General features: G+C 43.2%; 7 protein-coding genes across 7 annotated transcripts; all 7 read right to left on the reverse strand.

The window, feature by feature from the left end:
- Window positions 1-394: 394 nt before the first annotated feature.
- On the reverse strand, window positions 395-11,940 carry LOC310792310 (uncharacterized protein; the record flags this gene model as incomplete). Its single annotated transcript, XM_083654033.1, has 3 exons — window positions 395-2,080; window positions 9,379-9,536; window positions 10,314-11,940. The coding sequence occupies 3 exons, from the start codon at window positions 11,938-11,940 to the stop codon at window positions 395-397; spliced, it is 3,471 nt and encodes a 1,156-aa protein (XP_083510159.1).
- A 5,250-nt stretch (window positions 11,941-17,190) lies between these two features.
- LOC310792311 (E3 ubiquitin-protein ligase TRIM39-like) lies at window positions 17,191-18,834 on the reverse strand (the record flags this gene model as incomplete). Its single annotated transcript, XM_083654034.1, has 1 exon — window positions 17,191-18,834. One exon carries the CDS (start codon window positions 18,832-18,834, stop codon window positions 17,191-17,193), a length of 1,644 nt encoding a protein of 547 aa, XP_083510160.1.
- An 8,571-nt stretch (window positions 18,835-27,405) lies between these two features.
- LOC310791703 (E3 ubiquitin-protein ligase TRIM21-like) lies at window positions 27,406-29,043 on the reverse strand (the record flags this gene model as incomplete). The annotated part of the gene is made up of 1 exon (XM_083653358.1): window positions 27,406-29,043. One exon carries the CDS (start codon window positions 29,041-29,043, stop codon window positions 27,406-27,408), a length of 1,638 nt encoding a protein of 545 aa, XP_083509484.1.
- A 4,713-nt stretch (window positions 29,044-33,756) lies between these two features.
- LOC310791694 (E3 ubiquitin-protein ligase TRIM21-like) lies at window positions 33,757-35,409 on the reverse strand (the record flags this gene model as incomplete). The annotated part of the gene is made up of 1 exon (XM_083653349.1): window positions 33,757-35,409. The coding sequence occupies one exon, from the start codon at window positions 35,407-35,409 to the stop codon at window positions 33,757-33,759; it is 1,653 nt and encodes a 550-aa protein (XP_083509475.1).
- Window positions 35,410-43,271: 7,862 nt separating this feature from the next.
- LOC310792312 (uncharacterized protein) lies at window positions 43,272-52,253 on the reverse strand (the record flags this gene model as incomplete). The annotated part of the gene is made up of 3 exons (XM_083654035.1): window positions 43,272-44,912; window positions 48,686-48,807; window positions 50,621-52,253. 3 exons carry the CDS (start codon window positions 52,251-52,253, stop codon window positions 43,272-43,274), a joined length of 3,396 nt encoding a protein of 1,131 aa, XP_083510161.1.
- Window positions 52,254-58,852: 6,599 nt separating this feature from the next.
- On the reverse strand, window positions 58,853-60,493 carry LOC310791700 (E3 ubiquitin-protein ligase TRIM21-like; the record flags this gene model as incomplete). The annotated part of the gene is made up of 1 exon (XM_083653355.1): window positions 58,853-60,493. The coding sequence occupies one exon, from the start codon at window positions 60,491-60,493 to the stop codon at window positions 58,853-58,855; it is 1,641 nt and encodes a 546-aa protein (XP_083509481.1).
- A 4,664-nt stretch (window positions 60,494-65,157) lies between these two features.
- Window positions 65,158-66,801, reverse strand: LOC310792313 (E3 ubiquitin-protein ligase TRIM39-like; the record flags this gene model as incomplete). Its single annotated transcript, XM_083654036.1, has 1 exon — window positions 65,158-66,801. One exon carries the CDS (start codon window positions 66,799-66,801, stop codon window positions 65,158-65,160), a length of 1,644 nt encoding a protein of 547 aa, XP_083510162.1.
- Window positions 66,802-69,181: the final 2,380 nt, after the last annotated feature.

Here is a 69,181-nt window from a genome sequence, read left to right on the forward strand (position 1 = left end):
TCCCCTCATATGATGAGTGGACAATGACCTCTGTCCAGTCTGTCATCTCTCCTGGATCTTCTGCTGGATTTCAGCCTCTGTCTTCCCCAGCTCAGCCTTCTTTCCATCATATTCTTCTTCCAGAGGGACAAAGCGATGTGACTTGTGGTCTGACTCAGTACAGAACTGACAGACACACATCTGGTCAGTCTTGCAGAACAGCTCCAGTGGTCTGTCATGCTTCTTACACATCCTGTCTTCCAGGTTATCCACAGGATCCATCAGCTTGTGTCGTTTCAGTGCTGAGATTCTCTGATGAGGCTCCAGGTGAGTCTCACAGTAGGAGACCAGACACACCAGGCAGGACTTCAGGGCCTTCTCTTTGGTCCCAGTGCAGACGTCACAGGGAACTTCTCTAGGTTTGGCACTTTGTTGGTCTGGGCAGCTGCTGGCTTTCATCTGAGCTGACTTCCTGAGAGATGATCAGAGGGGCGGAGTTTTTACCACCATTATTATTGCAGGGACTGAAGTATGGGTAGAGTTTCTCAGTGAAGGTGCAGCCAGTAAAGGAGTAGATCAGAGCTGCAGCATCTACATCATAAAAGGAGACTAGACCCTCCTCATAATCCACAAACACCCCCACCTTCTGAGGCTTGGTCTTCAGAGAGAGGAGGACAGCAGGGCCAGCAAGAGCTTTGTACTCATTTCCATTCCTCAACCATACAGTCCAGTAGCCATTCCCTGGGCTCAGAGGGGTTTGTCCCTTCCTGTTGCTCGACCCTCTGGCCACTCCCACATCCCAGTCAGTGTTCCCTTTAACCTGGACCTCATAGTAAAACTTCCCTGAAGAGAAGCTCTCCTTTGCTAAGACACAGGCACAAGGAGAAAATCTCTCTGGGTTGTCTGGGAGATCCTTCATTACACCACCATGATGTACTTGTTTCCCATCATCAGACAGGATGAGCCTGGCTTGTGCTGTATCAGGATCGAGAGTCACATCCACTGCAAACTGCTGGACCCTCTTCAGCTCAGCATCAAGCAGCTTCTCCATCTCTTTACTGAGTGTCTCCTCCAGCTGAGCCACAGCTCTCCTCACAGTCCCCTCATATGATGAGTGGACACTGACCTCTGTCCAGTCCTTGGTGTGTGGAGGCGTGTTCAGGGATGGGAAGCTTTGGATGAGGTGGAAGTGGTCTTCAGTGTGTGAGAGCTGCTCCACCTCAGCGGTTCTCTTCATCAGCTCAGAGATTTCCTGTTCCAGCTCTTTGATGAAGCCTTCACCCTGTTTCTCTGTTGTTTTCTGCTTCTCTTCAATCGTCTCAATGAGCTCAGCCTGGCCTCTCTCCATGGACTGCCTCAGAGCAGTGAAGACCTCCACACTGTCTGCTATCTCTCTGTCTGCATCTTCCTTACTGAGCTCCACTGAGTGTTTGATCTCATGAATCTTCAGTCGTCTCTCCTGGATCATCTGCTGAATTTCAGCCTCTGTCTTCCCCAGTTCAGCCTTCTTTCCTTTATATTCTTCTTCCAGAGGGACAAAGCGATGTGACTTGTGGTCTGACTCAGTACAGAACTGACATACACACATCTGGTCAGTCTTGCAGAACAGCTCCAGCGGTCTGTCATGCTTCTTACACATCCTGCCTTCCAGGTTCTCCACAGGATCGATCAGCTTGTGTCTCTTCAGGGCTGAGATTCTCTGATGAGGCTCCAGGTGAGTCTCACAGTAGGAGACCAGACACACCAGGCAGGACTTCAGGGCCTTCTCTTTGGTCCCAGTGCAGACGTCACAGGGAATGTCTCCTGGTTTGGCACTTTGTTGGTCTGGGCAGCTCCTGGCTTTCATCTGAGCTGACTTCCTGAACTGAGCAACCATCTCAGATATGAATGTATTGACCCGCAGCAGAGGTCTTCTGTCAAAAACCTCTTGACACATGGGACACTTGCATAGGACATTAACATCCCAGTGCTGTGTGATGCAGTTCTTGCAGAAGTTGTGTCCACATGGTGTGGAGACTGGATCAGTGAACACATCCAGACAGATGGAGCACAGAAACTGCTCTTCAGAGAGGAGACTGCTGACAGCAGACATATCTGAGACCTGAAGGGAAAGTGTGAAATAACAACATTTATTACATCATTCTTGAATGACAATACCTTAAAAAGGGAAAAGGCTACGCTCCATCATGAACAATGACTCGCATCCACTCCATGACGTGCTAGTCAAACACAGGAGCACGTTCAGTGAAAGACTGATTCCACCTAGATGCAAGACGGAGAGGCACAGGAAATCATTCCTGCCTGTGGCCATTGGTCTATTTAATGCCTCTCTTAAAAGAGCACCTCGGAGACGCTCAGTCTCCCTGAGACTGAGCCAGCCGATAGGTTAACTGTGCCTGGCTGAGCCACGTGTAACGTATAGGGCAAGCCGACAATATAAATCACGTGCAATATGTGCAATATGTCACAGGCAATAATGTTAATTGACACGGAATGTATACTATACTTACTCTACGTATTGGTATTTTGCTACTTAGACATTCTACTTATTTTGTGCTTTTGCTTCTATCGCATTACTAGTTATTCTATGCTATGTTGTGTTTTTCTGCTTTTCTGCTTACTGCTTAACTCATTCAGGGCCAATGACGTCTTTGACGTGTTATCAGGAATAGCCCAGAGGGCCAATGACGTGTTTGACGTGTTTTTGTTTTTATTCGTGCAGCGCATAGTTAAAACACTTCCCCAGCCTGTCACATGGTATCAGGTCCCTAGCATCTAAGACAACACGTGAACAAACACATACCGCAGCTGTTGTTTTGAAATTGAGCAAGAGGAAAAGCAGAAAACGGGTAACGCTTCCTTGTGCAGACAGGAGAAACGCCATTGAAACGCGCCTCGGCGCGCTGCACGAGCTGGAGTCGCCTTCCTCTGTGCCAGCCGGGAGAAAACGGGAGAAAGTAATCAACAGATGTGTTTGATCATCGGAGGAATGAGGAAATGATCGATCAGAGGGGCGGTGAGGACGTGTTGAATAGCAGAGGGGAAAACGGGAACGATCAGATAGCAGGGAGGATATGACAGGGAGACATGGACGAGGACTGGTGGACCAGAACAAAACAAAATAAACACACAAGGCAGAAGCGGCAGTCACAGCAGCCCGCTGTCCTTTCTCAAGAGCTATTCAGTTGGTTCATGAAATCGCTGGGCTGCGTGCCCTCCAGTGTTGCTCCTGGCCAATCCCAGCGCCACAGGGCGTGGTTATTGCTTATCCTATGTGGGGTTAGAAATCTAAAAGGGGGATCGTGTGTGTGTGTGTGTGTCTGTCTGTCTGTCTGTCTGTCTGTCTGTCGGTGTGTCTGTCTGTCTGTCTGTCTGTCTGTCTGCACACTCACTCACACCGAGTAAACTGTATTGTTGAATGTAAAAAAAAAGCACTTCATGTGTATATATATATATATATTTTTTTTTTTTTGTCATTTGTGTCCTAACGAATAATATTTACATGTCTGATGTCAATACAGTTCAAAATAAAAGAATTGAGAGTGAGTTCTGCCTGAGATTGTGCCCTTTTACAAAAATTGCCTTTTCTCCTGTTTATTTTCTCAGGGAGACCTTTTGGGGGAAAACAGGGTGTATATAAATGGCTATAAGTAGAGTACAGAACATGCTAAAAGCTCACTTTTTTTTCCCTGGTGAACCCAGAGACGTACATCTTCATTTTGAGGTATGGCAAATCACTCTGGTGCTAATAGATAATTTACTGTGGGTCTTGAAAGATGACCAACAATTATGAAAATCTTTGGCCTGTGCTAAATATTGGCAGTCCTAAACTGGCCCTGAATGAGTTAATATTGCATTACTACGGTTTATTTTTATTTTTATTTTTATTTTATTTATGCCATGTGTGTTCTGTGAGCGAGCTACTGTAACTTGTCCCAATTTCCCCCCGGGGATCAATAAAGTCTTTCTGATTCTGATTCTGATTCTGATTTAAGTTAAAAAAAAAGGGGACTACACTCACATTTTATGTACTTTTAAAGTGTCATCGAGGAGGACTAAGTGTCCAATGATTTAAAAAGCCTTCATTGGCATGTCTAGAGACACTGTTGGATTAATGACAATGAACATAGCTTCTGTTGAACACCTAATTATTTCTACTGACTCTGTACAAACAGCCTAGAGACAACCCACCTCAGGTCGCCCTATTTTATATGACGATGGTTCATTCACCAAACCTGCATGTATTGACTTCATTATACCATAATGAAACTGTCCTCCTATATTGAGGACACAACTGATGTCTTGAACAAAATGTCTGGCCTCAGTAATCTCCATTCACACTTCTTGGTAGCCTATATGCTAACATCTCTATCATGAGTTCATGTCTGCTTTGTGACACGTCCTGATCGGCTGGATATCCAGTTGTTCCTTTACTGTCTTTAACTGCCTGGATCATTCACAATAATGTCTTATCTTTACTGTCTTTAACTGCCTGGATCATTCACAATAATGTCTTATCTTTAGGGACAACATTTACTGACAAAAGACTGCATGGTGTTCTAGTTGGCTCAAGTTTTTTCTCCCATGACTGTGTTTATCTGTTTAAAATCCTCTTAATAATCATTTGTATCACTGTATTACTACTCTGTGGTCAGTAGGCTACATTGATGATATTTTCTTGATGTCATATTCAGTGGAAACTTTCATATATTCAATTGTAAAAATTAGAACATTAGATTGTCAATGGATTATTCCCAGGCACAGATTTGACTGACCTCTGGGTCAAACATGAACGCTATGTAACATTCAGAATTAACAGAACACATTAAACCAATAAGGCCCGCCCACCTGTCAGCTGATGGCCTGATGAAGACCATGCTGATAAAGGCTTTGAAGTTAGTGGGCACTCCTAGCTCTCCTCTTTGTCACTTATACTCAACGTTAAAGACGGAGACGGACAGAGCCTTCTGTCCGTACTCTGCGTTAATTTCGTCCGTTTTCTGTCCGTCATCTGAAAGCTTACGGATACGCATGCAACGGAGGAAAACCACATACACACTCATGCATTTGACTCTCTACTGCCCACTGGTGGATGTATTGCTTAACATGATACCAACGTGAAAGACGCATGGAAGTATGTGGGCAGTGACGATTACACCGTTTGAAACGGACGCCCTTATTTACGGATGAAAATGGATTATAATTGGGCCTTAAGAGTGTCTGAAAGCAAGTGGAGTCTCTCAAGTTTTGGACGTACACTATACACTTCAGACAGTTGAGATCTCTAAGATACAGGACAAACCGAATTCCATTCCATTAGGCCTATCTGGATCTGCCTACAGCTCAAGTTTGTGTTCTTTCTTGCTCTGTTTCAACACAGTAAATATGATCTGCTGTTACTCACCGCTAGTTTTCTTTTCTTTTGAGAGTCTTTTCTCGAAGCTCACTTGAGAATTGGACAGACCCAGGTCTTTTCTCGACTGCAGCAAACAGCAATCTTGTCGCAAGTTACTTTCTCTTTCAATTCCGGAATGTGACGTTGAAATTCGCTCTCCTCCGTTTCCTGTTGCTCCGCCTTTTTCTGTGCGTGCGGGGGTGGGGGGGGGGGGGTCAAATCAATGTGTTGATTCATTTTTATTCTTACCATTAGAGAGCTGTTGTACCACAAATAGTACCACAAGTTTATTGTGCATTTATGTTTTTATGAACACACATATAAACATGACATCATACAGTGTAATTTGTGATTTGGGCAAACAATGAGCAGCATACAAATATTGTGTTGGATGGATTGGATTGATCCTGTAGGCCTACTTCATATTTTAGTCTTGCACAGAGCAGAGAGAGGGGAAAATAGAGGCGAGAGAGTATGAGATACGGCTCAGGAGAATTCATATGCGATATTGATGTGATCGCTGCGCTGCATACTTGCCCTAAGTCAAATCCTCCTTTGTAATATGATTACTCAGTATGGCTATTAAAATTAATCTTGAACAAAAAATCTTATGTGGTGGGTGGCGCCAACGAGAAAAGGGGAGGTGCCCGAATTACTTCATATAGGGTTACCTGTAGGAGGAGGAACACTAGAGCACAGCTGATTCAGGTCAGATGATTGAGGCAGGTGCACACCTCAGTCCATGCTGGCATGCAGGGAAGGCTACAGAGCAGGAACAAAGAGGTAGGCCGCTGCCTATGGCTATTTTCTGTGTGTAGCGTTTTACATTGTTTGCTGTGAATGTGTGTGACATTTATTGTTTAATCATGTATTGCAGATCATCTGCTTCCCTGCTGGGTTGAAGGCGGCTGGTAGTCGATAGGACAGTTACCATCGACGTACCAGGTATTTTACAGCAGTCGTGTAGTTTTAACATTTAATTATTATGTATTTTAATATTTTGGAAATAAAGTGTTTTAAGATTGTTAATTTTTGTTCCCTGCAGAGCATCAGCGGGTCCAGTCGCTGCTCTTGCCGTGATATATTTTGTTTGTTATTTTGGGGTTTATTCTCTGTCTAGTTCGCCCTGGCAAGTGTGCTGGTAGCGGGCAAAGAAGAATGGGCTTTGCCCTCAGGGCGGACTAGTTTTCTTTTTTTTCTGTTTGTTTGTTTATTTGTTTGTTTGCTTATTTAATCCGCTTCTTCCCCACCATTGCCACTTCACCTGGTAATCCCAGTTTGACTCTCAGGGCAGGCTTAAAGTGTGCCGTGCTTATAAATGGTTGCAGTGAATTGAATCACGTGTGTAAACTTTGTTTCACCCAGAGTGCCAGAGTTCTTTACCCTACGGGTGTGTGCAGTGAACAAACTGATTTATCCTACAGTGTGTAGCCTACGGGTGTGTGCAGTGAACAAACTGATTTATCCTACAGTGTGTAGCCTACTGGTGTGCAGTGAACATAACCCCTGCCCTGTTAACAATAACTGAGAGGTTCTATGGAAAGAGGTCAATGTGGGCCTACTGGGATTGTCAAGCTGAACTTTTGTAATAAAATAATTTGCTGTTTAAAAGTACATCCTTGATTGTCATTCTTATGCTAGGGACCTATATGGTGGGTGTAACATTTACTTGAGTAGATTAATGTAGCAAGTAAAGGCACCAAGGCAGAGCAAAATCTGCCAACACAACACCTGACAACCTTAAAATGATTAACAGGCATGTTTGTTTGTTTTGTTGTTAGTAAAAATGATTGTATGTCAAACGTCAAATGCATTTAGATAGATGGAGAAATTGCAAAAAGTCAGAATAGTTTTACAAAAGTTGCATCATTATTCCATGTTTGACATACACAGGCACGCGCACACACGCACACACACGCACGCACACGCGCACACATGCACACACGCACACACGCACACACGCACACACACTCACACACACACAGCTCATTCCCATTCAATCCTACACTAATGATTCTCAACCCTTTTCATATCAAGACCTCTAATAGTCCACATTAGCACCACAGACCCCCATTTGATGAGATTGTGTCTCTTGGACCCAAATCTGAGAATATGTTTATTGTTGGATATGAATTTGTCCAGAATTCAAGACTATCTGCTGTACTGTCAACTACTTTTTATAAGTAGCTTTAGTTAATGACATTTCTCCCTATGATTCTCCATGTTAGCTTTACTGTAGTTAATTTCTTCCCAGTGTGATGTATTTGGTAGCTTAAGGCAGGCCCCCTCCTACCCCACCGACCTGCTCCACCACCATACCCCCTCCTACCTCACGACCTGCTCCACCACCATACCCCCTCCTACCTCACGACCTGCTCCACCACCATACCCCCTCCTACCTCACCGACCTGCTCCACCACCATACCCCCTCCTACCTCACTGACCTGCTCCACCACCATACCCCCTCCTACCTCACGACCTGCTCCACCACCATACCCCCTCCTACCTCACCGACCTGCTCCACCACCATACCACCTCCTACCTCACTGACCTGCTCCACCATCATACCCCCTCCTACCTCACCGACCTGCTCCACCACCATACCCCCTCCTACCTCACCGACCTGCTCCACCACCATACCCCCTCCTACCTCACCGACCTGCTCCACCACCATACCACCTCCTACCTCACTGACCTGCTCCACCATCATACCCCCTCCTACCTCACCGACCTGCTCCACCACCATACCCCCTCCTACCTCACCGACCTGCTCCACCACCATACCCCCTCCTACCTCACCGACCTGCTCCACCACCATACCCCCTCCTACCTCACGACCTGCTCCACCACCATACCCCCTCCTACCTCACGACCTGCTCCACCACCATACCCCCTCCTACCTCACCGACCTGCTCCACCACCATACCCCCTCCTACCTCACTGACCTACTCCACCACCATACCCCCTCCTACCTCACGACCTGCTCCACCACCATACCCCCTCCTACCTCACCGACCTGCTCCACCACCATACCACCTCCTACCTCACTGACCTGCTCCACCATCATACCCCCTCCTACCTCACTGACCTGCTCCACCACCATACCCCCTCCTACCTCACCGACCTGCTCCACCACCATACCCCCTCCTACCTCACCGACCTGCTCCACCACCATACCACCTCCTACCTCACTGACCTGCTCCACCACCATACCCCCTCCTACCTCACTGACCTGGTCCACCACCATACCCCCTCCTACCTCACTGACCTGCTCCACCACCATACCCCCTCCTACCTCACTGACCTGCTCCACCACCATACCCCCTCCTACCTCACTGACCTGCTCCACCACCATACCCCCTCCTACCTCACTGACCTGCTCCACCACCATACCCCCTCCTACCTCACTGACCTGCTCCACCACCATACCCCCTCCTACCTTACTGACCTGCTCCACCACCATACCCCCTCCCATAGCCTCGCTCCTCCGATGCAAACCTCTTGTCTCCACCACTCAGGACCAAGCGCTGGACCCGGGGTGACAGAACCGTCTCCCTTGCTGCCCCCTCCCTCTGGAACTCTCTCCCTAAACACATCAGACTGCATTAAACTGCCCACATTCAAATCATTACTAGAAACTCACCTGTGCTTTTAACCTGCGATAACTGTATTGTCTTTTCCCTCATTCTTTGATCATTTGTATTGTGTATTATGTTTTTAATGTGTTGTTTACTTGATCTTTTTAAACCCCCTTGTAAAGCGTCTGAATACCATGAAAAGTGCTCCTAAATACAATTTACTGTTATTAAATGTATTATTATTTTATCCTTATAACCGTATGTATTCATAAGACTGAACAGACACATGGATATAGTTTAGAAGAATAGATAAACAGCCAACTTACTAAGAAAGATTGGGGTTCAGGCCGTCCGGGCTTGTTGTTTTGGACCTGCTAAGCTCTATATTGTATTAGCAAACACTGTAACAGGAAGTCAGCTCTGCACGGCCAACGCACACCAGCACGACAAAAGTGGCTTGGAGTCACTGCTCGCTTGGTGCTGCAGCTTGATTGGTTGTCTTGCTGTCTTCTGGCCCCTCCCCACGTCGCTGTCGTTGCTCTCGTCCATCGCCAGGTATCCCAGCATGCTTTGGAAGGAGATGACTGATGCATCCAATACACAATGAATGAACAACTGACTAGTGTCACTGTGGTGTGCATCATGCACCGTTAGAGGAGTGAATAGAGATGTTACAATGAAACTGGAAAATGTGTCGTTTTCACACGCTCACTTTAATGATGAAAGAAAAACAGGATATAAAGAAAAATACTTTTTTTTTTGCAATTTTCAGAACATAGGCTCCGACAAAAACATCATCATCAACATTTCAATGTTACCACTAACCAGCCACGTCAAGTGCTTGTGTGCTTGTAAGAGTTGTGTGCGGGATCCCACGTAAGGGGTCCATGAAAAGTCAGCCGGGCGAATGACCCGTCACTCCTAACCTCCTCTAAGTAGGCCAGAAGCTTTAATGATCAAAGAAAAACAGGATATGAAAGAATACTGAACTCTTCTTTAACTTTAACTTTAACCCCCCCCCCACATGATCTAACTAAATCATTATGTCTACATCACATGAACATGAGCCATAACACCACACATTCTGCCAAGAGGAAAAAAAGGTAAAGAGACAAGATACATCAGTAGTTACTGGTCTTCTCTCAGTGGAGACTGAGCCCTATTGAAAGAACAAATTAATAAACTTAATGGGCTAGACAAGTCTGCAAAGTGTTGTTGTTGTTGTTGTTTTTGTTGTTGTTGTTGTTCTATACAATACAATTCAACATTAATGGTTATTAGTTACCTGAAGACAAAACAACATATGTGTAAACTGTCTTAACTGACAAAGAATCCTGAGGCAAATTAATGATTAGTCTAATCTGTCTGATTGACAGGAGAGATGATCAGAGGGGCAGAGTTTTCACCACCATTATTAGGACAGGGACTGAAGTATGGGTAGAGTTTCTCAGTGAAGGTGCAGCCAGTAAAGGAGTAGATAAGAGCTGCAGCATCTACATCATAAAAGGAGACTAGACCCTCCTCATAATCCACAAACACCCCCACCTTCTGAGGCTTCATCTTCAGAGAGAGGAGGACAGCAGCAGCTTTGTACTCATTTCCATCCCTCAGACATACAGTCCAGTAGCCATTGTCAGGACTCAGTGTGCTTTTTCCCTTCCTGTTGCTCGACCCTCTGGCCACTCCTACATCCCAGGCAGTCTTCCCTTTAACCTGAACCTCATAGTAAAACTTCCCTGAAGAGAAGCTCTGCTTTGCTAAGACACAGGCACAAGGAGAAAATCTCTCTGGGTTGTCTGGGAGATTCTTCTTTACATCACCAACATGTACTTGTTTCCCGTCATCAGACAGGATGAGATGGGCGTTTGCTGTATCAGGATCGAGAGTCACATCCACTGCAAACTGCTGGACCCTCTTCAGCTCAACATCAGCAAGCAGCTTCTCCATCTCTTTACTGAGTGTCTCCTCCAGCTGAGCCACAGCTCTCCTCACAGTCCCCTCATATGATGAGTGGACACTGACCTCTGTCCAGTCTTTGGTGTGTGGAGGAGTGTTCAGGGATGGGAAGCTTTGGAGGAGGTGAAGGTGGTCTTCAGTGTGTGAGAGCTGCTCCACCTCAGCGGTTCTCTTCATCAGCTCAGAGATCTCCTGTTCCAGCTCTTTGATGAAGCCTTCACCCTGTTTCTCTGTTGTTTTCTGCTTCTCTTCAATCGTCTCAATGAGCTCAGCCTGGCCTCTCTCCACAGACTGCTTCAGAGCAGTGAAGACCTGCACACTGTCTGCTATCTCTCTGTCTGCATTTGCCTTACTGAGCTGTACTGAGTGTTTGATCTCATGAATCTTCAGTCGTCTCTCCTGGATCATCTGCTGAATTTCAGCCTCCGTCTTCCCCAGTTCAGCCTTCTTTCCTTTATATTCTTCTTCCAGAGGGACAAAGCGATGTGACTTGTGGTCTGACTCAGTGCAGAACTGACAGACACACATCTGGTCAGTCTTACAGAACAGCTCCAGCGGTCTGTCATGCTTCTTACACATCCTGTCTTCCAGGTTCTCCACAGGATCCATCAGCTTGTGTCTCGTCAGGCCTGAGATTCTCTGATGAGGCTCCAGGTGAGTCTCACAGTAGGAGGTCAGACACACCAGGCAGGACTTCAGGGCCTTCTCTTTGGTCCCAGTGCAGACGTCACAGGGAACTTCTCCTGGTTTGGCACTTTGTTGGTCTGGGCAGCTGCTGGCTTTCATCTGAGCTGACTTCCTGAACTGAGCAACCATCTCAGATATGAATGTATTGACCCGCAGCAGAGGTCTTCTGTCAAAAACCTCTTTACACATGGGACACTGGCACTGGACACTAACATCCCAGTGCTGTGTGATGCAGTTCTTGCAGAAGTTGTGTCCACATGGTGTGGAGACTGGATCAGTGAACACATCCAGACAGATGGAGCACAGAAACTGCTCTTCAGAGAGGAGACTGCTGGCAGCAGACATATCTGAGACCTGAAGGGAAAGTGTGAAATAACAACATTTATTACATCATTCTTGAATGACAATACCTTAAAAGGGGACATTTAAGTTTGAAAAAAAAGGGGACTACACTCACATTTTATGCACTTTTAAAGTGTCATCGAGGAGGAGTAAGTGTGCAATGATTTAAAAAGCCTTCATTGGCATGTCTAGAGACACTGTTGGATAAATGACAATGAACTTAGCTTCTGTTGAACACCTCATTATTTCTACTGACTCTGTACAAACAGCCTAGAGACAACCCACCTCAGGTCGCCCTATTTTATATGACAATGGTTCATTTACCAAACCTGCATGTATTGACTTCATTATACCATAATGAAACTGTCCTCCTACATTGAGGACACAACTGATGTCTTGAATGAAATGTCTGGCCTCAGTAATCTCCATTCACACTTCTTGGTAGCCTATATGCTAACATCTCTATCATGAGTTCATGTCTGCTTTGTGACACGTCCTGATCGGCTGGATATCCAGTTGTTCCTTTACTGTCTTTAACTGCCTGGATCATTCACAATAATGTCTTATCTTTAGGGACAACATTTACTGTCTTTAACTGCCTGGATCATTCACAATAATGTCTTATCTTTATGGGACAACATTTACTGACAAAAGACTGCATGGTGTTCTAGTTGGCTCAAGCTTTTCTCCATGAGTGTGTTTATCTGTTTAAAATCCTCTTAATAATCATTTGTATCACTGTATTACTACTCTGTGGTCAGTAGGCTACATTGATGATATTTTCTTGATGTCATATTCAGTGGAAACTTTCATATATTAAATTGTAAAAATGAGAATATTAGATTGTCAATGCATTATTCCCAGGCATAGATTTGTCTGACCTCTGGGTCAAACATGAACGCTATGTAACATTCAGAATGAACAGAACACATTAAACCAATAAGGCCCGCCCACCTGTCAGCTGATGGCCTGATGAAGACCATGCTGATAAAGGCTTTGAAGTTAGTGGGCACTCCTAGCTCTCCTCCTCTTTGTCACTTTATGAGTGTCTGAAAGCAAGTGGAGTCTCTTAATTTTTGGACGTACACTAAACACTTCAGTTGAAATCTCTAAAGATACAGGACAAACCGAATTCCATTCCATTAGGCCTATCTGGATCGGCCGACAGCTCAAGTTTGTGTTCTTTCTTGCTCTGTTTCAACACAGTAAATATGATCTGCTGTTACTCACCGCTAGTTTTCTTTACTTTTGAGAGTCTTTTCTCGAAGCTCACTTGAGAATTGGACAGACCCAGGTCTTTTCTCGACGGCAGCAAACAGCAATCTTGTCGCAAGTTACTTTCTCTTTCAATTCCGGAATGTGACGTTGAAATTCGCTCTCCTGCGTTTCCTGTTGCTCCGCCTTTTTCTGTGCGGGGGGGGGGGGGGGGGGGGGTCAAATCAATGTGTTCATTTTTATTCTTACCATTAGAGAGAGCTGTTGTACCACAAATAGTTGGCACACAAGTTTATTGTGCATTTATTCTTTTATGAACACACATATAAACATGACATCATACAGTGTAATTTGTGATTTGGGCAAACAATGAGCAGCATACAAATATTGTGTTGGATGGATTGGATTGATCCTGTAGGCCTACTTAATATTTTAGTCTTGCACAGAGCAGAGAGAGGGGAAAATAGAGGCGAGAGAGTATGAGATACGGCTCAGGAGAATTCATATGGGATATTGATGTGATCGCTGCGCTGCATACTTGCCCTAAGTCAAATCCTCCTTTGTAATATGATTACTCATTATGGCTATTAAAATTAATCTTGAACAAAAAATCTTACTTGAGTAGATCAATGTAGCAAGTAAAGGCACTAAGGCAGAGCAAAATCTGCCAACACAACACTTGACAACCTTAAAATGATGAACAGGCATGTTTGTTTGTTTTGTTGTTAGTAAAAATGATTGTATGTCAAACGTCAAATGCATTTAGATAGATGGAGAAATTGCAAAAAATCAGAATAGTATTACTGCGTCATTATTCCATGTTTGCCACACACACACACACGCACACACACACACACACACACACACACACACACACACACACACACACACACACACACACACACACACATTCCCTAGAAGAGCTGAGCTTCTGACCACGGCTGGGTCATATTGACTTCCCCTGTGTGATGGCAGGAACATACAGTGTATTAAGAATTCATGGTGCATGTCTTTGACTCCAACCATCCAAAGGCTGAGGGCGGCCACAGCTAGCCAACAGTGGAGAGACACACATGTGCACACACACACGCACACACACACACACACACACACACACACACACACACACACACACACACACACACACACACACACACACACACACACACACACACACACACACACACACACACACACAGCTCATTCCAATGTTTCTCAACCCTTTTCATATCAAGACCTCTAATTTAGTCCACATTAGCGCCACAGACCCCCATTTGATGAGATTGTGTCTCTTGGACCCTGTTATGTGACCAGCCAGTCTCCTCCTCTTCTCGCTCTCTCTCCCCTCCCTCTGGAGTTCCTGCTCTATCTTAATTGCCTGAGCGGCAACACCTGGAGCCAATCAACCCAAGGGTTATTTAAATGGAGGTTGGAGTGGAGAACAGGAGAGCTTGCACACACACACAGCAGCAGCAGCGCCTGGAGGTTCTCTCCAGTGGTAATTATTATTTTGTACTTTCTATTTTTGTTGTACTTTGTTTGGTTGTACTTTGTTCTGTTATTTTGTTTATTTGTTTAGGCTGAAGTCCCCGGTAGTTATGTTTTCGTAAATTATCCTGTTTAACCCTTTGTTCTTTTTGTCTCTTCAGGAAATCTAGCTGGCTTCGACGGCCCAAAGGGGTTGGCCCAGGCCTTTTCCTTAGTTTGGCCGGATCTTCAGCCTCCTTTCTTTATATCATTTGCTACTATTTGGTCATTTTCTTCATTTTTGGTTAAAATAAACATTTGAATAATTGTGCAACCTGCCTGGTGTCCTAAATATGTTCTGGTCTTCTGTTGAGCCATATTTTATGTGTTGAAGACCATAACAGACCCAAATCTGAGAATATGTTTATTGTTGGATATGATTTTGTCCAGAATTCAAGACTATCTGCTGTACTGTCAACTACTTTTTATAAGTAGCTTTAGTTAACCAAATGTCTCCCTATGATTCTCCCTGTTAGCTTTAGTGTAGTTAATTTCTTCCCAGTGTGAAGTATTTGGTAGCTTAAGCCAGGCCCCCTCTTACCTCACTGACCTGCCCCACCACCATACCCCCTCCTACCTCACCGACCTGCTCCACCACCATACCCCCTCCTACCTCACCGACCTGCTCCACCACCATACCCCCTCCTACCTCACCGACCTGCTCCACCACCATACCCCCTCCTACCTCACTGACCTGCTCCACCACCATACCCCCTCCTACCTCACTGACCTGCTCCACCACCATACCCCCTCCTACCTCACCGACCTGCTCCACCACCATACCCCCTCCTACCTCACTGACCTGCTCCACCACCATACCCCCTCCTACCTCACTGACCTGCTCCACCACCATACCCCCTCCTACCTCACTGACCTGCTCCACCACCATACCCCCTCCTACCTCACTGACCTGCTTTATGGGCATTTCATATTTGGGTTGAGCAACTATTTGTATTTACCTTACATTTGTAATTTGTGCATCCTATAATGTGTGTATATGTGCATTCTGTCTAAAGAGGATGTTGAAACCTGTAAATGAGCATAGTTTAAGCTCACATCTCGGGGCAGTATTGATTATATATGTTAAATGGTCAATTGTGTTATGGGAATTGCTGGTATTAGATAATAGTAATTATCTGTTTGTTTCTGTACTGCATATATTGTGTTAGAGAGCCCCCTTGTGGTTCATTTGAGTATGGAACTTTGTTCATAGTTATATAGCTCAATTGTTTGGTCACTCAATCCATTTGAGTTATTCATGTTTCCATTGTTTATTTGTTTCTTAGGAAACCACTCCTAAAGTAATACCTGTATGCAGGACTACGGAAACACCTGGGTTGAATAAAAGGACTAAACCTTCTTTCTTGGACTTTTGATTCTGACCGATCACCTGTGGTGGACTAGTGACTCTGATCCGGCACATAAGCAGAAGTTCAGTGGAATAGCCTCAGTCAGTTATTCCTTTTTTTCAGCCCACATTTAAATCATTACTAGAAACTCACCTGTGCTTTTAACCTGCGATAACTGTATTGTCTTTTCCCTCATTCTTTGATCATTAGTATTATGTTTTTAATGTGTTGTTTACTTGATCTTTTTAAACCCCCTTGTAAAGCATCTGAATACCATTAAAAGTGCTCCATAAATCAAATGTACTGTTATTAAATGTATTATTATTGTATCCTTATAACCGTATGTATTCATAAGACTGAACAGACACATGGATATAGTTTAGAAGAATAGATAAACAGCCAACTAAGAAAGATTCGGGTTCAGGCCGGGCCGGGCTTGTTGTTTTGGACCTGCTAAGCTCTATATTGTATTAGCAAACACTGCAACAGGAAGTCAGCTCTGCACGGCCAACGCACACCAGCACGACAAAAGAGGCTTGGAGTCACTGCTCGCTTGGTGCTGCAGCTTGATTGGTTGTCTTGCTGTCTTCTGGCCCCTCCCCACATCGCTGTTGTTGCTCTCATCCATCGCCAGGTATCCCAGCATGCTTTGGAAGGAGATGACAGACGCATCCAATACACAATGAATGAATGAACAACTGACTAGTGTCACTGTGGTGTGCATCATGCACCGTTAGAGGAGTGAATAGAGATGTTACAATGAAACTGGAAAATGTGTTGTTTTCACACACTCACTTTAATGATCAAAGAAAAACAGGATATGAAAGGAAATACTGAACTCTTCTTTAACTTTAACCCCCCACATGATCTAACTAAATCATTATGTCTACATCACATGAACATGAGCCATAACACCACACATTCTGCCAAGAGGAAGAAAAGGTAAAGAGACAAGATACATCAGTAGTTACTGGTCTTCTCTCAGGGGAGAGCCCTATTGAAAGAACAAATTAATCTTAAGGTGCTAGACAAGTCTGAAAAGTGTTTTTGTTGTTCTATAAAATAAAATGCAACATTAAACTGGATATTATTTACCTGAAGACAAAACAACAAGTGTGTAAACTGTTTTAACTGACAATCCTGAGGCAAATGAATGATCAGTCTAATAATCTGTGTGATTGACAGGAGAGATGATCAGAGGGGCGGAGTTTTCACCACCATTATTAAGATAGGGACTGAAGTATGGGTAGAGTTTCTCAGTGAAGCTGCAGCCAGTAAAGGAGTAGATCAGAGCTGCAGCATCTACATCATAAAAGGAGACTAGACCCTCCTCATAATCCACAAACACCCCGACCTTCTGGGGCTTCATCTTCAGAGAGAGGAGGACAGCAGGGCCAGCAAGAGCTCTGTACTCATTTCCATTCCTCAACATTACAGTCCAGTAGCCTTTCTCTGGTCTCAGTGTGATTTTTCCCTTCCTGTTGCTCGACCCTCTGGCCACTCCTACATCCCAGTCAGTCTTCCCTTTAACCTGGACCTCGTAGTAAAACTTCCCTGAAGAGAAGCTCTGCTTTGCTAAGACACAGACACAAGGAGAAAATCTCTCTGGGTTGTCTGGGAGATTCTTCTTTACATCACCAACATGTACTTGTTTCCCATCATCAGACAGGATGAGATGGGCTTGTGCTGTATCAGGATCCAGAGTCACATCCACTGCAAACTGCTGGACCCTCTTCAGCTCAACATCAGCAAGCAGCTTCTCCATCTCTTTCCTGAGTGTCTCCTCCAGCTGAGCCACAGCTCTCCTAACAGTCCCCTCATATGTTGAGTGGACACTGACCTCTGTCCAGTCTTTGGTGTGTGGAGGATTGTTCAGGGATGGGAAGCTTTGGAGGAGGTGAAGGTGGTCTTCAGTGTGTGAGAGCTGCTCCACCTCAGCGGTTCTCTTCATCAGCTCACATATCTCCTGTTCCATCTCTTTGATGAAGCCTTCACCTTGTTTCTCTGTTGTTTTCTGCTTCTCTTCAATCGTCTCAATGAGCTCAGCCTGGCCTCTCTCCACAGACTGCTTCAGAGCAGTGAAGACCTGCACACTGTCTGCTATCTGTCTGTCTGCATTTGCCTTACTGAGCTCTACTGAGTGTTTGATCTCCTGAATCTTCAGTCGTCTCTCCTGGATCTTCTGCTGAATTTCAGCCTCCGTCTTCCCCAGTTCAGCCTTCTTTCCTTTATATTCTTCTTCCAGAGGGACAAAGCGATGTGACTTGTGGTCTGACTCAGTACAGAACTGACAGACACACATCTGGTCAGTCTTGCAGAACAGCTCCAGCGGTCTGTCATGCTTCTTACACATCCTGTCTTCCAGGTTCTCCACAGGATCCATCAGCTTGTGTCTCTTCAGGCCCCTCACTCTCTGATGAGGCTCCAGGTGAGTCTCACAGTAGGAGGTCAGACACCCCAGGCAGGACTTCTGGGCCTTGCGTTTGGTCCCAGTGCAGATGTCACAGGGAACTTCTCCTGGTTTGGCACTTTGTTGGTCTGGGCAGCTGCTGGCTTTCATCTGAGCTGACTTCCTGAACTGAGCAGCCATCTCAGATATGAAAGTATTGACATGCAGCTCAGGTCTTCTGTTGAAAAGCTTCTGACACATGGGACACTGGCACTGGACACTAACATCCCAGTGCTGTGTGATGCAGTTCTTGCAGAAGTTGTGTCCACATGGTGTGGTGACTGGATCAGTGAACACATCCAGACAGATGGAGCACAGAAACTGCTCTTCAGAGAGGAGACTGCTGGCAGCAGACATATCCAAACACTGAGACCTGAAGGGAAAGTGTGAAATAACATTTAAATCCCACTGTGACATCATCAGTGATGTCATAAATCCCAGTGATGTGTGACATCATCAGTGATGTCATAAATCCCATGGATGTGTGACATCATCAGTGATGTCATAATGCAAACCTGCATGTATTGACTTCATTATACCATAATGAAACTGTCCTATATTGAGGACACAACTGATGTCTTGAATAAAATGTCTGGCCTCAGTAATCTCCATTCACACTTCTTGGTAGCCTATATGCTAACATCTCTATCATGAGTTCATGTCTGCTTTGTGACACGTCCTGATCGGCTGGATATCCAGTTGTTCCTTTACTGTCTTTAACTGCCTGGATCATTCACAATAATGTCTTATCTTTACTGTCTTTAACTGCCTGGATCATTCACAATAATGTCTTATCTTTAGGGACAACATTTACTGACAAAAGACTGCATGGTGTTCTAGTTGGCTCAAGTTTTTCTCCCATGAGTGTGTTTATCTGTTTAAAATCCTCTTAATATTCATCTTTATCACTGTATTACTACTCTGTGGTCAGTAGGCTACATTGATGATATTTTCTTGATGTCATATTCAGTGGAAACTTTCATAAAAAAAATGAGAACATGCCCCCGGACCCCCTAGGGGTTCAGTGGTCCATGACCTTTGGGTGGGCTGAGCCCACCCCGGAAGAAAATTGTGTAGTTTCAAGTAAAAATGGATCAAACTGGCGCACTTTGAGATCAAAATGAAGAGACTAGATATATGAAGAACTACACACATCAATATCTTCTTTACCGTTCTGTGGTTTTACAGCGATGAAAAAATAATTGTTTCCCTATATATATACTATATATATTCTGCATACAGGTTACTATATGGTAGAATTATGCTTGCATAAATAATTGGGTGGGCTGAGCCCACCCAAAGCTCTGATGCTAAAACCGCCCCTGCCACTTGCCATAATACACAGGTAGGTTGGAGTGATCTAATGCAGCGTGGAACCAATGTTTTGATGTCGGACTGTTTTCGCATTCATTCCATGGATGATGGTTCATTCATATTGCCAAATGTTTGATCGGGTTTTGTTTAGTTTTGCACAGGTTGCACTTTATTGATGTTCTTTTGAAAATATGTGCAGTGCAAAATGGGTTTATTGCAGCCACTAATACAGTGATAAGACTTAATGAAAATTTTTCTTGTCAAATATTTCTTATTTTTTGCACAGATATAACTTTATTGATATCGTTATAACAAAGTGATTGCACATTTCATTTGATTTTTATCTGATGGAGCAATTGATTGATTGATTGATTGAGTTCTTTATTGATAATGAACAAACAGTATATACAGAATACATATATACATACACAGGCCCACCATTATCAAAAGGATAAAAAACGCAATAAAGCTAATAGCTTATTTCCATTGCGGTCCTTAAGATGACTGTGATAAAAAGTGTACTGTTGTGTGTATGCCTGGATGTGTGTAAGTGTGTAACAGTATGAGTGCCTCAGGCACTTGTCAGCGTGGGTGTGCCTGCCACGCAGGGGGGAGAATAGTATGGGGAAGTAGGGCACAGTGAATAATCAATAAAAATAAGCATAAAATAAGATAAAAGACAATTAGTGCTATTAAAAATAAACCCAACAAATCCTAATAAAATACGTACAATAAGATATAATCAAGTAAAATAAATAAAATAAAATAAAATCTAATAAAATACAGGGTCGATTGAAACACCGGCTCAGTCACTGGTCGCCCCCCACCTCAAACACCTTGGCTACCATCAAATCGAGCATACCCATACTGTACAATATTATAATACAATATACTATAATATTATATATCATTACCATACAATATAATATATTATATAACAATATAATCCCACAGCATAGCATAATACATTAAATCCAGGTTCTGCTTCTCCTGATCCAATTCTTGACTTTAACTTTGAAAGAATGATAGGAGCTGATCGTCTTAATCTCAGCTGGGAGACTGTTCCAGGCTACTGCCGCTGAGTATAGGAATGAATTCTGGCCAATGCATCTTTTGCATTTTACTGGGACCAAATCTGTAGGGCTCCCTCTAGTGCCGTGACCATGTACGTCACTGACCTTAGTGAAGTAATTTCTGAGGTATTTTGGGACAACATTGTTGACTAATGACTATCCTGTGGACCATGCCGAGTTTGATTTGTGCTACTCTCTCATCTACTCTGAGCCACTTGAGGCTGTCGAAATGAGACTGTTGTAGGTGAGTCCTGGGATTCAATTGTAGAATGAGTCTAACTAATCTATTTTGAGCTGTCTGGAGCCTGTTTTTCAGTGACAATGTGATGCTGGTGTACCATGAGGAACATGCGTAATCGTATTCAGGCACGTGCACACATAGACATGAAAGGGGGATTGAGCCCCTGCCTTTTTTTCAGTCTGTAAAAAGTGCTTTTTTTTTTTTTTTTTTTTTTTTAATTATAATACATTTTTCTTTTTCATTCCAACAACACATGAACAAAACAAACAGCTCAGACACATTAAAAAATAAAATAAAAAGTGCCCTTTCCTGACCATGAATGCATTTCTAATGGTGCTTTGTATGGAAATTGCCCTTTCCATGCCGTCAGTGAAGGCAGCATTCAAAGAGAAATGCCTTTTCCGAGCTCTCTTGGCCTTGAATGCATCATTTGTAATAGGCCTCTGCATGGAGCAGTGTTTTTCTAAACTGCCCCTGAAGGCACCAACCCAAAAATGAACCCAAAAATGAATGAATAAATAAATACATAAATAAATAAACCACCCAATAAATAAATAACCAAAATATAGGGAACAAATGCAGAATTGTTGCTCTTGAAAATATTTTTTACTTTACACTATTGGAAAGGGATGTTGTGTTGTTGAATCCGCAAAAAATAAAAAAAATTCTAATACACCTTATCTAAATCTTCTGTCTTGCTTTTTAGAATTATGGTTAAAATGCATGGTATATTACAAGCCTCACTCAGTATCATTCAATGTTTCTGCCTGTGTTGCTATCTGTTGTAGTACAACAACCTAAAGGGAGAAAAGGAGCAAATACATATTGATGCTTAAATGATTTCACAACAGTATTGCAACAGCATGCAACTTTTATATACTAATATTATTCAGTTATGGAGTTATTTTTCCGTGACAAGTCTCATCCTAAAATGAGATATTCCTCTAAATCTGGGTAAAATCGGAATATTTAAAATGAGTTATAGCCCTAAATTGGCCTTCAAATTGCCTCAAATTTCCGTGCCCTTTTATTAATTTGAGCCCCTGCCCCTCTAATGTTCTGTGCACGTCCCTGATCGTATTGACACTGAACCAGGGCTCCCGCTAGAATTTCCAAAGCATACCTGTTAACAGAGGTTGAAATCCTGGTGAGGAATTTCACTCTCTGGTTAACCTTTTTGGCTACCCTCTGCGCCATGCTCTCTCCTGATAAGGTGTTGTCCAGCACACAGCCCAAGTATGTGACCTCCTCTCTGGCTGAGACCTCAACTTCTCCCACCACAACCCTAAACCCCGGAGACCTCCTCAATTTAATGGTAGAACCAAAGAGGATGGCTTCTGTCTTACCTAAGTGGAGGGACAACCTGTTATCAATCAGCCAGCAACTGATCCTGAGTAGTTCTCGGCTGAGGATCCTTTCTACCTCCCCTTTATCTTGATGTGATACCAGTAGAGCAGCATCGTCCGCAAAAAGAAGCAAATCACAATCACAGGCAGATTTCATGTCGTTGACATATAAAAGAAATAAGACTGGACCTAAAATGCTCCCTTGAGGCACCCCACAAGTTGGCTCTAGTGAAGATGACATGGTGCCATTCACTTCCACCACTTGCTTCCTACCCCTTAGGTATGACTCCACCCACCTTAGCGAAGCACTGTTAAAACCCATAGCCTTCATTTTAAATAGCAGTATATCGTGGTTCACGGTGTCAAAGGCTTTTTGTAAATCTAATAAAACCATTCCACAATATTTACCTTTATCTACTTCTGTTCTAATTTGGTCTGTCAGATACAGCAAACATGTGTCTGTTGAGTGAGATATTCTAAACCCCGACTGATACTCATACAGGATGTTGTTTGTTGACAGGTATTCATTTATTTGCTCAAAGATGATTCTTTCCATTACCTTTGACACCGTGCTGAGGATCGAGACAGGACGGTAATTCCCCGGGTCTAATTTATTTCCTTTTTTATAGATAGGAATAACTCTGGCTGATTTGAGATCAGTGGGAAAATGCCCCTTTTCAATGGACATGTTTAAAATAAATGTTATACATGGAGCAATTGTCTCCGCTGCGTCCCTCAAGAATCTGGCGGGAATTTTGTCCTGTCCTGTTGCCTTCGCAGGGTTGAGGGCCTTGAGTTTTTTTTCCACCGTGACCTCAGACACACTTGAGAAAGAAAAGGTATCTGCCAGGATACCTTTCTTCCTGTAAAACTCCCCCACCTGTTTATTTCCATATTTGCCACTCGGACTGGGCAATTTATTTACTAGTTTGTTTGCTATAGTAATGAAGAACGTATTTATATAATTAGCTACATTGGTATGTCCTGTAATCAGCGTGCCTCCTATATCTAAGTTCATGTTTTTAGCTTTTGTCTTGAGCCTGTTCCCGTATCCCGTCATTTTCAAACACTTCCACAATTGTTTAGGATTTGACTTATTTTCTGTTATTTTTTCATTGTAGTATTCCGCCTTGGCTATCTTAATTAATCTAGTTACTTCATTTCTAAGTGTTTTAAACTCAATATATAATTGCTCTTCGCTATTTTTTCTAAATCTAGTGAACATGTCATTTCTGGACTTTATTGCTCCAATTATTTCTGTGTTCATCCAATCTGGTTAACTTTGTTTGTTCTAGCAAAGTGATTGCAATTTCTGTTTGATTATTTTAATTTATTATTTAAAAAAGCACAGATGTAGGCCTACAGTAGCAGTCACAAGATTTTGTTTAAAGTTGAAATGGAAGTCGTTTTTTTATTTGGACAACATTTTTGAAAGAAAATAGAATGGAATAGTCATGATCTTGATGTTATTTCAATAAAAGTTCAACTTGGACCTTTTTGTTACAATTGTGTTGGGGCGGTGGGGCATGATACTGATAATGGCAAAAAACAACAACTAAAAAGGCCAAACACCGGCAGTTCAGTGAAACATATATTTTGTATAGATTTACTTGTATGTAATCATCACCACGCATGAGTGAGGGGTACTATTGTCATGGAAAAACAGCTCAAGGGGTACATAAGACAAAAAAGGTTGGGAACCACTGCTTTATTGTACAGAGATGAGAGGAGCATACCAGTTTGTTTCTAGTTGGTTTCCAATGCTGTAACTGTCCCAGAGACATGTTTCATTGAGACATTGATGCATAATTCATATTTCCTTATTTCATTCTTCTGTCATAATAATCATAGGGATTTGAGTTCATATCGTTATTAAAAAGATTAAAAATGTAATAAATAAGATGTTATAAATAAGAGATTAAAAATGGTAAAAGTTGTCTAAAATATACTACTTTAAAATAGCCTAATGTTGGGTAAAAACTAAGTGCACTTCATGTAAGTTTTAATGTGTAATGTGTAATGAGTGTAATGAGTCACATGACCAGAGTTTAGTTAAGGGCGTGACCGTGGCGTTTTGGGTCAGAACGAATATTGCTGCTGCAGAGTAAAGACGTACAGCCCCAATCTAAACCCAGTCCGCACGTGGTTCAAAAGGCGCACACGGTAAATGTCTTTAATTTGGGTTATATTTGTGTAAAAGGTCTGTTAATGTAATTTTGACATTGCATAAACGATGTGATACGATGTAAACAATGTTATTTGATTTCAGCACATTTCCGTTGTGGTAATATGTTGGACATGTATAATTGCTGGAGAGACTTGGAATTGACAGAATCGTTTTGTTGTTATTTCTTCAGTTTTCACGGTGTCTGCTGATTGTGTCTGCTGACACAGAGAGAGAGAGTGTCAGCTGGCAAAGAGACCAAAGAGAGAGAAATAAAATCGTCAAAAGACATCAGTATGAAGCGTGGCCATCATTTCTAAGAGACATTGAACCAGTGTAGTTACAAATGCTGCTCTTGGTCTGTGGTCTGGTGAGAACTGTGTGTGCTCCCCCTCACCTGTGCCTAATGATCTCCTGTTACCTGTGCCTATTATTATACAACTCTGTGATCCATGACTGCCACCAAGTGTCCAAAAATAATACTGCAAGATATCTAAACAAAATAATATGACATGATGCCAACAACAAACATAAATGGCTCCAACATTGTGATTTGGACAAACAATGAGCAGCATACACCTATTGTGTGTTTCTCTGTCCTCTGAAGCAGTCCTGGCTGGATTGATCCTGTAGGCTACTTAATATTTGAGTCTTTCCCTGTAGGATATATTTTTAAGCTTGATTTTTACTCAGGCTCTGGAGCTGGATCAGCTTAACAGAAGGGGTCATAGAGGTCATGTTTGAAATCATAAGGGTCAAAGTCGGAGGCTTTCTGCTCCACTGGTGCTTCAGCAACATGTTCCTCAGCTGGTGCCACCTCCTCTTTCACCACTTTCTCCTCAATGGGCGCAGCCGGTGAGGCAGTTTCTGTGATGGGGCGGGGAGGGTGGTCGATGAGGCAGTCGGGGTCCCAGTACGGGTCACAGTCGTACTCCATGCCCTTCACAGGAGGTGGAGGCGGAGATGGGGGTGGGACAGACTTTCTGGGAGCAGGAGGTGGGGACGGAGGGGGAGGTGCAGCAGCTTTCATCTCCTCCTCTGTCATGGGCCTGCAGGCCGGGTTGTGGCGCGGGTCGCACAGCACCGGGACGGCGGCCGTCAGCAGGTAAACAATCTGAGGCTTGCAGAGCTTGTTGGCGGGGTTACACAGGAAGATCACCTGGGCGTCGGCCATTCATTTACAAATTGTATTATTGTACAAAAGTGACTCCCTGGACTTCTTATTCATTAAATGTGTTATTATTCTAACCATAAAACCATATGAATTCATAAGACTGAACAGACACATGGATATTAGTTTAGAATAGATCAGGGGTTTTCAAAGTATGAGACTGTGGGCCTCCCCCCAGACAAAGCTTCAATTCCTGGATGCCTATGGGATCATCATGATTGTGTTATTTGATACCATAGACACTCAACAATTAAAGCCAAGATGGCCTGAGATTGGTGTTTGACATACTTCAAACTACACCAAATACATACAGGTCTGTCTGAAGGCATTTATTTGTTTCTAACTCTGGGAAAGTGGGGAAAACTGTCAAATTCCCCCAAACGATTGTATCTCTCAACTATCTCTTTAACCAAATCAGACACATTGAGGATATTCTATGTGATCACCTTTTGATAACTAATGTAATATTGCTTCACTTCACTGAGCGTCCCCTGAAACTGCTTGGAGCCCCCCTGGGGAGGCCCGCCCCCCACTTTGAAAACCCCCTGGAATAGATCAACAGCAACTTACTAAGAACATTTCGGGTTCGGCCCCATAAATGCAGCCAATGGGACAGGCCGGGCCGGGCTTGTTTGTTTGGGCCTGATCTAAGCTCTATATTGTACTAGAAAACACTGTAACAGGAAGTAAGCTATGCACAGCCAGTTGCACACCAGCACCACAAAAGTGGCTTGGAGTGGCTGTCCACCCTGCCCTGCTGGTCGCTTGGTGCTGCAGCTTGATTGGTTGTCTTGCCGTATTTCCATTTGACATTTTGAACTTAGCCCCTCCTCATGTTGCTGTAAATGCTCTCATCCGTCGCCAGGTATCCCAGCATGCTTTGGAAGGAGATGACACAGTGACTAGTGTCACTGTGGTGTGCATCATGCACCGTTAGAGTGAATAGAGATGTTACAAAGAAACTGGAAAATGTGTCGTTTTCACACACTCACTTTAATGATCAAAGACAAACAGGATATAAGGAAAAATACTTTTTTTTGGTTGCAATTTTCAGAACATAGGCTCCGACAAAAACATCATCATCAACATTCCAATGTTACCACTAACCAGCCACGTCAAGTGCTTGTGTGCTTGTAAGAGTTGTGTGCAGGATCCCACGTAAGGGGTCCATGAAAAGACAGCCGGGCGAAACACCCGTCACTCCTAACCTCGTCTAATTAGGCCAGAAACTTTAATGATCAAAGAAAAACAGGATATGAAAGGAAATACTGAACTCTTCTTTAACTTTAACCCCCCCCCCCCCCCCCATCATGATATAACTAAATCACTTTGTCTTCACATGAACATGAACCATAACACCACACATTCTGCCAAGAGGAGGAAAAGGTAAAGAGACAAGATACATCAGTAGTTACTTGTCTTCTCTCAGTGGAGACTGAGCCCTATTGAAAGAACACATGAATAATCTTCAAATGTGCTAGACAAGTCTGCAAAGTGTTTTTGTTGTTCTATAAAATAAAATTCAACATTAGACTGGCTGCTAGTTACCTGAAGACAAAACAACATATGTGTAAACTGTCTTAACTGACAATGAATCCTGAGGCAAATTACTGATCAGTCTAATCTGTCTGATTGACAGGAGAGATGATCAGAGGGGCAGAGTTTTTACCACCATTATTAGTATGGGGACCGAAGTATGGGTAGAGTTTCTCAGTGAAGGTGCAGCCAGTAAAGGAGTAGATAAGAGCTGCAGCATCTATGTCATAGAAGGAGACCAGACCCTCCTCATAATCCACAAACACCCCCACCTTCTGAGGCTTCATCTTCAGAGAGAGGAGGACAGGAGGGCCAGCAAGAGCTTTGTACTCATTTCCATTCCTCAGCATTACAGTCCAGTAGCCATTCTTAGGACTCAGTCTGATGCGTCCCTTCCTGTTGATCGACCCTCTGGCCACTCCTACATCCCAGTCAGTCTTCCCTTTAACCTGAACCTCGTAGTAAAACTTCCCTGAAGAGAAGCTCTGCTTTGCTAAGACACAGCTACAAGAAGAGAATCTCTCTGGGTTGTCTGGGAGATTCTTCTTTACATCACCATCATGTACTTGTTTCCCATCATCAGACAGGATGAGATGAGGATTTGCTGTATCAGGATCCAGAGACACATCCACTGCAAACTGCTGGACACTCTTCGGCTCAACATCAAGCAGCTTCTCCATCTCTTTACTGAGTGTCTCCTCCAGCTGAGCCACAGCTCTCCTCACAGTCCCCTCATATGATGAGTGGACACTGACCTCTGTCCAGTCCTTGGTGTGTGGAGGCGTGTTCAGGGATGGGAAGCTTTGGAGGAGGTGGAGGTGGTCTTCAGTGTGTGAGAGCTGCTCCACCTCAGCGGTTCTCTTCATCAGCTCACAGATCTCCTGTTCCAGCTCTTTGATGAAGCCTTCACCCTGTTTCTCAGTTGTTTTCTGCTTCTCTTCAATCGTCTCAATGAGCTCAGCCTGACCTCTCTCCACAGACTGCTTCAGAGCAGTGAAGACCCGCACACTGTCTGCTATCTCTCTGTCTGCATTTGCATTACTGAGCTCTACTGACTGTTTGATCTCCTGAATCTTCAGTCGTCTCTCCTGGATCATCTGCTGAATTTCAGCCTCCGTCTTCCCCAGCTCAGCCTTCTTTCCTTTATATTCTTCTTCCAGAGGGACAAAGCGATGTGACTTGTGGTCTGACTCAGTACAGAACTGACATACACACATCTGGTCAGTCTTACAGAACAGCTCCAGCAGTCTGTCATGCTTCTTACACATCCTGCCTTCCAGGTTCTCCACAGGATCCATCAGCTTGTGTCGTTTCAGGGCTGAGATTCTCTGATGAGGCTCCAGGTGAGTCTCACAGTAGGAGACCAGACACACCAGGCAGGACTTCAGGGCCTTCTCTTTGGTCCCAGTGCAGACGTCACAGGGAACTTCTCCTGGTTTGGCACTTTGTTGGTCTGGGCAGCTCCTGGCTTTCATCTGAGCTGACTTCCTGAACTGAGCAACCATCTCAGATATGAAAGTATTGACCCGCAGCAGAGGTCTTCTGTCAAAAACCTCTTTACACATGGGACACTGGCACTGGACACTAACATCCCAGTGCTGTGTGATGCAGTTCTTGCAGAAGTTGTGTCCACATGGTGTGGAGACTGGATCAGTGAACACATCCAGACAGATGGAGCACAGAAACTGCTCTTCAGAGAGGAGACTGCTGGCAGCAGACATATCTGAGACCTGAAGGGAAAGTGTGAAATAACAACATTTATTACATCATTCTTGAATGACAATACCTTAAAAAAGGAATTGAAGTTGGATAAAAAAAAAGGGACTACACTCACATTTTATTCACTTTTAAAGTCTGCATGTATTGACTTCATTATACCATAATGAAACTGTCCTCCTATATTGAGGACACAACTGATGTCTTGAATAAAATGTCTGGCCTCAGTAATCTCCATTCACACTTCTTGGTAGCCTATATGCTAACATCTCTATCATGAGTTCATGTCTGCTTTGAGACACGTCCTGATCGGCTGGATATCCAGTTGTTCCTTCACTGTCTTTAACTGCCTGGATCATTCACAATAATGTCTTATCTTTAGGTACAACATTTACTGTCTTTAACTGCCTGGATCATTCACAATAATGTCTTATCTTTAGGGACAACATTTACTGTCTTTAACTGCCTGGATCATTCACAATAATGTCTTATCTTTAGGGACAACATTTACTGTCTTTAACTGCCTGGATCATTCACAATAATGTCTTATCTTTAGGGACAACATTTACTGACAAAAGACTGCATGGTGTTGTAGTTGGCTCAAGCTTTTCTCCCGTGACTGTGTTTATCTGTTTAAAATCCTCTTAATAATCATTTGTATCACTGTATTACTACTCTGTGGTCAGTAGGCTACATTGATGATATTTTCTTGATGTCATATTCAGTGGAAACTTTCATATATTAAATTGTAAAAATGAGAACATTAGATTGTCAATGGATTATTCCCAGGCACAGATTTGACTGACCTCTGGGTCAAACATGAACGCTATGTAACATTCAGAATTAACAGAATACAGTAAACCAATAACGCCCGCCCACCTGTCAGCTGATGGCCTGATGAAGACCATGCTGATAAAGGCTTTGAAGTTAGTGGGCACTCTAGCTCTCCTCTTTTTCACTTTAAGAGTGTCTGAAAGCAAGTGGAGTCTCTTAATTTTTGGACGTACACTAAACACTTCAGTTGAAATCTCTAAGATACAGGACAAAACCGAATTCCATTCCATGATTAGGCCTATCTGGATCAGCCGACAGCTCAAGTTTGTGTTCTTTCTTGCTCTGTTTCAACACAGTAAATATGATCTGCTGTTACTCACCGCTAGTTTTCTTTTCTTTTGATTGTATTTTCTCGAAGCTCACTTGAGAATTGGACAGACGCAGGTCTTTTCTCGACTGCAGCAAACTGCAATCTTGTCGCAAGTTACTTTCTCTTTCAATTCCGGAATGTGACGTTTCCTGTTGCTCCGCCTTTTTCTGGGCGGGGGGGGGGGGGGGGGTCAAATCAATGTGTTGATTCATTTTTATTCTTACCATTAGAGAGCTGTAGTACCACAAATAGTTGGCACACAAGTTTATTGTGCATTTATTTTTTTATGAACACACATATAAACATGACATCATACAGTGTAATTTGTGATTTGGGCAAACAATGAGCAGCATACAAATATTGTGTTGGATGGACTGGATTGATCCTGTAGGCCTACTTAATATTTTAGTCGTGCACAGAGCAGAGAGAGGGGAAAATAGAGGCGAGAGAGTATGAGATACGGCTCAGGAGAATTCATATGGGATATTGATGTGATCGCTGCGCTGCATACTTGCCCTAAGTCAAATCCTCCTTAATATGATTACTCATTATGGCTATTAAAATTAATCTTGAACAAAAAATCTTACTTAAGTAGATCAATGTAGCAAGTAAAGGCACTAAGGCAGAGCAAAATCTGCCAACACAACACTTGACAACCTTAAAATGATTAACAGGCATGTTTGTTTGTTTTGTTGTTAGTAAATATGATTGTATGTCAAACTTCAAATGCATTTAGATAGATGGAGAAATTGCCCACTGCTGGGTCATATTGACTTCCCCTGTGTGATGGCAGGAACATACAGTGTGCATTAAGAATTCATGGTGCATGACTGCAACCATCCAAAGGCTGAGGGCGGCCACAGCTAGCCAACAGTGGAGAGACACACATGCGCACACACACACACACACACACACACACACACACACACACACACACACACACACACACACACACACACACACACACACACACACACACACACACACACACACACACACACACACACACACACACACACACACACACACACACACACACACACACACAGCTCATTCCCATTCAATCCTACACTAATGATTCTCAACCCTTTTCATATCAAGACCTCTAATTTAGTCCACATTAGCACCACAGACCCCCATTTGATGAGATTGTGTCTCTTGGACCCAAATCTGAGAATATGTTTATTGTTGGATATGATTTTGTCCAGAATTCAAGACTATCTGCTGTACTGTCAACTAGCTACTTTTTATAAGTAGCTTTAGTTAACCACATTTCTCCCTATGATTCTCCCTGTTAGCTTTACTGTAGTTAATTTCTTCCCAGTGTGAAGTATTTGGTAGCTTAAGCCAGGCCCCCTCCTACCTCATCGACCTGCTCCACCACCATACCCCCTCCTACCTCACCGACCTGCTCCACCACCATACCCCCTCCTACCTCACCGACCTGCTCCACCACCATACCCCCTCCTACCTCACTGACCTGCTCCACCACCATACCCCCTCCTACCTCACTGACCTGCTCCACCACCATACCCCCTCCTACCTCACTGACCTGCTCCACCACCATACCCCCTCCTATCTCACCGACCTGCTCCACCACCATACCCCCTCCTACCTCACCGACCTGCTCTACCACCATACCCCCTCCTACCTCACTGACCTGCTCCACCACCATACCCCCTCCTACCCCAATTGTTTGGTCACTCAATCCATTTGAGTTATGCATGTTTCCATTGTTTATTTGTTTCTTAGGAAACCACTCCTAAAGTAATACCTGTATGCAGGACTACGGAAACACCTGGGTTGAATAAAAGGACTAAACCTTCTTTCTTGGACTTTTGATCCTGACCGATCACCTGTGGTGGTCTAGTGACTCTGATCCGGCACATAAGCAGAAGTTCATTGGAATAGCCTCAGTCAGTTATTCCTTTTTTTCAGCCCACATTCAAATCATTACTAGAAACTCACCTGTGCTTTTAACCTGTGATAACTGTATTGTCTTTTCCCTCATTCTTTGATCATTAGTATTGTGTATTATGTTTTTAATGTGTTTACTTGATCTTTTTAAACCCCCTTGTAAAGCGTCTGAATACCATGAAAAGTGCTCCATAAATACAATGTACTGTTATTAAATTTATTATTATTGTATCCTTAACCTTACGTATTCATGAGATTGAACAGACACATGATATAGTTTAGAATAGATAAACAGTCAACTTACTAAGAAGGATTCAGGTTAAGGCCGGGCCGGGCTTGTTGTTTTGGACCTGCTAAGCTCTATATTGTATTAGCAAACACTGCAACAGGAAGTCAGCTCTATATTGTATTAGCAAACACTGCAACAGGAAGTCAGCTCTGCACGGCCAACGCACACCAGCACGACAAAAGTGGCTTGGAGTCGCTGCTCGCTTGGTGCTGCAGCTTGATTGGTTGTCTTGCTGTCTTCTGGCCCCTCCCCACATCGCTGTCGTTGCTCTCATCCATCACCAGGTATCCCAGCATGCTTTGGAAGGAGATGACAGATGCATCCAATACACAATGAATGAATTTAAATGTGTGAATAATCTCGTCCCAGCCGTACTTTCACCATATGTCACAAAAATAAACAGCAACAGAATTGCCACAAGGGGATCAGCGAATGGCAATTGTAGAGTGGCCCAACGCAAAACTACCTTCGGTCAGTCATCCTTTTCAGTAAAAGGGATACACATGTGGAATTCCCTACCAACAGAAATAAAAATGCAAACTAATCTGAAAAGCTTTAATGAAAAGGTGAAACACTGGCTGAAGCAAAATCAAACCTGCGACCATTAATCACTGATGTAGTTGTGTAATTCTACTGTAAATCTTGTATGATGTAGTAGCATAATTTTACTGTAAATTTTGTATGATCGTGTCACAATTTTTATGTTTGCACTTTGTCTAGATTATGTTTTTTATTAGAAAAGCCTACCCAGGGACAGGGATTGCAAATTAGCCTTGGCTAGATATCCTATATGCATCGCATATGTTTCATGTTCTTGTAACTTGTTACAATGATTCTTGCATTGTCCCTGACAAAAAAAAAAAAAAAAAAAAAAAAACTGACTAGTGTCACTGTGGTGTGCATCATGCACCGTTAGAGGAGTGAATAGAGATGTTACAATGAAACTGGAAAATGTGTCGTTTTCACACACTCACTTTAATGATCAAAGAAACACAGGATATAAAGAAACATACTGAACTCTTGTTTAACTTTACCCCCCCCCCCCCACACACACACACACACATGATCTAACTAAATCATTATGTCTACATCACATGAACATGAGCCATAACACCACACATTCTGCCAAGAGGAAGAAAAGGTAAAGAGACAAGATACATCAGTAGTTACTGGTCTTCTCTCAGTGGAGACTGAGCCCTATTGAAAGGACAAATTAATCTTCAAATGTGCTAGACAAGTCTGAAAAGTGTTGTTGTTGTTCTATAAAATAAAATTCAACATTAGACTGGCTGCTAGTTACCTGAAGTCAAAACATGTGCGTAAATTGTCTTAACTGACAATGAATCCTGAGGATAATGAATGTTTAATCTAATCTGTGTGATTGACAGGAGAGATGATCAGAGGGGCGGAGTTTTCACCACCATTATTAGGACAGGGACCAAAGTATGGGTAGAGTTTCTCAGTGAAGGTGCAGCCAGTAAAGGAGTAGATAAGAGCTGCAGCATCTACATCATAAAAGGAGACCAGACCCTCCTCATAATCCACAAACACCCCCACCTTCTGAGGCTTCTTCTTCAGAGAGAGGAGGACATCAGCTTTGTACTCATTTCCATTCCTCAACACTACAGTCCAGTAGCCATCCTCTGGGCTCATTGTGATGTCTCCCTTCCTGTTGATAGACCCTCTGGCCACTCCTACATCCCAGTCAGTCTTCCCTTTAACCTGGACCTCGTAGTAAAACTTCCCTGAAGAGAAGCTCTGCTTTCCTAAGACAGAGGTACAAAAAGAAAATCTCTCTGGGTTGTCTGGGAGATTCTTCTTTACATCACCATCATCATCATCATTATCATCATCACCATCATGTACTTGTTTCCCATCATCAGACAGGATGAGCCAGGGATTTGCTGTATCAGGATCGAGAGTCACATCCACTGCAAACTGCTGGACCCTCTTCAGCTCAACATCAAGCAGCTTCTCCATCTCTTTACGGAGTGTCTCCTCCAGCTGAGCCACAGCTCTCCTCACAGTCCCCTCATATGATGAGTGGACACTGACCTCTGTCCAGTCTTTGGTGTGTGGAGGCTTGTTCAGGGATGGGAAGCTTTGGAGGAGGTGAAGGTGGTCTTCAGTGTGTGAGAGCTGCTCCACCTCAGCGGTTATCTTCATCAGCTCAGAGATTTCCTGTTCCAGCTCTTTGATGAAGACTTCCGCCTGTTTCTCTGTTGTTTTCTGCTTCTCTTCAATCGTCTCAATGAGCTCAGCCTGACCTCTCTCCACAGACTGCCTCAGAGCAGTGAAGACCTGCACACTGTCTGCTATCTCTCTGTCTGCATTTGCCTTACTGAGCTCTACTGAGTGTTTGATCTCATGAATCTTCAGTCGTCTCTCCTGGATCTTCTGCTGGATTTCTGCCTCCGTCTTCCCCAGCTCAGCCTTCTTTCCATCATATTCTTCTTCCAGAGGAACAAAGCGATGTGACCTGTGGTCTGACTCAGTGCAGAACTGACAGACACACATCTGGTCAGTCTTGCAGAACAGCTCCAGCGGTCTGTCATGCTTCTTACACATCCTGTCTTCCAGGTTCTCCACAGGATCCATCAGCTTGTGTCTCTTCAGGCCTGAGATTCTCTGATGAGGCTCCAGGTGAGTTTCACAGTAGGAGGTCAGACACACCAGGCAGGACTTCAGGGCCTTCTCTTTGGTCCCAGTGCAGACGTCACAGGGAACTTCTCCTGGTTTGGCACTTTGTTGGTCTGGGCAGCTCCTGGCTTTCATCTGAGCTGACTTCCTGAACTGAGCAACCATCTCAGATATGAAAGTATTGACCCGCAGCAGAGGTCTTCTGTCAAAAACCTCTTTACACATGGGACACTGGCACTGGACACTAACATCCCAGTGTTGTGTGATACAGTTCTTGCAGAAGTTGTGTCCACATGGTGTGGAGACTGGATCAGTGAACACATCCAGACAGATGGAGCACAGAAACTGCTCTTCAGAGAGGAGACTGCTGGCAGCAGACATATCTGAGACCTGAAGGGAAAGTGTGAAATAACAACATTTATTACATCATTCTTGAATGACAATGCCTTAAAAAGGGAATTGAAGTTGGATAAAAAAGGGACTACACTCACATTTTATTCACTTTTAAAGCAGCTACGAGCAACTTTTTCGATTGTTATTAAACAGTATAAATTTAATATCAATGCATCACATCTTACCTCTAATAGTCGACGAGACCAAAGCCGTGTGTATCTGAGATTGCTCCCTTAGGTGATTATTAAGTCTATAGTCTGTCTAAACTCGCGCCAACAGGGGGCTCTCTAGAGCGACCGGACCGGGTAACCCGGAAGTGAAACGCGGAAGTGAAACCAGGAAGTGAAACGCAGCTGCCTTCCTCCGCCGTTTGCGCTGCCTAGCAACATAACATAAACAATGTGAACGCCACGCATACTCGCGGGAACATCTCTCGTTATATTCTAACAGGTTTTTTGGAAGTTATTTTGTGGTTATGGCCGAAGTGGCTGCTGCAAACCGTTTCATTTCACTTCCTGATCTGCCCTGGCTACAGACACACTAACACTGGCCGATTCACTCGGGGTTCAAGCGAGACTACTCTGCGTTGGTCCGCGGAGACTATTAGAGGTAAGATGTGATGCATTGATATTAAATTTATACTGTTTAATAACAATCGAAAAAGTTGCTCGTAGCTGCTTTAAAGTCTGCATCTATTGACTTCATTATACCATAATGAAACTGTCCTCCTATATTGAGGACACAACTGATGTCTTGCCTAGAGCCTAGAGACAACCCACCTCAGGTCTCCCTATTTTATATGACAATGGTTCATTCACCAAACCTGCATGTATTGACTTCATTATCTTTAACTGCCTGGATCATTCACAATAATGTCTTATCTTTAGGGACAACATTTACTGACAAAAGACTGCATGGTGTTCTAGTTGGCTCAAGTTTTTCTCCCATGAGTGTGTTTATCTGTTTAAAATCCTCTTAATAATCATTTGTATCACTGTATTACTACTCTGTGGTCAGTAGGCTACATTGATGATATTTTCTTGATGTCATATTCAGTGGGAACTTTCATATATTAAATTGTAAAAATTAGAACATTAGATTGTCAATGGATTATTGCCAGGCACAGATTTGACTGACCTCTGGGTCAAACATGAACGCTATGTAACATTCAGAATTAACAGAACACATTAAACCAATAAGGCCCGCCCACCTGTCAGCTGATGGCCTGATGAAGACCATGCTGATAAAGGCTTTGAAGTTAGTGGGCACTCTAGCTCTCCTCTTTGTCACTTTAAGAATGTCTGAAAGCAAGTGGGGTCTATTAACTTTTGGACGTACACTAAACACTTCAGTTGAAATCTCTAAGATACAGGACAAACCGAAATCCATTCCATTAGGCCTATCTATCTGGATCGGCCTACAGCTCAAGTTTGTGTTCTTTCTTGCTCTGTTTCAACACAGTAAATATAATCTGCTGTTACTCACCGATAGTTTTCTTTTCTTTTGAGAGTCCTTTCTCGAAGCTCACTTGAGAATTGGACAGACCCAGGTCTTTTCTCGACTGCAGCAAACAGCAATCTTCTCGCAAGTTACTTTCTCTTTCAATTCCGGAATGTGACGTTGAAATTCGCTCATCTCAGTTTCCTGTTGCTCCGCCTTTTTTTGGGCGGGGGGGGGGGGGGGGGGGGGGTCAAATCAATGTGTTGATTAATTTTTATTCTTACCATTAGAGAGAGCTGTAGTACCACAAATAGTTGGCACACAAGTTTATTGTGCATTTATTTTTTATGAACACACATATAAACATGACATCATACAGTGTAATTTGTGATTTGGGCAAACAATGAGCAGCATACAAATATTGTGTTGGATGGATTGGATTGATCCTGTAGGCCTACTTAATATTTTAGTCTTGCACAGAGCAGAGAGAGGGGAAAATAGAGGCGAGAGAGTATGAGATACGGCTCAGGAGAATTCATATGGGATATTGATGTGATCGCTGCGCTGCATCTAAGTCAAATCCTCCTTTGTAATATGATTACTCATTATGGCTATTAAAATTAATCTTGAACAAAAAATCTTACTTGAGTAGATCAATGTAGCAAGTAAAGGCACTAAGGCAGAGCAAAATCTGCCAACACAACACTTGACAACCTTAAAATGATTAACAGGCATGTTTGTTTGTTTTGTTGTTAGTAAAAATGATTGTATGTCAAACGTCAAATGCATTTAGATAGATGGAGAAATTGCAAACAATCAGAATAGTATTACAAAAGTTGCGTCATTATTCCATGTTTGCCACACACACACACACACACACACACACACACACACACACACACACACACACACAGCTGATTCCCATTCAATCCTACACCAATGATTCTCAACCCTTTTCATATCAAGACCTCTAATTTAGTCCACATTAGCGCCACAGACCCCCATTTGATGAGATTGTGTCTCTTGGACCCAAATCTGAGAATATGTTTATTGTTGGATATGATTTTGTCCAGAATTCAAGACTATCTGCTGTACTGTCAACTACTTTTTATAAGTAGCTTCAGTTAACCAAATGTCTCCCTATGATTCTCCCTGTTAGCTTTACTGTAGTTAATTTCTTCCGTGTGAAGTATTTGGTAGCTTAAGCCAGGCCCCCTCCTACCTCACCGACCTGCTCCACCACCATACCCCCTGCTACCTCACTGACCTGCTCCACCACCATACCCCCTCCCATAGCCTCCGCTCCTCTGATGCAAACCTCTTGTCTCCACCACTCAGGACCAAGCACTGGACCCGGGGTGACAGAGCCGTCTCCCTTGCTGCCCCCTCCCTCTGATACTCTCTCCCTAAACACATCAGAGACTGCATTAAACTACCCACATTCAAATCATTACTAGAAACTCACCTGTGCTTTTAACCTGCGATAACTGTATTGTATCTGTATTGTCTTAACATGATTTTCCCTCATTCTTTGATCATTTGTATTGTGTATTATGTTTTTAATGTGTTGTTTACTTGATCTTTTTAAACCCCCTTGTAAAGCGTCTGAATACCATGAAAAGTGCTCCATAAATAAAATGTACTGTTATTAAATGTATTATTATTGTATCCTTATAACTGTATGTATTCATAAGACTGAACAGACACATGGATATAGTTTAGAAGAATAAACAGCCAACTTACTAAGAAAGATGTGGGTTCAGGCCGGCCGGGCTTGTTGTTTTGGACCTGCTAAGCTCTATATTGTATTAGCAAACACTGCAACAGGAAGTCAGCTCTATATTGTATTAGCAAACACTGCAACCGGAAGTAAGCTCTATATTGTATTAGCAAACACTGCAACAGGAAGAAAGCTCTATATTGTATTAGCAAACACTGCAACAGGAAGTAAGCTCTATATTGTATTAGCAAACACTGCAACAGGAAGTAAGCTCTATATTGTATTAGCAAACACTGCAACAGGAAGTAAGCTCTATATTGTATTAGCAAACACTGCAACAGGAAGTCAGCTCTATATTGTATTAGCAAACACTGCAACAGGAAGTCAGCTCTATATTGTATTAGCAAACACTGCAACAGGAAGTAAGCTCTATATTGTATTAGCAAACACTGCAACAGGAAGTCAGCTCTATATTGTATTAGCAAACACTGCAACAGGAAGTAAGCTCTATATTGTATTAGCAAACACTGCAACAGGAAGTCAGCTCTATATTGTATTAGCAAACACTGCAACAGGAAGTAAGCTCTATATTGTATTAGCAAACACTGCAACAGGAAGTAAGCTCTATATTGTATTAGCAAACACTGCAACAGGAAGTCAGCTCTATATTGTATTAGCAAACACTGCAACAGGAAGTCAGCTCTATATTGTATTAGCAAACACTGCAACAGGAAGTAAGCTCTATATTGTATTAGCAAACACTGCAACAGGAAGTAAGCTCTATATTGTATTAGCAAACACTGTAACAGGAAGTAAGCTCTATATTGTATTAGCAAACACTGCAACAGGAAGTCAGCTCTATATTGTATTAGCAAACACTGTAACAGGAAGTAAGCTCTATATTGTATTAGCAAACACTGCAACAGGAAGTCAGCTCTATATTGTATTAGCAAACACTGCAACAGGAAGTAAGCTCTATATTGTATTAGCAAACACTGCAACAGGAAGTAAGCTCTATATTGTATTAGCAAACACTGCAACAGGAAGAAAGCTCTATATTGTATTAGCAAACACTGCAACAGGAAGTAAGCTCTATATTGTATTAGCAAACACTGCAACAGGAAGTAAGCTCTATATTGTATTAGCAAACACTGCAACAGGAAGAAAGCTCTATATTGTATTAGCAAACACTGCAACAGGAAGTCAGCTCTATATTGTATTAGCAAACACTGTAACAGGAAGTCAGCTCTATATTGTATTAGCAAACACTGCAACAGGAAGTCAGCTCTATATTGTATTAGCAAACACTGCAACAGGAAGTCAGCTCTATATTGTATTAGCAAACACTGCAACAGGAAGTAAGCTCTATATTGTATTAGCAAACACTGCAACAGGAAGTAAGCTCTATATTGTATTAGCAAACACTGCAACAGGAAGAAAGCTCTATATTGTATTAGCAAACACTGCAACAGGAAGTAAGCTCTATATTGTATTAGCAAACACTGCAACAGGAAGTCAGCTCTATATTGTATTAGCAAACACTGCAACAGGAAGTAAGCTCTATATTGTATTAGCAAACACTGCAACAGGAAGTAAGCTCTATATTGTATTAGCAAACACTGCAACAGGAAGTAAGCTCTATATTGTATTAGCAAACACTGCAACAGGAAGTCAGCTCTATACACTGCAACAGGAAGTAAGCTCTATATTGTATTAGCAAACACTGCAACAGGAAGTAAGCTCTATATTGTATTAGCAAACACTGCAACAGGAAGTAAGCTCTATATTGTATTAGCAAACACTGCAACAGGAAGTAAGCTCTATATTGTATTAGCAAACACTGCAACAGGAAGAAAGCTCTATATTGTATTAGCAAACACTGCAACAGGAAGTAAGCTCTATATTGTATTAGCAAACACTGCAACAGGAAGTCAGCTCTGCACGGCCAACGCACACCAACACGACAAAAGTGGCTTGGAGTCACTGCTCGCTTGGTGCTGCAGCTTGATTGGTTGTCTTGCTGTCTTCTGGCCCCTCCCCACGTCGCTGTTGTTGCTCTCGTCCATCGCCAGGTATCCCAGCATGCTTTGGAAAGAGATGACAGACGCATCCAATACACAATGAATGAATGAACAACTGACTAGTGTCACTGTGGTGTGCATCATGCACCGTTAGAGGAGTGAATAGAGATGTTACAATGAAACTGGAAAATGTGTCGTTTTCACACACTCACTTTAATGATCAAAGAAAAACAGGATATGAAAGGAAATACTGAACTCTTCTTTAACTTTAACCCCCCCACATGATCTAACTAAATCATTATGTCTACATCACATGAACATGAGCCATAACACCACACATTCTGCCAAGAGGAGGAAAAGGTAAAGAGACAAGATACATCAGTAGTTACTGGTCTTCTCTCAGTGGAGACTGAGCCCTATTGAAAGAACAAATTAATAATCTTAATGTGCTAGACAAGTCTGAAAAGTGTTGTTGTTGTTCTATAAAATAAAATTCAACATTAGACTGGCTGCTAGATACCTGAAGTCAAAACATGTGCGTAAATTGTCTTAACACATTGACTGCCAGCCGTTTTTTTTTTGCTGTAGGTAGCTTCTGCCAAGCCGTTTTTTGAGGATTCTGGCTCATTTTACAAGAGCCGAGGATTCTTTTCTGCTTGGAGTTTGTGAACACAAAGTTCACAAAAGTACTAATAGAATGTGTGCTTTCTCTGTCTAAAAGAGTTAGTTTGTAGAGTTAGTAGTTATGTAGATATTAGCCGTTGAGTACAGCATGGTTTTAGCGTCTGAGAGTGAAAGCTGAGATAATCGCAGTTTTGTGAAATTCAATCAAACAGGCAGAACAGTCACTTTAACCATTTATTTTTGGCATCAGTGAGAGATCAGACATCCAACCAATATAGTTCCGAACGCCCTCTCCTTCAACTCCTCCCTCCGTGGGCGTGTCTAGTGGCTTTCAGCCTGCGTTTGTCACAAGTGAGTGCTCTGCTGCTGCTGCTGCTGCTGCGAGTTTGAGCAGCCTCCCTCCCTGGCAGCGAGTTTGAGCAGCCTCCCTCCCTGGCAGCGAGTGTGGGCTCACTCGTCTCTTGGGTTTGAGAGCCCCGATGAAGCCCCGTGCGACTCTAGGCTTTATGCTGCCCACCCAGTCCATTTCTGGAACCCCCCACCGCAGCAGCGCGAAAGCGTCCCCGCCTACAGTATGAGAATGAGGCTCGTTCGTTTCTGGCATTTCCTTGAGAATGGAGGAAGCAGCCGCGGGAGGCGGCTGCTTTTGGTTGACTTTCTCTCTGTCGGGAGAGCACCGTCGCCACCTAGCTGGTCGGTAAAATAGATTATACACATTCAATACTTCCAATATCTCCATAGGAGACGCGGGGGGCATTGATCCACGTAGCACCGTCAAAAATGTATTTTTTATTTTTTGACGACTCAACTCGTCGTTGGCAGTGAACGGTTGGATTCTGTTTGACGACTCAACTCGTTGTTGGCAGTGAACGTGTTAACACATTCAGTGCCAGCGACGCCATATGGCGTCATTAGAAATTTACCGTACAGTGCCAGCGACGCCAAATGGCGTCATAACTCGATTTTTTTTTTTTGACGGGGGGGTGTCGATCTATGCCTCTTACATCGCCTCTTACAATATTCAGAGGTATTGAATGTGTCTAACCTATTTTACAGAACCCTTAGGTGGCGACAGCGCTCTCCAGATGAGAGAACGTGGAGTGAAACACACAGAAGAAGTCATTGGGGGGAAGGAAATCGCATCGCATCCGTCCGTATGCAGCGGCTTCATTGAAGCAACGTTTAGCTGTGCCCCTGCAGCAGCCAATCTGCTATCACAATTGAGCACCTCGATGTCCGCTGCAACAGCCTCCGTGTCCGCTGCAACACATGATCAGCCGTGGATTTGTTATTATTCTCAACTCGAAGCATGGGAGCTGGTACACGCGGCTGTAAAAAAGCAGGATCTAGCAGACTTTTTCAGTGCTGAGCACAGGCAGAGAAAACGAGAAAACAGCAGAGCAGAGAGACACTCCTCCCACAACGGGGGGGGGGGGGGGGAGGAGGAGGGGGGGAGGTGGGCACGCAGAGCCAAGTACACAACACAGACCCAGACAGCAGGACAGGGTTGGCAAACGCAAGCCAGAATATCCGATGCCCACCAGCAGCAAAAGATCAGCAAGAAGCTGCAACCAGCAGCGCATGCAGGCGCCAGCGCTGCTGGTTTCAGCTAAAAATATTATTCTTCCAAACAAAATTCCCTTGCCTTCACTGTTTTATTGAAGGAAATTATTTTTGAGGTGTGACTACATCAGAAAATTAGCTTCAGAGTCAGTGATGTGCTTGAAATGTTTAATTTCACAAAAGGCTCATTATCTCAGCTCGTAGAAAAAAAGCTCTTTTTTTCGTTCAATCAAGCTATCTTCTCCGGCTCATAACTAAAGAACGGAAAATGGGATCAATAAACTTTTTTTTGCAGGTGATAGAAGAGAGTCTCATCGTTATTTGTGCGTGTTCAGTGTTTACATAGTAATTATTAAAGAAATTATATGACTGTTTTAAAATGCATTGCGGCCTATGTGGCACAGCAAGCAACCTTTTGCCCAAGGGCCGTGGCACTGAAAGTGTTAACTGACAATGAATCCTGAGGCAAATTAATGATCAGTCTAATCTGTGTGATTGACAGGAGAGATGATCAGAGGGGCGGAGTTTTTACCACCATTATTATTGCAGGGACTGAAGTATGGGTAGAGTTTCTCAGTGAAGGTGCAGCCAGTAAAGGAGTAGATCAGAGCTGCAGCATCTACATCATAAAAGGAGACTAGACCCTCCTCATAATCCACAAACACCCCCACCTTCTGAGGCTTCATCTTCAGAGAGAGGAGGACAGCAGGGCCAGCAAGAGCTTTGTACTCATTTCCATTCCTCAACCATACAGTCCAGTAGCCTTTCCCTGGGCTCAGAGGGGTTTGTCCCTTCCTGTTGCTCAACCCTCTGGCCACTCCCACATCCCAGGCAGTCTTCCCTTTAACCTGGACCTCGTAGTAAAACTTCCCTGAAGAGAAGCTCTGCTTTGCTAAGACACAGGCACAAAAAGAAAATCTCTGTGGGTTGTCTGGGAGACTCTTCTTTACATCACCATGATGTACTTGTTTCCCATCATCAGACAGGATGAGATGGGCGTTTGCTGTATCAGGATCGAGAGTCACATCCACTGCAAACTGCTGGACCCTCTTCAGCTCAACATCAGCAAGCAGCTTCTCCATCTCTTTCCTGAGTGTCTCCTCCAGCTGAGCCACAGCTCTCCTCACAGTCCCCTCATGTGATGAGTGGACACTGACCTCTGTCCAGTCCTTGGTGTGTGGAGGAGTGTTCAGGGATGGGAAGCTTTGGAGGAGGTGAAGGTGGTCTTCAGTGTGTGAGAGCTGCTCCACCTCAGCGGTTCTCTTCATCAGCTCACAGATCTCCTGTTCCAGCTCTTTGATGAAGACTTCCGCCTGTTTCTCTGTTGTTTTCTGCTTCTCTTCAATCGTCTCAATGAGCTCAGCCTGGCCTCTCTCCACAGACTGCCTCAGAGCCGTGAAGACCTGCACACCGTCTGCTATCTCTCTGTCTGCATTTGCATTACTGAGCTCTACTGACTGTTTGATCTCCTGAATCTTCAGTCGTCTCTCCTGGATCTTCTGCTGAATTTCAGCCTCCGTCTTCCCCAGTTCAGCCTTCTTTCCTTTACATTCTTCTTCCAGAGGAACAAAGCGATGTGAACTGTGGTCTGACTCAGTGCAGAACTGACATACACACATCTGGTCAGTCTTGCAGAACAGCTCCAGTGGTCTGTCATGCTTCTTACACATCCTGTCTTCCAGGTTCTCCACAGGATCCATCAGCTTGTGTCTCTTCAGGCCTGAGATTCTCTGATGAGGCTCCAGGTGAGTCTCACAGTAGGAGGTCAGACACACCAGGCAGGACTTCAGGGCCTTCTCTTTGGTCCCAGTGCAGACGTCCCAGGGAACTTCTCCTGGTTTGGCACTTTGTTGGTCTGGGCAGCTGCTGGCTTTCATCTGAGCTGACTTCCTGAACTGAGCAACCATCTCAGATATGAAAGTATTGACCCGCAGCAGAGGTCTTCTGTCAAAAACCTCTTTACACATGGGACACTGGCACTGGACACTAACATCCCAGTGCTGTGTGATACAGTTCTTGCAGAAGTTGTGTCCACATGGTGTGGAGACTGGATCAGTGAACACATCAAGACAGATGGAGCACAGAAACTGCTCTTCAGAGAGGAGACTGCTGGCAGCAGACATATCTGAGACCTGAAGGGAAAGTGTGAAATAACAACATTTATTACATAATTCTTGAATGACAATACCTTAAAAGGGGAAATTTAAAGTCCCTGGAAACCAAAATCCACAAAAACCTTCTAACTATTAAATGTAGGGTCTTATGTGAGTAATTGTGTGCCTCAGAAATTAATTTGACATTACTTTCAACCCTAACCCCAAAAATCGACACTTTTCTACAAGGTCTGGATTTCCATTTCCTCATTGAAGAGAGCGGTGCGCGCGGTGCTAAAATGCATGATCTTATCAAGTCATAAGATTTAATCGAATCACACACACGCATGCACGCACGCGCGCACACACACACTGATAGAGAATGGAATTTTAACCATTCTACATCCGCTAAATGTATATATAACAGCTGATATAGCCTAAACCAAATTAACTTGAAGCCAGGAGTCCAGGAAGATGTCTTATAGAAATATATTTAATAACCCATACATTATCTGGCAATATGTATTGTCAGAGGGCTGAATCTCAATGTACACATTCTGATACGTTATACTGAGTCAAATATTCAGCGGCGATGTCACAATTTGAGATGCTTTATAGGCAAAGGAAGAGGAAAGGCAGAGAGGAGGGGGGTGTGTGTGTGCGTCGTGGAGTCTAACAGAGTTATCAGTTGTTATTGGAACACGACGCGCTGACCAAGGTCTCAGCAAAAGGAGCAGTCCTCTGCCATGGGTGAATCTTTATGTGTCAGATGTCATGTCATAATGTGTGAGATGTCATGTCATGTTAACTTATTGTAGCATAATTATGTGTATGCAAATATAGCTTATTGATTAGGAAATGCCAATGGAACTAATGACTCATAGCATTAATTATGTGTATGCAATTATAGCTTATAGCTTATTGATTAGGAAATGGCATGGAACTTATATTTTTCTCCAACACACACTGACACACACACAGTAGCGCAGCGGCAGGGATCTCTTCCTCTCTGTAAACCCTCTCTGTCTGTGCTATGCGCCAAGCAACGCGCGAACACACACACACACACACACACACACACACACACGCTCCATCTCTCTTTCCTTCTCTCTCTCTCTTCTCTCTCTCTCTCTCCGTTAATGGAGAGAGAGGTCTTCTCCGAGCAGGTCTCCTCCAGCAGGTCTCCGAGAGAGAGAGAGAGAGAGAGAGAGAGAGAGAGAGAGAGAGAGAGAGAGAGAGAGAGAGAGGAGACCTGCTATTTTCTTGATGTCATATTCAGTGGAAACTTTATATTAAATTGTAAAAATGAGAACATTAGATTGTCAATGGATTATTCCCAGGCACAGATTTGACTGACCTCTGGGTCAAACATGAACGCTATGTAACACAGGGGTGGGCAACTATTTTTCGTGGGGGGCCACATGAGAAACCCAGATTGTTGCCGGGGGCCGAACAAATATTGTCATGCCGTAACCCATGGATGGGCAACTTTGATGATAGAGAGGGCCACAAAAAAAATTGCTGAGGGCTGAACGGCGCCAGCACGAAAAATTTGGGGCATTTGAAGCCAGGTTTAGAGGAATAACTCATTTTAAATTAACAATTGTATTATTCAGTCTTAACCACCAATATTTGATCCTTTTCCTCACTCACTCCTATGTCACCACCTGCTCTCCCTGCAGGGCTTGAAATTAACTTTTTTCACCACCTGCCAATATGGCTTAGTTACCAGCCAATTAGAATTTCGACTAGCCGAAATGTTTTTCTTGAAATAAACCAGAATATGAGTGGATTAATTTAAGCATAAGTATCAGTAAGTGGCCCAGGATTCTCAAAGCCTGTGTTGAGGGTCACACAAGAACAAAAATGCACTCTTGAAGCTAAATAAATCCAAAACCAACAAGTTAATTATTTAAATTTCTACTTCAATGTAGAACAGTCATTTCTTACACACTTTTAGCCTTTTAGTCATAAATATTATTGAAAGATATTCCATATTCCAGACTGAAATGCTATAACAGAAGAGTATTGCCCAGAATGACATGAACATTTGGACACTTATTCAGCGGGTATATTGCATGTTGTGTTCAAGTGCACTGTAAAAAATAAAATAAAAAATAAAAAAAATTGCGGGCCGTATGTTGCCCATGTATGATGTAACACATTCAGAATTAACAGAACACAATAAACCATGAAAACCTTGCTGATAAAGGCTTTGAAGTTAGTGGGCACTCCTAGCTCTCCTCTTTGTCACTTTAAGAATGTCTGAAAGCAAGTGGAGTCTCTTAATTTTTGGACGTACACTATACACTTCAGTTGAAATCTTTAACGATACAGGACAAACCGAATTCCATTGCATTAGGCCTATCTGGATCGGCCTACAGCTCAAGTTTGTGTTCTTTCTTGCTCTGTTTCAACACAGTAAATATAATCTGCTGTTACTCACCGATAGTTTTCTTTTCTTTTGAGAGTCTTTTCTCGAAGCTCACTTGAGAATTGGACAGACCCAGGTCTTTTCCCGACTGCAGCAAACAGCAATCTTGTCGCAAGTTACTTTCTCTTTCAATTCCGGAATGTGACGTTGAAATTCGTTGTCCTCCGTTTCCTGTTGCTCCGCCTTTTTCTGGGCGGGGGGAGGGGGGGGGGGGGTCAAATCAATGTGTTGATTCATTTTTATTCTTACCATTAGAGAGCTGTAGTACCACAAATAGTTGGCACACAAGTTTATTGTGCATTTTTTTATGAACACACATAAACATGACATCATACAGTGTAATTTGTGATTTGGGCAAACAATGAGCAGCATACAAATATTGTGTTGGATGGATTGGATTGATCCTGTAGGCCTACTTAATATTTTAGTCTTGCACAGAGCAGAGAGAGGGGAAAATAGAGGCGAGAGATATGAGATACGGCTCAGGAGAATTCATATGGGATATTGATGTGATCGCTGCGCTGCATACTTGCCCTAAGTCAAATCCTCCTTTGTAATATGATTACTCATTATGGCTATTAAAATGAATCTTGAACAAAAAATCTTACTTGAGTAGATCAATGTAGCAAGTAAAGGCACTAAGGCAGAGCAAAATCTGCCAACACAACACTTGACAACCTTAAAATGATGAACAGGCATGTTTGTTTGTTTTGTTGTTAGTAAAAATGATTGTATGTCAAACGTCAAATGCATTTAGATAGATGGAGAAATTGCAAAAAACCAGAATAGTATTACAAAAGTTGCGTCATTACCCTAGAAGAGCTGAGCTTCTGACCACGGCTGGGTCATATTGACTTCCCCTGTGTGATGGCAGGAACATACAGTGTATTAAGAATTCATGGTGCATGTCTTTGACTGCAACCATCCAAAGGCTGACCCCCTCCTACCTCACCGACCTGCTCCACCACCATACCCCCTCCTACCTCACTGACCTGCTCCACCACCATACCCCCTCCTACCTCACCGACCTGCTCCACCACCATACCCCCTCCTACCTCACTGACCTGCTCCACCACCATACCCCCTCCTACCTCACTGACCTGCTCCACCACCATACCCCCTCCTACCTCACTGACCTGCTCCACCACCATACCCCCTCCTACCTCACTGACCTCCTCCACCACCATACCCCCTCCTACCTCACTTACCTGCTCCACCACCATACCCCATCCTACCTCACTGACCTGCTCCACCACCATAGCCCCTCCTACCTCACTGACCTGCTCCACCACCATACCCCCTCCTACCTCACTGACCTGCTCCACCACCATACCCCCTCCTACCTCACCGACCTGCTCCACCACCATACCCCCTCCCATAGCCTCCGATCCTCCGATGCAAACCTCTTGTCTCCACCACTCAGGACCAAGCGCTGGACCCGGGGTGACAGAGCCGTCTCCCTTGCTGCCCCCTCCCTCTGGAACTCTCTCCCTAAACACATCAGAGACTGCATTAAACTGCCCTGTTAAAAAGGCCATCCCCTTTTCATCCCCTATTATCTATAAACCCACTACCTTATTATCATTCTCACTAATAGGACCTTCATCATTCATTAGTTTATGGGCATTTCATATTTGGGTTGAGCAACTATTTGTATTTACCTTACATTTGTAATTTGTGCATCCTATAATGTGTGTATATGTGCATTCTGTCTAAAGAGGATGTTGAAACCTGTAAATGAGCATAGTTTAAGCTCACATCTCGGGGCAGTATTGATTATATATATTTTAAATGGTCAATTGTGTTATGGGAATTGCTGGTATTAGATAATAGTAATTATCTGTTTGTTTCTGTACTGCATATATTGTGTTAGAGAGCCACCTTTTGGTCCATTTGAGTATGGAACTTTGTTCGTAGTTATATAGCTCAATTGTTTGGTCACTCAATCCATTTGAGTTATTCATGTTTCCATTGTTTATTTGTTTCTTAGGAAACCACACCTAAAGTAATACCTGGATGCAGGACTACGGAAACACATGGGTTGAATAAAAGTACTAAACCTTCTTTCTTGGACTTTTGATCCTGACCGATCACCTGTGGTGGACTAGTGACTCTGATCCGGCACATAAGCAGAAGTTCAGTGGAATAGCCTCAGTCAGTTATTCCTTTTTTTCAGCCCACATTCAAATCATTACTAGAAACTCACCTGTGCTTTTAACCTGTGATAACTGTATTGTCTTTTCCCTCATTCTTTGATCATTTGTATTGTGTATTATGTTTTAAATGTGTTGTTTACTTGATCTTTTTAAACCCCCTTGTAAAGCGTCTGAATACCATGAAAAGTGCTCCATAGATACAATTTACCGTTATTAAATTTATTATTGTATCCTTAATATCCGTATTCATAAGACTGAACAGATACATGGATATAGTTTAGAAGAATAAACAGCCAACTTACTAAGGAAGATTCGGGTTCAGGCCGGGCCGGGCTTGTTGTTTTGGACCTGCTAAGCTCTATATTGTATTAGCAAACACTGCAACAGGAAGTAAGCTCTATATTGTATTAACAAACACTGCAACAGGAAGTAAGCTCTATATTGTATTAACAAACACTGCAACAGGAAGTCAGCTCTGCACGGCCAACGCACACCAGCACGACAAAAGTGGCTTGGAGTCAACTGCTCGCTTGGTGCTGCAGCTTGATTGGTTGTCTTGCTGTCTTCTGGCCCCTCCCCATGTCGCTGTCGTTGCTCTCAACCATCGCCAGGTATCCCAGCATGCTTTGGAAAGAGATGACAGACGCATCCAATACACAATGAATGAATGAGGCAAATGACTATAGTGTCACTGTGGTGTGCATCATGTTGAGATGTTACAATGAAACTGGAAAAGTTGTAGTTTTCACACACTCACTTTAATGATCAAAGAAAAACAGGATATGAAAGAAAAATACTGAATTCTTCTTTAACTTTAACCCCCCTACACACATGATCCAACTAAATCATTATGTCAACATCACATGAACATGAGCCATAACACCACACATTCTGCCAAGAGGAAGAAAAGGTAAAGAGACAAGATACATCAGTAGTTACTGGTCTTCTCTCAGTGGATACTGAGCCCTATTGAAAGAACAAATTAATCTTAATGTGCTAGACAAGTCTGAAAAGTGTTTTTGTTGTTCTATAAAATAAAATGCAACATTAAACTGGATATTATTTACCTGAAGACAAAACAACATATTATGTGTAAACTGTCTTAACTGACAATCCTGAGGCAAATGAATGATCAGTCTAATAATCTGTGTGATTGACAGGAGAGATGATCAGAGGGGCGGAGTTTTCACCACCATTATTAAGATAGGGACTGAAGTATGGGTAGAGTTTCTCAGTGAAGCTGCAGCCAGTAAAGGAGTAGATCAGAGCTGCAGCATCTACATCATAAAAGGAGACTAGACCCTCCTCATAATCCACAAACACCCCGACCTTCTGGGGCTTCATCTTCAGAGAGAGGAGGACAGCAGGGCCAGCAAGAGCTCTGTACTCATTTCCATTCCTCAACACTACAGTCCAGTAGCCTTTCTCTGGTCTCAGTGTGATTTTTCCCTTCCTGTTGCTCGACCCTCTGGCCACTCCTACATCCCAGTCAGTCTTCCCTTTAACCTGGACCTCGTAGTAAAACTTCCCTGAAGAGAAGCTCTGCTTTGCTAAGACACAGACACAAGGAGAAAATCTCTCTGGGTTGTCTGGGAGATTCTTCTTTACATCACCAACATGTACTTGTTTCCCATCATCAGACAGGATGAGATGGGCTTGTGCTGTATCAGGATCCAGAGTCACATCCACTGCAAACTGCTGGACCCTCTTCAGCTCAACATCAGCAAGCAGCTTCTCCATCTCTTTCCTGAGTGTCTCCTCCAGCTGAGCCACAGCTCTCCTAACAGTCCCCTCATATGTTGAGTGGACACTGACCTCTGTCCAGTCTTTGGTGTGTGGAGGATTGTTCAGGGATGGGAAGCTTTGGAGGAGGTGAAGGTGGTCTTCAGTGTGTGAGAGCTGCTCCACCTCAGCGGTTCTCTTCATCAGCTCACAGATCTCCTGTTCCATCTCTTTGATGAAGCCTTCACCTTGTTTCTCTGTTGTTTTCTGCTTCTCTTCAATCGTCTCAATGAGCTCAGCCTGGCCTCTCTCCACAGACTGCTTCAGAGCAGTGAAGACCTGCACACTGTCTGCTATCTGTCTGTCTGCATTTGCCTTACTGAGCTCTACTGAGTGTTTGATCTCCTGAATCTTCAGTCGTCTCTCCTGGATCTTCTGCTGAATTTCAGCCTCCGTCTTCCCCAGTTCAGCCTTCTTTCCTTTATATTCTTCTTCCAGAGGGACAAAGCGATGTGACTTGTGGTCTGACTCAGTACAGAACTGACAGACACACATCTGGTCAGTCTTGCAGAACAGCTCCAGCGGTCTGTCATGCTTCTTACACATCCTGTCTTCCAGGTTCTCCACAGGATCCATCAGCTTGTGTCTCTTCAGGCCCCTCACTCTCTGATGAGGCTCCAGGTGAGTCTCACAGTAGGAGGTCAGACACCCCAGGCAGGACTTCTGGGCCTTGCGTTTGGTCCCAGTGCAGATGTCACAGGGAACTTCTCCTGGTTTGGCACTTTGTTGGTCTGGGCAGCTGCTGGCTTTCATCTGAGCTGACTTCCTGAACTGAGCAGCCATCTCAGATATGAAAGTATTGACATGCAGCTCAGGTCTTCTGTTGAAAAGCTTCTGACACATGGGACACTGGCACTGGACACTAACATCCCAGTGCTGTGTGATGCAGTTCTTGCAGAAGTTGTGTCCACATGGTGTGGTGACTGGATCAGTGAACACATCCAGACAGATGGAGCACAGAAACTGCTCTTCAGAGAGGAGACTGCTGGCAGCAGACATATCCAAACACTGAGACCTGAAGGGAAAGTGTGAAATAACATTTAAATCCCACTGTGACATCATCAGTGATGTCATAAATCCCAGTGATGTGTGACATCATCAGTGATGTCATAAATCCCATGGATGTGTGACATCATCAGTGATGTCATAATGCAAACCTGCATGTATTGACTTCATTATACCATAATGAAACTGTCCTATATTGAGGACACAACTGATGTCTTGAATAAAATGTCTGGCCTCAGTAATCTCCATTCACACTTCTTGGTAGCCTATATGCTAACATCTCTATCATGAGTTCATGTCTGCTTTGTGACACGTCCTGATCGGCTGGATATCCAGTTGTTCCTTTACTGTCTTTAACTGCCTGGATCATTCACAATAATGTCTTATCTTTACTGTCTTTAACTGCCTGGATCATTCACAATAATGTCTTATCTTTAGGGACAACATTTACTGTCTTTAACTGCCTGGATCATTCACAATAATGTCTTATCTTTAGGGACAACATTTACTGACAAAAGACTGCATGGTGTTCTAGTTGGCTCAAGTTTTTCTCCCATGAGTGTGTTTATCTGTTTAAAATCCTCTTAATAATCATCTTTATCACTGTATTACTACTCTGTGGTCAGTAGGCTACATTGATGATATTTTCTTGATGTCATATTCAGTGGAAACTTTCATAAAAAAAATGAGAACATGCCCCCCGACCCCCTAGGGGTTCAGTGGTCCATGACCTTTGGGTGGGCTGAGCCCACCCCGGAAGAAAATTGTGTACAGTTTCAAGTAAAAATGGATCAAACTGGCGCACTTTGAGATCAAAATGAAGAGACTAGATATATGAAGAACTACACACATCAATATCTTCTTTACCGTTCTGTGGTTTTACAGCGATGAAAAAATAATTGTTTCCCTATATATACTATATATATTCTGCATACAGGTTACTATGGTAGAATTATGCTTGCATAAATAATTGGGTGGGCTGAGCCCACCCAAAGCTCTGATGCTAAAACCGCCCCTGCCACTTGCCATAATACACAGGTAGGTTGGAGTGATCTAATGCAGCGTGGAACCAATGTTTTGATGTCGGACTGTTTTCGCATTCATTCCATGGATGATGGTTCATTCATATTGCCAAATATTTGATCGGGTTTTGTTTAGTTTTGCACAGGTTGCACTTTATTGATGTTCTCTTGAAAATATGTGCAGTGCAAAATGGGTTCATTGCAGCCACTAATAGGCTACAGTGATAAGACTTAATGCACATTTTTCTTGTCAAATATTTCTTATTTTTTGCACAGATATAACTTTATTGATATCGTTATAACAAAGTGATTGCACATTTCATTTGATTTTTATCTGATGGAGCAATCTGGTTAACTTTGTTTGTTCTAGCAAAGTGATTGCAATTTCTGTTTGATTATTTTAATTTATTATTTAAAAAAGCACAGATGTAGGCCTACAGTAGCAGTCACAAGATTTTGTTTAAAGTTGAAATGGAAGTCGTTTTTTTATTTGGACAACATTTTTGAAAGAAAATAGAATGGAATAGTCATGATCTTGATGTTATTTCAATAAAAGTTCAACTTGGACCTTTTTGTTACAATTGTGTTGGGCGGTGGGGCATGAACATTTTTCCTCCTTCAAAGTGGGGCATGACAGAAAAAGTTTGAGAACCACTGTCTTAAGCAGAACCCCCCCCCCCCCCCCCCCCCCAAAAAAAAAGATCCAGACAGTGATATGCAGTTTAGTTGGTGCTTTATTGCAGTGATTCCCAACCAGGGGTATGTGTACCCTAGGGGTACTTGAGCAGCTTGCAGGGGGTATACTTGGAATGATTGGGGAATACAATTTACCTCCAAAATGATAAACAAATATATATATATTCCAAGTCATTTCATAAGCCCATTGTTAAAATGTGATGTGTGTGCCGCAACTAGTTCTGCTGGCAAGTGTCAACTGCTACACTGTTCTGCTACTGATAATGGCCAAAAACAACTAAAAAGCCCAAACACCGGCAGTTCAGTGAAACATATATTTTGTATAGATTTACTTGTATGTAATCATCACCACGCATGAGTGAGGGGTACTATTGTCATGGAAAAACAGCTCAAGGACATAAGACAAAAAAGGTTGGGAACCACTGCTTTATTGTACAGAGATGAGAGGAGCATACCAGTTTGTTTCTAGTTGGTTTCCAATGCTGCTCTTGGTCTGTGGTCTGGTGAGAACTGTGTGTGCTCCCCCTCACCTGTGCCTAATGATCTCCTGTTACCTGTGCCTATTATTATACAACTCTGTGATCCATGACTGCCACCAAGTGTCCAAAAATAATACTGCAAGATATCTAAACAAAATAATATGACATGATGCCAACAACAAACATAAATGGCTCCAACATTGTGATTTGGACAAACAATGAGCAGCATAAACCTATTGTGTGTTTCTCTGTCCTCTGAAGCAGTCCTGGCTGGATTGATCCTGTAGGCTACTTAATAATTTGAGTCTTTCCCTGTAGGATATTATTTTTAAGCTTGATTTTTACTCAGGCTCTGGAGCTGGATCAGCTTAACAGAAGGGGTCATAGAGGTCGCGTTTGAAATCATAAGGTTCAAAGTCGGGGGCTTTCTGCTCCACTGATGCTTCAGCAACATGTTCCTCAGCTGGTGCTACCTCCTCTTTCTGCTCGACTGGTGCTTCAGCAACATGTTCCTCAGCTGGTGCTACCTCCTCTTTCTGCTCCACTGGTGCTTCAGCAACATGTTCCTCAGCTGGTGCTACCTCCTCTTTCTGCTCCACTGGTGCTTCAGCAACATGTTCCTCAGCTGGTGCTACCTCCTCTTTCTGCTCCACTGGTGCTTCAGCAACATGTTCCTCAGCTGGTGCTACCTCCTCTTTCTGCTCCACTGGTGCTTCAGCAACATGTTCCTCAGCTGGTGCCACCTCCTCTTTCTGCTCCACTGGTGCTTCAGCAACATGTTCCTCGGCTGGTGCCACCTCCTCTTTCACCACTTTCTCCTCAACGGGCGCAGCCGGTGAGGCAGTTTCTGTGATGGGGCGGGGAGGGTGGTCGATGAGGCAGTCGAGGTCCCAGTACGGGTCCCATCGTGCTCCATTCCCTTGACAGGAGGTGGAGGCGGAGATGGGGGTGGGACAGACGTTTTGGGAGCAGGAGGTGGGGACGGAGAGGGAGGTGGTGGTCAGCACACCCAGAGCGTTTTGGTAGCTGGAGGCATCGGCGCCGTGGACCTGCTCCAGGTGACGCATCTGCTGATACAACATCCTGATCCAGTCAATCTCACAGAGCTGCAGAAAGACAGACACATCGGTACAGGAGAGAGAGAACACATAGAAAATGTTAGTGGATCACATGAAAGGACAATTCCTATGGTAGTAGCTATATAGAACTCATGCTGAGATATCCCTTTAAAAAGCTCATCCCCATTCAATCCTACACCAGTGATTCTCAAACCTTTTCATATCAAGACATTTTGTCTCTTGGACCCAAATCTGAGAATATGTTTATTGTTGGATATGATTTTGTCCAGAATTCCAAGACTAACTGCTCTACTGTAGGTGGCAGAGGGAGAACAGTGAAACTATGATCAAAACAGTCATCCCTCTACATTCTCTAATCGCATTAACTTTTTTTTAAATCAAATAATTGTGAAGTTTAACAATTCAGCAATTTCCTGAGGACCCCCCTGGAACCCTCTCAAGGACCCCTGGTGGTCCCCGGACCCCACGTTGAGAACCACCGTCCTTAACTCACTCCTTCAATGTGTCCGATGCTGTTGTAGAAGCGGTAGTAGGACTGGAAGTCAGGAGTGCTGCGGTACCACTTGGGTTCAATGTTCCTCCTGGATGGAGTCAGGAAGTGGTGTGCTTGAGCAGAGTGGATGCTGACTGCCCCTGCAGCTGCATTCACTGTGGAAGAAGACAGAGGCAGAAATCACAGAGGAATCAGGGAACTGGGGAGTTATGGCAATTTGGCTCCAATGCAATTTCTCATTAGCAGAGTATTACTTTGTTACTCAAGTCACTCAAGAATTGGAGGGGAAGAGTACTGGGGTGATGGGACTTTTTGATAACTGAACTTTTCTTACTCTGAATTTAGACTATTATACTAGTTAATATTAGTATAGTAATCATGAAAGCAGTTTGGGGAGTAGTGAACTACAAACAAATTAATGTAAACTAAACTTAGCTTGCTGGTAGTTAGACTCAAGTAGTTAATTACTTTTTTGTCATTTTTTTGTACTTGATGAAACTACAAACAATTCTGGACCATAACAATCTGACATTGCTTGCACTTCCATATGAATAGTGGGGTATTTTATGTTTTTGGCTTATGTGACACTGACATAACAATTGGGCACTTTTCGCAATAAACTGAATTGAGTGGCATTTTTCTGCTGGCATGTGACTTTTTTGTATTATTTTGTTATAAGTAGTTTGAACTACATTTTCCGAGTAGCTTTAGTTAATCACATTTTCCAGTGTGAAGTATTTGGTAGTTTAAGCCATGGTGCTCAGTGGGGCCCGGGGACCCCCAGGAGTCCTTGAAGGGGTTCTATGGGTCCCCAGCAAAAAGGCTAATTTATTTTCACTAGAATACCAACCATAAGTATAACACAAGGGCAGACTGTATTTTGGTTGTGGGTTTCATACTCACACCCGCTCCCGTGACCACATCATCCCTGTCCTCCATAACCTCCAGTGGCTCCCTGTCCCACAACACATCCAGTTTAAAGTCCTCCTCCTCACTCACAAAGCCCTCTATAACCAGGCCCCCTCCTACCTCACTGACCTGCTCCACCACCATACACCCTGCCGTAGCCTCCGCTCCTCAGATGCAAACCTCTTGTCAACACCACTCAGGACCAAGCGCTGGACCTGGGGTGGTAGAGCCTTTCTCCGTTGCTGCCCTCTCCCTCTGGAACTCTCACCCCAAACACATCAGAGACTGCATCAATCTGCCCACATTCAAGTCATTACTCAAAACACCTGTTCAAAAGTGCTTTTAACCTGTGATGACTGTGTGTTGTATCTGTATTAACATTATTTCCCCTCATTCTTTGATCATTTGTATTGTGTATTCTGTTTTTAATGTTGTTTCCTTGATATTTTTAGACCCCCTTGTAAAGCGTTTTTGAGTACCATGAAAAGCGCTCTGTAAATAAAATGTATTATTGTACAAAAGTGAATCCCTCGACTTCTTATTAATTAAATGTATTATTATTCTAACCATAAAACCATATGCATTCATAAGACTGAACTGACAAATGGATATAGTTTACAATAGATCAGGGGTTATCAAAGTCTGAGACTGTGGGCCTCCCCCCAGACAAAGCTTGGAAAGAGGAGCCCCCTCGCTCAATTCCTGGATGCCTATGGGATCATCATGATTGTGTTATTTGATACCATAGACACTCAACAATTGAGCCAAGATGGCCTGAGATTGGTGTTTGACATACTTCAAACTACACCAAATACATATATATATATTTTTTTTTACATAAATTTGTTTCTAACTCTGGGAAAGTGGGGAAAACTGTCAAATTCCCCCAAACGATTGTATCTCTCAACTATCTCTTTAACCAAATCAGACACATTGAGGATATTCTATGTGATCACCTTTTGATAACTAATGTAATATTGTTTCACTTCACTGAGCGTCCCCTGAAACTGCTTGGAGCCCCCCTGGGGAGGCCCGCCCCCCACTTTGAAAACCCCTGGAATAGATCAACAGCAATTTACTAAGAACATTTCGGGTTCTGCCCCATAAATAATGCAGCCAATGGGACAGGCCGGGCTGGGCTTGTTTGTTTGGGCCTGATCTAAGCTCTATATTGTACTAGCAAACACTGTAACAGGAAGTAAGCTATGCACAGCCAGTTGCACACCAGCACAGCAAAAGAGGCTTGGAGTGGCTGTCCACCCTGCCCCGCTGCTCGCTTGGTGCTGCAGCTTGATTGGTTGTCTTGCCGTCTTTCCATTTGACATTTTGAACTTAGCCCCTCCTCATGTTGCTGTAAATGCTCTCATCCATCGCCAGGTATCCCAGCATGCTTTGGAAGGAGATGACTGATGCATCCAATACACAATGAATGAATGAACAACTGACTAGTGTCACTGTGGTGTGCATCATGCACCGTTAGAGGAGTGAATAGAGATGTTACAATGAAACTGGAAAATGTGTCGTTTTCACACACTCACTTTAATGATCAAAGAAACACAGAATATGAAAGAATACTGAACTCTTCTTTAACTTTAACCCCCCCACACACATGAAACTAAATCACTTTGTCTACATCACATGAACATGAGCCATAACACCACATATTTTGCCAAGAAGAAGAAAGGTAATGAGACAAGTTACATCAGTAGTTACTGGTCTTCTCTCAGTGGAGACTGAGCCCTATTGAAAGAACTTAATCTTCAAATGTGCTAGACAAGTCTGAAAAGTGTTTTGGTTGTTGTTCTATAAAATAAAATTCAACATTAGAATTGTTATTAGTTACCTGAAGAAAAAACTATAATGTGTGTAAATTGTCCTAACTGACAATGAATCCTGAGGAACATGAATGTTTAGTCTAATCTGTGTGATTGACAGGAGAGATGATCAGAGGGGCGGTGTTTTCACCATCATCATTAGGACAGGGACCGAAGTATGGGTAGAGTTTCTCAGTGAAGGTGCAGCCAGTAAAGGAGTAGATCAGAGCTGCAGCATCTACATCATAAAAGGAGACCAGACCCTCCTCATAATCCACAAACACCCCGACCTTCTGAGGCTTCATCTTCAGAGAGAGGAGGACAGCAGGGCCAGTAAGAGCTTTGTACTCATTTCCATTCCTCAACCATACAGTCCAGTATCCATCCTCTGGGGTCAGTGTGATGTCTTCCTTCCTGTTGATTGACCCTCTGGCCACTCCTACATCCCAGTCAGTCTTCCCTTCAACCTGAACCTCGTAGTAAAACTTCCCTGAAGAGAAGCTCTGCTTTGCTAAGACACAGGGACAAGAAGAAAATCTCTCTGGGTTGTCTGGGAGATTCTTCTTTACATCACCATCATGTACTTGTTTCCCATCATCAGACAGGATGAGATGAGGATGTGCTGTATCAGGATCCAGAATCACATCCACTGCAAACTGCTGGATCCTCTTCAGCTCAACATCAGCAAGCAGCTTCTCCATCTCTTTCCTGAGTGTCTCCTCCAGCTGAGCCACAGCTCTCCTCACAGTCCCCTCATATGTTGAGTGGACACTGACGTCTGTCCAGTCCTTGGTGTGTGGAGGCGTGTTCAGGGATGGGAAGCTTTGGAGGAGGTGAAGGTGGTCTTCAGTGTGTGAGAGCTGCTCCACCTCAGCGCTTCTCTTCATCAGCTCAGAGATTTCCTGTTCCATCTCTTTGATGAAGCCTTCACCCTGTTTCTCTGTTGTTTTCTGCTTCTCTTCAATCGTCTCAATGAGCTCAGCCTGACCTCTCTCCACAGACTGCTTCAGAGCAGTGAAGACCCGCACACTGTCTGCTATCTCTCTGTCTGCATTTGCCTTACTGAGCTCTACTGAGTGTTTGATCTCATGAATCTTCAGTCGTCTCTCCTGGATCTTCTGCTGAATTTCTGCCTCCGTCTTCCCCAGTTCAGCCTTCTTTCCTTTATATTCTTCTTCCAGAGGAACAAAGCGATGTGACTTGTGCTCTGACTCAGTGCAGAACTGACAGACACACATCTGGTCAGTCTTGCAGAACAGCTCCAGTGGTCTGTCATGCTTCTTACACATCCTGCCTTCCAGGTTCTCCACAGGATCCATCAGATTGTGTCGTTTCAGGCTTGAGATTCTCTGATGAGGCTCCAGGTGAGTCTCACAGTAGGAGACCAGACACACCAGGCAGGACTTCAGGGCCTTCTCTTTGGTCCCAGTGCAGACGTCACAGGGAACTTCTCCTGGTTTGGCACTTTGTTGGTCTGGGCAGCTGCTGGCTTTCATCTGAGCTGACTTCCTGAACTGAGCAACCATCTCAGATATGAAAGTATTGACCCGCAGCAGAGGTCTTCTGTCAAAAACCTCTTTACACATGGGACACTGGCACTGGACACTAACATCCCAGTGCTGTGTGATACAGTTCTTGCAGAAGTTGTGTCCACATGGTGTGGAGACTGGATCAGTGAACACATCCAGACAGATGGAGCACAGAAACTGCTCTTCAGAGAGGAGACTGCTGGCAGCAGACATATCTGAGACCTGAAGGGAAAGTGTGAAATAACAACATTTATTACATCATTCTTGAATGACAATACCTTAAAAAGGGAATTGAAGTTGGATAAAAAAGGGACTACACTCACATTTTATTCACTTTTAAAGTCTGCATCTATTGACTTCATTATACCATAATGAAACTGTCCTCCTATATTGAGGACACAACTGATGTCTTGCCTAGAGCCTAGAGACAACCCACCTCAGGTCTCCCTATTTTATATGACAATGGTTCATTCACCAAACCTGCATGTATTGACTTCATTATACCATAATGAAACTGTCTTATATTGAGGACACAACTGATGTCTTGAATAAAATGTCTGGCCTCAGTAATCTCCATTCACACTTCTTGGTAGCCTATATGCTAACATCTCTATCATGAGTTCATGTCTGCTTTGTGACACGTCCTGATCGGCTGGATATCCAGTTGTTCCTTTACTGTCTTTAACTGCCTGGATCATTCACAATAATGTCTTATCTTTACTGTCTTTAACTGCCTGCATCATTCACAATAATGTCTTATCTTTAGGGACAACATTTACTGTCTTTAACTGCCTGGATCATTCACAATAATGTCTTATCTTTAGGGACAACATTTACTGTCTTTAACTGCCTGGATCATTCACAATAATGTCTTATCTTTAGGGACAACATTTACTGTCTTTAACTGCCTGGATCATTCACAATAATGTCTTATCTTTAGGGACAACATTTACTGTCTTTAACTGCCTGGATCATTCACAATAATGTCTTATCTTTAGGGACAACATTTACTGACAAAAGACTGCATGGTGTTCTAGTTGGCTCAAGTTTTTCTCCCATGACTGTGTTTATCTGTTTAAAATCCTCTTAATAATCATTTGTATCACTGTATTACTACTCTGTGGTCAGTAGGCTACATTGATGATATTTTCTTGATGTCATATTCAGTGGAAACTTTCATATATTAAATTGTAAAAATGAGAACATTAGATTGTCAATGGATTATTCCCAGGCACAGATTTGACTGACCTCTGGGTCAAACATGAACGCTATGTAACATTCAGAATTAACAGAACACATTAAACCAATAAGGCCCGCCCACCTGTCAGCTGATGGCCTGATGAAGACCATGCTGATAAAGGCTTTGAAGTTAGTGGGCACTCCTAGCTCTCCTCTTTGTCACTTTAAGAGTGTCTGAAAGCAAGTGGAGTCTCTTAATTTTTGGACGTACACTAAACACTTCAGTTGAAATCTCTAAAGATACAGGACAAACCGAATTCCATTCCATTAGGCCTATCTGGATCTGCCTACAGCTCAAGTTTGTGTTCTTTCTTGCTCTGTTTCAACACAGTAAATATGATCTGCTGTTACTCACCGCTAGTTTTCTTTTCTTTTGAGAGTCTTTTCTCGAAGCTCACTTGAGAATTGGACAGACCCAGGTCTTTTCTCGACTGCAGCAAACAGCAATCTTGTCGCAAGTTACTTTCTCTTTCAATTCCGGAATGTGACGTTGAAATTCGCTCTCCTCCGTTTCCTGTTGCTCCGCCTTTTTCTGGGCGGGGGGGGGGGGGGGGGGTCAAATCAATGTGTTGATTCATTTATATTCTTAACATTAGAGAGCTGTAGTACCACAAATAGTTGGCACACAAGTTTATTGTGCATTTATTTTTTTATGAACACACATATAAACATGACATCATACAGTGTAATTTGTGATTTGGGCAAACAATGAGCAGCATACAAATATTGTGTTGGATGGATTGGATTGATCCTGTAGGCCTACTTAATATTTTAGTCTTGCACAGAGCAGATAGAGGGGAAAATAGAGGCGAGAGATATGAGATACGGCTCAGGAGAATTCATATGGGATATTGATGTGATCGCTGCGCTGCATACTTGCCCTAAGTCAAATCCTCCTTTGTAATATGATTACTCATTATGGCTATTAAAATTAATGTTGAACAAAAAATCTTACTTGAGTAGATCAATGTAGCAAGTAAAGGCACTAAGGCAGAGCAAAATCTGCCAACACAACACTTGACAACCTTAAAATGATGAACAGGCATGTTTGTTTGTTTTGTTGTTAGTAAAAATGATTGTATGTCAAACGTCAAATGCATTTAGATAGATGGAGAAATTGCAAAAAACCAGAATAGTATTACAAAAGTTGCGTCATTACCCTAGAAGAGCTGAGCTTCTGACCACGGCTGGGTCATATTGACTTCCCCTGTGTGATGGCAGGAACATACAGTGTATTAAGAATTCATGGTGCATGTCTTTGACTGCAACCATCCAAAGGCTGACCCCCTCCTACCTCACCGACCTGCTCCACCACCATACCCCCTCCTACCTCACTGACGTGCTCCACCACCATACCCCCTCCTACCTCACCGACCTGCTCCACCACCATACCCCCTCCTACCTCACTGACCTGCTCCACCACCATACCCCCTCCTACCTCACTGACCTGCTCCACCACCATACCCCCTCCTACCTCACTGACCTGCTCCACCACCATACCCCCTCCTACCTCACTGACCTCCTCCACCACCATACCCCCTCCTACCTCACTTACCTGCTCCACCACCATACCCCATCCTACCTCACTGACCTGCTCCACCACCATAGCCCCTCCTACCTCACTGACCTGCTCCACCACCATACCCCCTCCTACCTCACTGACCTGCTCCACCACCATACCCCCTCCTACCTCACCGACCTGCTCCACCACCATACCCCCTCCCATAGCCTCCGATCCTCCGATGCAAACCTCTTGTCTCCACCACTCAGGACCAAGCGCTGGACCCGGGGTGACAGAGCCGTCTCCCTTGCTGCCCCCTCCCTCTGGAACTCTCTCCCTAAACACATCAGAGACTGCATTAAACTGCCCTGTTAAAAAGGCCATCCCCTTTTCATCCCCTATTATCTATAAACCCACTACCTTATTATCATTCTCACTAATAGGACCTTCATCATTCATTAGTTTATGGGCATTTCATATTTGGGTTGAGCAACTATTTGTATTTACCTTACATTTGTAATTTGTGCATCCTATAATGTGTGTATATGTGCATTCTGTCTAAAGAGGATGTTGAAACCTGTAAATGAGCATAGTTTAAGCTCACATCTCGGGGCAGTATTGATTATATATGTTAAATGGTCAATTGTGTTATGGGAATTGCTGGTATTAGATAATAGTAATTATCTGTTTGTTTCTGTACTGCATATATTGTGTTAGAGAGCCACCTTTTGGTCCATTTGAGTATGGAACTTTGTTCGTAGTTATATAGCTCAATTGTTTGGTCACTCAATCCATTTGAGTTATTCATGTTTCCATTGTTTATTTGTTTCTTAGGAAACCACACCTAAAGTAATACCTGGATGCAGGACTACGGAAACACATGGGTTGAATAAAAGTACTAAACCTTCTTTCTTGGACTTTTGATCCTGACTGATCACCTGTGGTGGACTAGTGACTCTGATCCGGCACATAAGCAGAAGTTCAGTGGAATAGCCTCAGTCAGTTATTCCTTTTTTTCAGCCCACATTCAAATCATTACTAGAAACTCACCTGTGCTTTTAACCTGTGATAACTGTATTGTCTTTTCCCTCATTCTTTGATCATTTGTATTGTGTATTATGTTTTAAATGTGTTGTTTACTTGATCTTTTTAAACCCCCTTGTAAAGCGTCTGAATACCATGAAAAGTGCTCCATAGATACAATTTACCGTTATTAAATTTATTATTGTATCCTTAATATCCGTATTCATAAGACTGAACAGATACATGGATATAGTTTAGAAGAATAAACAGCCAACTTACTAAGGAAGATTCGGGTTCAGGCCGGGCCGGGCTTGTTGTTTTGGACCTGCTAAGCTCTATATTGTATTAGCAAACACTGCAACAGGAAGTAAGCTCTATATTGTATTAACAAACACTGCAACAGGAAGTAAGCTCTATATTGTATTAACAAACACTGCAACAGGAAGTCAGCTCTGCACGGCCAACGCACACCAGCACGACAAAAGTGGCTTGGAGTCAACTGCTCGCTTGGTGCTGCAGCTTGATTGGTTGTCTTGCTGTCTTCTGGCCCCTCCCCATGTCGCTGTCGTTGCTCTCAACCATCGCCAGGTATCCCAGCATGCTTTGGAAAGAGATGACAGACGCATCCAATACACAATGAATGAATGAGGCAAATGACTATAGTGTCACTGTGGTGTGCATCATGTTGAGATGTTACAATGAAACTGGAAAAGTTGTAGTTTTCACACACTCACTTTAATGATCAAAGAAAAACAGGATATGAAAGAAAAATACTGAATTCTTCTTTAACTTTAACCCCCCTACACACATGATCCAACTAAATCATTATGTCAACATCACATGAACATGAGCCATAACACCACACATTCTGCCAAGAGGAAGAAAAGGTAAAGAGACAAGATACATCAGTAGTTACTGGTCTTCTCTCAGTGGAGACTGAGCCCTATTGAAAGAACAAATTAATCTTAATGTGCTAGACAAGTCTGAAAAGTGTTTTTGTTGTTCTATAAAATAAAATGCAACATTAAACTGGATATTATTTACCTGAAGACAAAACAACATATTATGTGTAAACTGTCTTAACTGACAATCCTGAGGCAAATGAATGATCAGTCTAATAATCTGTGTGATTGACAGGAGAGATGATCAGAGGGGCGGAGTTTTCACCACCATTATTAAGATAGGGACTGAAGTATGGGTAGAGTTTCTCAGTGAAGCTGCAGCCAGTAAAGGAGTAGATCAGAGCTGCAGCATCTACATCATAAAAGGAGACTAGACCCTCCTCATAATCCACAAACACCCCGACCTTCTGGGGCTTCATCTTCAGAGAGAGGAGGACAGCAGGGCCAGCAAGAGCTCTGTACTCATTTCCATTCCTCAACACTACAGTCCAGTAGCCTTTCTCTGGTCTCAGTGTGATTTTTCCCTTCCTGTTGCTCGACCCTCTGGCCACTCCTACATCCCAGTCAGTCTTCCCTTTAACCTGGACCTCGTAGTAAAACTTCCCTGAAGAGAAGCTCTGCTTTGCTAAGACACAGACACAAGGAGAAAATCTCTCTGGGTTGTCTGGGAGATTCTTCTTTACATCACCAACATGTACTTGTTTCCCATCATCAGACAGGATGAGATGGGCTTGTGCTGTATCAGGATCCAGAGTCACATCCACTGCAAACTGCTGGACCCTCTTCAGCTCAACATCAGCAAGCAGCTTCTCCATCTCTTTCCTGAGTGTCTCCTCCAGCTGAGCCACAGCTCTCCTAACAGTCCCCTCATATGTTGAGTGGACACTGACCTCTGTCCAGTCTTTGGTGTGTGGAGGATTGTTCAGGGATGGGAAGCTTTGGAGGAGGTGAAGGTGGTCTTCAGTGTGTGAGAGCTGCTCCACCTCAGCGGTTCTCTTCATCAGCTCACAGATCTCCTGTTCCATCTCTTTGATGAAGCCTTCACCTTGTTTCTCTGTTGTTTTCTGCTTCTCTTCAATCGTCTCAATGAGCTCAGCCTGGCCTCTCTCCACAGACTGCTTCAGAGCAGTGAAGACCTGCACACTGTCTGCTATCTGTCTGTCTGCATTTGCCTTACTGAGCTCTACTGAGTGTTTGATCTCCTGAATCTTCAGTCGTCTCTCCTGGATCTTCTGCTGAATTTCAGCCTCCGTCTTCCCCAGTTCAGCCTTCTTTCCTTTATATTCTTCTTCCAGAGGGACAAAGCGATGTGACTTGTGGTCTGACTCAGTACAGAACTGACAGACACACATCTGGTCAGTCTTGCAGAACAGCTCCAGCGGTCTGTCATGCTTCTTACACATCCTGTCTTCCAGGTTCTCCACAGGATCCATCAGCTTGTGTCTCTTCAGGCCCCTCACTCTCTGATGAGGCTCCAGGTGAGTCTCACAGTAGGAGGTCAGACACCCCAGGCAGGACTTCTGGGCCTTGCGTTTGGTCCCAGTGCAGATGTCACAGGGAACTTCTCCTGGTTTGGCACTTTGTTGGTCTGGGCAGCTGCTGGCTTTCATCTGAGCTGACTTCCTGAACTGAGCAGCCATCTCAGATATGAAAGTATTGACATGCAGCTCAGGTCTTCTGTTGAAAAGCTTCTGACACATGGGACACTGGCACTGGACACTAACATCCCAGTGCTGTGTGATGCAGTTCTTGCAGAAGTTGTGTCCACATGGTGTGGTGACTGGATCAGTGAACACATCCAGACAGATGGAGCACAGAAACTGCTCTTCAGAGAGGAGACTGCTGGCAGCAGACATATCCAAACACTGAGACCTGAAGGGAAAGTGTGAAATAACATTTAAATCCCACTGTGACATCATCAGTGATGTCATAAATCCCAGTGATGTGTGACATCATCAGTGATGTCATAAATCCCATGGATGTGTGACATCATCAGTGATGTCATAATGCAAACCTGCATGTATTGACTTCATTATACCATAATGAAACTGTCCTATATTGAGGACACAACTGATGTCTTGAATAAAATGTCTGGCCTCAGTAATCTCCATTCACACTTCTTGGTAGCCTATATGCTAACATCTCTATCATGAGTTCATGTCTGCTTTGTGACACGTCCTGATCGGCTGGATATCCAGTTGTTCCTTTACTGTCTTTAACTGCCTGGATCATTCACAATAATGTCTTATCTTTACTGTCTTTAACTGCCTGGATCATTCACAATAATGTCTTATCTTTAGGGACAACATTTACTGTCTTTAACTGCCTGGATCATTCACAATAATGTCTTATCTTTAGGGACAACATTTACTGACAAAAGACTGCATGGTGTTCTAGTTGGCTCAAGTTTTTCTCCCATGAGTGTGTTTATCTGTTTAAAATCCTCTTAATATTCATCTTTATCACTGTATTACTACTCTGTGGTCAGTAGGCTACATTGATGATATTTTCTTGATGTCATATTCAGTGGAAACTTTCATAAAAAAAATGAGAACATGCCCCCGGACCCCCTAGGGGTTCAGTGGTCCATGACCTTTGGGTGGGCTGAGCCCACCCCAGAAGAAAATTGTGTAGTTTCAAGTAAAAATGGATCAAACTGGCGCACTTTGAGATCAAAATGAAGAGACTAGATATATGAAGAACTACACACATCAATATCTTCTTTACCGTTCTGTGGTTTTACAGCGATGAAAAAATAATTGTTTCCCTATATATACTATATATATTCTGCATACAGGTTACTATATGGTAGAATTATGCTTGCATAAATAATTGGGTGGGCTGAGCCCACCCAAAGCTCTGATGCTAAAACCGCCCCTGCCACTTGCCATAATACACAGGTAGGTTGGAGTGATCTAATGCAGCGTGGAACCAATGTTTTGATGTCGGACTGTTTTCGCATTCATTCCATGGATGATGGTTCATTCATATTGCCAAATGTTTGATCGGGTTTTGTTTAGTTTTGCACAGGTTGCACTTTATTGATGTTCTTTTGAAAATATGTGCAGTGCAAAATGGGTTCATTGCAGCCACTAATACAGTGATAAGACTTAATGAAAATTTTTCTTGTCAAATATTTCTTATTTTTTGCACAGATATAACTTTATTGATATCGTTATAACAAAGTGATTGCACATTTCATTTGATTTTTATCTGATGGAGCAATTGATTGATTGATTGATTGAGTTCTTTATTGATAATGAACAAACAGTATATACAGAATACATATATACATACACAGGCCCACCATTATCAAAAGGATAAAAAACGCAATAAAGCTAATAGCTTATTTCCATTGCGGTCCTTAAGATGACTGTGATAAAAAGTGTACTGTTGTGTGTATGCCTGGATGTGTGTAAGTGTGTAACAGTATGAGTGCCTCAGGCACTTGTCAGCGTGGGTGTGCCTGCCACGCAGGGGGGAGAATAGTATGGGGAAGTAGGGCACAGTGAATAATCAATAAAAATAAGCATAAAATAAGATAAAAGACAATTAGTGCTATTAAAAATAAACCCAACAAATCCTAATAAAATACGTACAATAAGATATAATCAAGTAAAATAAATAAAATAAAATAAAATCTAATAAAATACAGGGTCGATTGAAACACCGGCTCAGTCACTGGCTGGCCGATAACAGGTCGCCCCCCACCTCAAACACCTTGGCTACCATCAAATCGAGCATACCCATACTGTACAATATTATAATACAATATACTATAATATTATATATCATTACCATACAATATTATATATTATATAACAATATAATCCCACAGCATAGCATAATACATTAAATCCAGGTTCTGCTTCTCCTGATCCAATTCTTGACTTTAACTTTGAAAGAATGATAGGAGCTGATCGTCTTAATCTCAGCTGGGAGACTGTTCCAGGCTACTGCCGCTGAGTATAGGAATGAATTCTGGCCAATGCATCTTTTGCATTTTACTGGGACCAAATCTGTAGGGCTCCCTCTAGTGCCGTGACCATGTACGTCACTGACCTTAGTGAAGTAATTTCTGAGGTATTTTGGGACAACATTGTTGACTAATGACTATCCTGTGGACCATGCCGAGTTTGATTTGTGCTACTCTCTCATCTACTCTGAGCCACTTGAGGCTGTCGAAATGAGACTGTTGTAGGTGAGTCCTGGGATTCAATTGTAGAATGAGTCTAA

This window comes from Poromitra crassiceps (genome assembly GCF_964638095.1).
Source record: "Poromitra crassiceps genome assembly, chromosome: 17".
NCBI lineage: Eukaryota > Metazoa > Chordata > Actinopteri > Beryciformes > Melamphaidae > Poromitra > Poromitra crassiceps.